At 38.6% G+C, this 56465-nt stretch overlaps 1 protein-coding gene across 1 annotated transcript; it reads right to left on the reverse strand.

Annotated features, from left to right (window-relative positions):
- Positions 1-747: 747 nt before the first annotated feature.
- CUL3 (cullin 3) lies at positions 748-53765 on the reverse strand. The gene is made up of 16 exons (XM_005527034.3): positions 53609-53765; positions 35999-36196; positions 29835-29948; positions 23026-23186; positions 21662-21776; positions 20168-20396; positions 18424-18569; positions 15402-15578; positions 14209-14379; positions 12708-12815; positions 9446-9570; positions 8996-9092; positions 7871-8005; positions 2758-2944; positions 1873-2018; positions 748-1223 (listed from the first exon to the last, which is right to left on the reverse strand). Exons 1-16 carry the CDS (start codon positions 53672-53674, stop codon positions 1092-1094), a joined length of 2307 nt encoding a protein of 768 aa, XP_005527091.1. The 5' UTR covers positions 53675-53765; the 3' UTR covers positions 748-1091.
- Positions 53766-56465: the final 2700 nt, after the last annotated feature.

Here is a 56465-nt window from a genome sequence, read left to right on the forward strand (position 1 = left end):
GGTAAGAACTAAAAATTTCATTACAGTAACAATTTTTTATTGCATGTTTAAAATGCATTTTTAAAAACAAATAGTGCACGCTGGCTTCACTTTAATCTCCTGAAATATGCATTTATGATGGGAAGCCCTAAGGCTACAGATCCATCTATGATGTTTATTAACAAAATATAATCCCAGTACATTTCCCCAGGGGACAGTATTAATTCCAAAAGATTGTCAACCCTGTACTCTAACACACTTGAATTAGTTGTTTGTGTACACTAAATCCATTTATTTTAAATTTATTTTGTCTACATTTAGTGAAATAAAAACATCGCCCTGTACAATCCACCATCAGCAGTGAGTACAACAGCAAAAATTATTATACAGTTTATACACACTAAAATCTTGTCCTTTTTCCTATTAAGAAACCAGAAAAAAACCTAATCAATATAATTTAGAAGAACTCAAATTACAGAAGGGAAAGCCAAAATTATTACGGTCTTTTTTGAGCCCCCAGAAGTTCCTGACTCATGTTGGAACAGTGAGTGCAGCTGGAAGAGTGAAACATGCTCAAGTTGTCTTCTTGGGTCTTCAAAAAATTAGCAAGTATTTAAATTAAACATGTCTAGTTAAAGAAACATTTGAAGCAGAGCAAGGTAAGTGGGAATTCTGCCTTACCACTTGTGGTTTCTTTTAAACCCAACTTATACAATGCGCGAAGTGCTAAGCAACACTACAGAAACACATTTACATCAACACTGAAGATCTGGGGAAATGAAATTCCAACAAATTTATTTTTTTAAATGAGCTGTATTTTCTAAAGTAATTTTTATTTCTCTGTTTTCATACAGTATTGAAAACAAACGCGGCACATTCACATTTTCCCGAAGAATTGTAAGGATGATCTCTACAGGGATAACGTTGAAAAGCCTGAAGCTCAATTAATTCATGTCAAAAACTCTCAAAAGGAGTAAAAGGCTTGATCTGAATGGTCTAGAACATGTAATTTAATAGAGAAGATGGTCGTCTTAATATTAATGATTTAAAAGAACTTCCCAGTTCATGCGAAGAGTATAGTCCAAGAATAAATCAAATTTTCTGAACGCATTTTATGCTACGTAAGTGTATACTTTGCGATCCTCAGGTGTTCGTGCCAAATATTCTCTCTCAATAAGTCCTTCAATACGTTTTTTAATAACAACTGGACTTGGTAAGAATCGGGCCTTCAGCTGCTGAGTTACCTGAAAGAAAATAAAACCCAACAATGAGAACACAGCCCAAGTAAGATCTTGAAGTACCCTAACAGAACACAACAACCAGAAAAATGTATTAAGACAGAGATGGTGACAACTATGAAGAATAAAAAGAAGCCCACGGACTTCTGACAGTCCCTCTACTTGCCTTGCTCATGTTGGGGTGATTCAAAGCTCTACAGAGGCATGGTCACAGCCTGTTAATGCTCCCAATTTCACAGCTCTAAGGGAGTTCAGGAGTGCAAAGTGTGTAATGTCCTGGAGCTGTGTGAGCTTAGCAGTGAAAAGCAGCAGGGCTGTTTCTCTCTGCTAAGAGCTCAAATCTCTCAAACCTGGACCTAACAGTCAGTAACAAGATCAAAGCCAAAAATAATGTTAAGCGCACCGGTTTGCTGGTTTGCTTTTCCAGCAATTTAACATCATATCAGCACTAAAAGCAGGAAGGAAAATTAGATACACCCATGAGTGTACATCCTAAAGTGAAGGGTAAGGATTCAGGTATGTCTTCAGATAGACACGAAGAAAAGAAAGGATGGGTTAAATATAGCCTCTCTCAAAAGCCTTTTAGCATCATTTTAGTAAGAGCTGTGTAACTTTAATGAGCTAATAGCAAAACCAAAACTCTGTACAAGCATACCTCTGCTACTAGCACATTGTGTTGCATCTTCTTTCTAGATTTCATTATCCGAACTATAGCAGCTTCTATCTCATGTTTTCTGTCATCATCTACTTTCTGCCTTGTTTCTTTCCTTTCTGGATCAGATTCTCCTTGTTTGGCAGCAACTTAAAGAAAACAGAGAATGTAGATTATGTTAGCAAAATGAAAATATGTTTCATTGTGTGTTAGCTTCACTATTTATTTCATCTAGACATCAAGTTATATTTTCCTGAGTTTTGACATTCTCAAAGTTGATTTTTTTTGCAATGAAAAGCAGCCACAAGAACATATTAACACTTTCTGGCATATTTTGATAGCAACTGACAAGATAACAAACTGTTATTTAATTACTACTATGTTAAAATTTGAACAGTACTCAAATCTGCTTACAGGCAAAAGCACCAGCACTTCTATAAGCTAATGAAGTGGTTATTATACACTCAGCTTCCCTTATTTATTAAACCCAAATCATTGCCCAAAACCATTACAAGCTACCTGGTACTTGAAAATGGCTGTTGTATCATGGGCTAAAAAATCACTCATTTCACTGCAGTACAGCAACTTATGAGGCAATTTTCCTATTTCTGAATCAATGAGAAGCATATTTTTCATTTTATTATATAATTTGAACTTTATTTTTCTTTCAGTATTTCCTGTAAGAGATAATTACAAACTTTGTAAAGTAAATGGCTTAATTGACTTCCACATTTTTCCTGGCACTTGAATTTTCATTTTGATGCAACTAATCATCAAGAAAAAAAAGTCTCTCCTTTCACTTCTACAGACATTAATTCTGCAAAAGATAATTTGAAGTTTTGAGGCAGATTTGGGACTGCAAGAGAGTAGAATATAAAACTGACTTACCCGTCTGAATCTTGACTCTGTGTAGTTTAGATGTGAACTGATCATTCACTGTAAATATATGACCATTTTCTATTTCTTTTGATTTGGGCTCTTTTGTGAGAACACGTTGTGTTGGTTTGCCACATGCAAGGGACTGTAGGGCTCTAACCAGTTCTCTTTCGGGGATATCAGTTTCTTGTTGAATTTCCTAAAGAAGAATACTGGGTTAGCTTATGGCTGTGGCAGAAGTACTGTGTGTTGGAAACAACATCAGGGATTGCTTAAAAAAGTAATACTGTGACAGTTGTGGCACTTGAAAGGTCAGAACTCATTCAGCAGCAAGGTCTCAGTGGGTGCTGTGCAAAATGATCCACCTGGGTCAGCACTCAGTGAATTCTGTCAAATGAACAGTCACCATGAGCTGGAAGGAGAATGAATAACCAGCTGTTCCATTTCCCTGCAATTTCTGAGAGGGATGAAAGGATTTGTTAACTGTTTCCAGGGTTTGTTGAACAGGGTGAAACATTCTGACTAACTCAGTGACGCAAAACATCCATGATGTTCATGACCATTCCTGACCAAGGGCTGCACAAATGCTTTTGTGTTCAGCCACACTGTTAAAAAGATTGTTACAAATGGAGCAAACCCTTCTGGTTTCACTGTAGCATATGAATACTCTAGATTGATCATATCACCCTTTTGAATAACTCAAACTATTTATTTACAGCCCAGATGCCTGTGGCTAGGACTTCCAGGTGAAATACAAAAAGAACCCATTATAGTGCAGCAAACATATGAACTTTGAAGAATCCAGACTGTTTGTAAAACATGTACATAACCTGGTATACCTCTCTCAGTGCCCTGAAGAGTCAGCTGAGAGATGAGTATTAGGCAAGTTAACAGTGGTCATGAGCTGGTAAATAAGTTGCACTGGATGCAGAATGATGCCTTAATATGCTCTAGAAGGCCAACTTTGCTCTCTGAGACCTAATGTGTTTACTGAGCTCCCATTCAGTAAAAGTTCATTTTTCCTCATCTCTTTTCTTCCTATTTCTAGCCTGAGGAAACTGCAGACACTTCTGATTTCACATTCCCATTCAGACTCTTGAGGGACTTGTAGCAGCTAAAGAGAAAAAACAAACCTTGCAGACATACAGCTGTCCACAAGAGCTATCCCCTCCTCAGCTTCCCCAACTCTGGTCTCAAGGGCAGTATCAAACCCTTACACTGTCCCCATAAATTCCTGATTCTCATGGCACACAAGTCCATGTGATGACCTTAGGCTAAAAACAGGAGTAACAACTCCAAGTGATCAAAATGCTAAGATCTGTAAAGAACTATAAACAACTTGTTAAAAGTTCTTTAAAGAGTGCCCAGAAAAATAAAAATTCTATCAAATAATTTTATTTTTTGAGTATACTCGAGTTATTTCTTAAATCAACCCAGAAAAAACAGCCACTTTTCTGTCAGCAGGCACCACTGACAACATAAAATAAAAATGACTTGGGTGTACTGGCTTTGTCTCAGACTTCTATCAGGAATTAGACTGCACCTCACACACAGCATCTCACTACCAGCTCTCTGTGATGCCAAGGCTCAGACAAAATAGTCCTTATTTTTCAACTCTACCCAGCACTACACACAGAGTGCTGACTTCATGTGAAACCATGTGAAATTGTTTTTGACAAGTTAACTGGAATGAGGTAAAAAGAATAAAATCACCAAGTCCAAAATTAAAAAAAAATTCGGATTTTTGGTACCTCCTTGTAGATGATCTGGAAATACTAAAAGGTTCCTAAAAGTATTCTTAGAATAATGCATTCAGAAATACCATTTGAAATAAGTTACAAATATCCACATATTTTAACTGTTTCCTAGTATCAAAATGTTTCTTCCCAAGCTGCTCATAGAAAGTTACTATTTCCTTCCTTTGCTGCTTTATTTAAAACACAGTTGTCATCTTCACTTTTTTTTTTTTTTCCAGATTCAGCGCAAAGTGGTATTTAAAAAAAAAATCTCAAGGAGATATAATCCTTTATATGGTCACACCAACAGATCTTACTGAAATGGATAGATCAGCATAAAATTTAACAAACCAAGGGAAGGTGCCAGATTTTAGAGCTTAGATAAATGAAAAGCCGTAACGGCTACAAACCAAATCCAGCTTATTAATGATGTAATGCCGGGGACATGCAGGATCCCAAACTTTGATTTTTGATCAACAATTAAAATGAATCCTTTCAAACCTACATCAGTTCAACAAGGTTATATATATATATATATTCTGCTCTTAACAAAAGTGAAACAAAGAGCCAAAAGGGAATTTGAGGAGGTTTCATGCTACCCACCCTTATATAAAGCACTGTGTATTTGCTATTGTACTTCACTCAGCAGCTGAGCCAGGAACACACTCAAACCATTTCACTTTTAGAATTTATAAGCCAGCACTAAAGTAAGGACCACAAAGAACTGCACTGCAATATGCTGCCTCAGAAGGAGCCAAAAATTTTGAGCTGAATAAAAAAAAATGCAGCTATGAATGTAAATTGAGATGACAGATGTTCTTGTGCTCTCTTTCCCTTAGCCTGTAGCATAACATTTTTCTGAACACATTTTTATGTAGATATTTGATGTAGCAATGAGAAATGTATACTTCTTCCCCATCTCCAAAAATGCCTTATTTTAAAGACCACATTAGATTTGTGCACAGGAGTAGTTCTGATTACAAAATCTTAGTGCTAAAATATTACCAAGTGAGAGCTCTGTCTGGGGGCTGCGAAAGAGATCATTCCAGGTATGGAACTCTGTCAGTACTATACAAGAAAACAGATTATTAGAAGGAAAATGTGCAGAAAAATCCAAAGGAAAAGAATTTTGTAATTTTGTTGAAACAATAAAAAGTATTTTTAATTTTATTTACAGACTGCAACTTGTGTACCTTCCAAAGCAGACATCAGCAAAAGAGGGAACAGGTAATCTAGTTTACTGTTCTAATCTCTAATTTTTGTGGAATTATTCCACAACTTAACTTCTGCTATGGTCACATTTATATTTCTTGTTTTTTAAACATAAAGAACCATGCTTATTTCTAAGGGCATTACAAAAAGTGAGCATTTAACCTTTTAAAATACTGAGCTGTAATGTAAATCAACTGAAAAATATGTTGAATATTATATGACTTGATTAGAAAAAATTGAATTAGTAGATAAAATTAGCATTCTTTGAAGGCCTGCATGAAGAATCTTCCACTTCAGTAGCATTAACCTAGACCTATATGGCCAATAGCTATTTTGCATATACAAATAAAATGTTGCTGTACAGGAAGACAATAAATGTATACATTTTCTGTGAAGAAATTTTTCTATGCAACAGTTTTTAAAGTTTCCATAGTATTTTATGGATAATTTTTGCATTATCAGTATCCCGTTTTTTTCCTCAATCACATGGCCTATTAGGATTATTATGAGGATCTTACCAAGTCTGCAATTAATAATTACACTGAATGCAAAATAAAACAGCAAAGTCTGTTCAGCTGTGAAGACAACTTCAGATGAATCTGTTGAGCTGTGAATCTCCAGAAACATTTGTGTATCAGACAGCTTTAGGATACACAAGCACACACAAGTCTGCTCACATGCTCTGCTGCACTGAAAGCACTCATCTCACACATCTGACACAACAGAGAAGGAAAGGTTGCCCAGCACTCAGAAGTTATTCAGGGTATCCAGTAATAAATGAACAAAGATGAAATTCATTCTCCTCTGAAGTTTTCATAAGCTTTCCTGGCTGGAGTTAAAGACAACTCCCACACACTTCACCAAAGAAACCAAACAACACAAATATGCCTCCTTAATGCTTTAGTTCAAATGGGACACAAAGTAAGAGCTTAAGAACTCCCAAACCAGAAATAAACAAAACATACAATGTAAAAGCAGATGGACATATTTCTCTATCATCTGGTCTTGGTAAAATACAGTGTAATTTAGAGCAGGTATTAAAGACTGTATTTTTCACTGCCCTCCCAAGTGTTATTTATTCATGCATGGGTAAAGCACTACTGGTGATCAAGACTGCAATTTGATGGAATAAGGCAGCCACCAGCCATACTTCAATATCAGCTTCAAGAAAAAAAACGAGCTGTTAAGTCCCCTTCCTTGTTTTCACTCCCTCAAATATTCTGCAAAGTACTCAAAGCTGTAATGCTCCTGCAATGGATTTCAGAACACACAGGACTTTGTGTTCTAAAATAACATTTTAAATTATCAGTAGTTTATTAAGAGTGTCTTATCAAATCGTGCCTGCCTTAATCACTACTGAGACCATTTCAAAGAAATTTTCTTTATTAACAGGCTAGAAGTATGCCAAATAAGCTGAAAACAATCCAACCAAAAAAGCAAATGATTACTATGCATAGCACAGTCAAAAACAGATGAGAAAACCTGGAAACTGACTGTTTCAAACTGCACCCATACTGCTTTTCAAGGCTGCCAATGCTCTCTGAAACAAAGATAAGGTCCAAAACAAAACTATCAATTTTTCTTTACAATATAGTGCTCACATAACAAAGCACATGATCCTTCTCCTCTCCTAAACCCTTCATCATCATCTCTTAAGTGACATTTCAACCTTTCCCAGCAACACCCCTCTAGTCTCCTTGTTAAGAATCTATCCAGAACTTCCTTCACTGTCCTTTCTGGCTGATCAGCTCAGAGAGGGGCTGAAAGTTCTTTGATTCATCCTCCAGCTCGGTCCAGGCTGCCAATTTTACTTAGGTATTCAAGAAGCCAGGATACAAACCCTTCTCCACCCTTTGGCCTCTAAATCCAGTTTCTGAAAGACAAAATAAGGAAATGGAGCCACCTGCTGCATTTCAACTTCAGCTTTTCTACAGCTCAATGGCCTAGAACAACCACACTCACCACTCTCTAACATATCTGAAACCTGTTCCCAAATAATTTCCTCCCCTAGAAGTGCTTCCCAGGTGCACTGCTAACGACCTGTTTCCCGTGTTAATTGGCCTGATCCATACTCAAAGAGAATGAAAGGCACCTGATCTTCAAATGCCTAACTCAAGAGGACAACAAAGTGCCCAAACCAGTTATTTAGAATCAGGTAAGAAACCCACAGCACTTACCTCAAATGTGTATTTTTCTCTGTTGTTAAATAGCATTAATATTGTCATCTGGAAAGTGGAGACTTGCAATATGTGCTTCCGTGTATTTGAGCCAGTTACTTGGGCACCTCCTACACCAACTTCTGAGCCATCTTCCTGTTTTAAAATTCCAAAACTACTGTTAGATTGTTTGTCACTGAAAAATGTTTTATCCTGACAAGAAGAGCGATTCATGGTGAAAAATTTCTCTAGATCAGCCTAGAGAAGCGACAGGAAAGCAAACACCTGGGGGAATGACCAGGATGTTCCTCCAGCAGCTGCCTTACAATGCCAGGGAGACTGAGCTTGGAGGCCCATACAGAGGTCCCGTGGTCCAGCCACCACCCCAGCCCAGGCCATGTACAACCACCAATCAAACACTGACCACTGCTAAGGATGGAGACTTCACCACCCCTGAAGCCCCTGTTCCTTCACTTGTCCACCCTCCAAATTTTTCTTAAGCTTATAAAGTTGTCAACCTATTTACCCTACAGTAATTTCAACATTCTCACAAGTGCATGTTATTAATACTTTGTTTTAAGATTTTTGCTTTCATTTTGCACTGCCTCCTACATTCCCAAGCATCATGCCATTACTAGTTCTAGCTTAGCACTTTAGTACTGGTCTAATCACTACAAAATTCCTTCCCTGTACACATACAAATTAAGCATTATACTTCTATAAACTCTACTAGAGTCTTGTGTTTGAAAAAAATGTTGTCTACATTGCACTCTGCATATGAAAAGCAGGAAAAACTTGGCTTAGCAAAAATAACTAACAAGTTTCTGTTCATCTTTCACTGACAGCCAAAAAGAATCCAAACCACTCAAATGACTGCGGTCCCTTCAAGTTCACATTTACTATTTTTCTACAAGTAAAAGATGATGCTGAGTGATGCACTCAGATTCAGAGGAAAAAAAAAATCATCAAAGCAAAACTGCTGCAAAAAAAGAATCAGACTGTAAGGCTGATGGAAGGAATCACTTTCTTATTCTTACCTTCTCGATGGGGTTGTTTTTATTTTACAAAATTTTGAAGTTACAAAAAAATATGACCTTGTTTACTTTCTAAAAAAGATACAATATTATATAAATCTTGATTCTCTACCTTTTTAACAGGCCCATAGAAAGTGGCATTGAGATCTGCAGAACCCATGTGATGCTGGAGTGTCAGCTGTCGCCCACTGTGTTTGGCTAAATAAAATCTGTAATAGAATTGAAATGAAAACAATATATAGCTCACATTTTGTATTAAAGAGGAAATATATTTAAAAGTTACACAGCTTTTTAGAGCTGTTGAGGACATTCTTAAAACATTTATAGCTTTTTGGTTTTTCAAAACATTAACTTTTGTCAGAATTCTATTTAAAATCTCAGTCATCATAACACAACTATTGCATTCTCCAATTTTCACATGAGCTGAAGAAGAGCAGTTTGCCAGCACATCTTTAACAGTAAAGCTGGTAAAAAAAAATGTACAGGTGAAAAAAATGTGTGCAGGTGAGTTTAGAAAGTTTCTTCTTAAAACCTCTACCTAAAAATCTGTAGTAATACATACCTTCTAAATATTTCAAAAGCATGTCTGGGAGCTGGAGGGATGTTGCACTTTGGTGTGGCTGACTGGGTAGGCCAGTAACCTGTTGTGAGGACACGCACTGTGAGATCAACACCTCCTAGTGAGACCTAAGGGTAATTGGAAGAAAACATACTCTATTTTACAACAAGACCATGTTTCACCGCTTTATCTGTATCAGTGTAAAATACTTAGAATTTTGTCTAACTACAAAAGAAACAGACATATCTGTAAACATTCTTTTTTACAAAACAAAAAAATACATTGATTCATCACTGTCAGAGTGGATGGTACAGCAAAACTTCTCTACATTATTCCCCTCTGGCATTTAAGAGCATACAGAGTTGAACAAAAGGAATTCTTAACCAAGAACTAAATGTCTGTGATCATAAACAGAGCTTATGATATGTGCAACAAATCTTTGTAAATAGGTTTTCTGAAGACTTGCAATAAAGCTGGGTTGCATGAAATGAGTCAGTTTCAAAACAATTCTTTCTAAATGTACTCACTGGAAGCAGAGAGGAAATGCTGACTATCTGATGTTGAACCCTAAGGAGCTTATCTGTGGACTGCAATGTCAACAGTTACTCTTAGCCCACCTATCCTCCTTCCCTAAGGAATAGGGACTATTCTGTGACTGAACATTCAAGCACTGGTGAAGAAACATTTCTCAGCTCAAGTAAGTGCTGATCTATAAAGATGTGTTGGCAGGTGATAACGGTCTGGCTACCAGTGATGCATAATCCTCACTAGGTATCCCAACTCAGCTGAGCATTATTAAGCTTAAAACTGACTATTTTCAGCTTTAGAAGGTAGAGCCAGTACCTTCAAAGAACACACATTATGGAGAAAAAAACCAAAGCATATAATATTCAACTTATATAAATCCACTATACAGAAAGAGAGCACATTATTAGGTCAAAAAGTGCTACCTGAACTCAGAAACTTTCACTACTCAGTATCAGAGTAGCATTGCCATGAGCTAGAGAAGATTTTTTGTATTGTGTGTACTGAATGCCTGTGTGCAGCAACCAGCTTGTGCCCAGGAAACTTCTGAAAAACCTAAACAAGCTTCAACAGTTTTTTTCCTCCAGCTTAAGTGTGGGAAAAGGCCATCAATGCAGACAGAAGATACAGAAAATATTTTTATCTGGAACTGAAGCATATGAGTTGAGATGGCAACAATTTCCCAAAATGTTTTGGTCTTGCCAGACCAGAACGCAGCACTAGTTTAGAATGCCTCCCATCATACATTCTAAAGAGCACTAAGCAGTTGGTAGCACAAAAAAGTTTTGGAAGCACTTTATTTTACAAGATGTCTTTTCTATGAACTAATGGAAAGTGCCCTGAAGTGATCCGATCTTTACAGAACTCCAAGAAAGGTTCCAGGATCACAGTTACAGAAATTTGTCAATCTATTAGCCTGGACTTTCCCTGGTGCTGAGCTTTCAACTTTCAACAACTTGAGAGCAAGCCAATCATCTAAACAGACCTTGGCACTGCCTGTATCTCAGGATAGAGCATCCAGAAGGAAACTTTGCAGGTTTAGAGAAAAGCAGATGCCTGACTCCTCTAGGAGGCACTGTACACATTCAAGGTGCCCAAACTGTTTAAAAAGGAGCAGAACAAACTATTTAATATAAAACACAGTATCATCAGCCAAATCTTCCTGTATTTCCTAAATAGTATTTCTGGAAATTTCATAAAAGGCCATGATTAGGCTGATCAAAAGAAAACCATCACATGAACTGCTGGTGTCTTGCCAAGAGTCAAGTAAAACCTAACAGAACATCTGTTAACATTTTAAATTCATCTTCTTAGCTGTACATAGCTAAAAAGAAGATAGAGATATAATTTATTAACTCACTTATTTTAAGACTGTCACGTAAAATACATGAGCCTTTTAAGCACAACCCCCTCTTCCCCTACATATCCAAGCCCACCATGCTACCAAAAAAACGGGAATGCTCCAACAAATTTTTATTGAAATTTATATTTCAAGCACTCCAGAAGCAAAACAAGACTAGCCTCTAAAGCAGAGAAACCAAATGAACCAGTCGTAAAACTGCCTGTCCACAAACACCTTTATCCCCTTCCTCTCCATCCTTTTTTGAATCCACTTAGAGAACATGCTGTTCTCCTACTCATGATGAGTCACAGAATGCTGATGAGGAGGATTTCAGCCAACTGCTTCAAGACAACAAAGATTTCATATCACCTTGCACAACTAGGGACACTGGACAGAGTATATCCATGAAAATATTCCTGGCATTCAGAGTTCTGGAACCGATTCAAACAGGTTTGATGTACTGACCCTATTACCTGCACACAGGGAACTACTTGGCCATTTATTATCACTATTAAGTGCTACTGAGTTATCAGTATAGAAAAGTAGTGTTTTGGAGCAAATAAACATTTCAAAAAGAATTATGCCCCCCTAAAATATTCCAGGGGTCTACTTTTACAAGAAGGTGTAATTTTTCTAATTAAACAACTAAATCCTTATTTGACAATCTGTAAGAAAACTCGAAAAACTAGATTTTGAAATTTGCAATAAAATGGCAGTTTTGCTTTTAGCAAAGGCATTAATTGCGTCAGGACAGCTCAACATGAGATGGCGTGCTTTGCAAATACCTGCAGCACACAGTATTTTTCTTGCTCTTAGCAAAATATACACATCACAGCTGGTGATTAACTTTGAAGAATGTGAATGGGATGGCTTTGCTGGGAAATACACATGGGAGCTGGCGACTGGCCCCTGGAGTGCAGCACAGCCGGGCAGGGGGGCGGGCACAGCCGGGCAGGGGGGCGGGCACAGCCGGGCAGGGGGGCGGGCACAGCCGGGCAGGGGGGCGGGCACAGCCGGGCAGGGGGGCGGGCACAGCCGGGCAGGGGGGCGGGCACAGCCGGGCAGGGGGGCGGGCACAGCCGGGCAGGGGGGCGGGCACAGCCGGGCAGGGGGGCGGGCACAGCCGGGCAGGGGGGCGGGCACACCCGGGCAGGGGGGCGGGCACAGCCGGGCAGGGGGGCGGGCACAGCCGGGCAGGGGGGCGGGCACAGCCGGGCAGGGGGGCGGGCACAGCCGGGCAGGGGGGCGGGCACAGCCGGGCAGGGGGGCGGGCACTGCGCACCCCCTGGCGGTGCCGTCTGGCAGAGCCACGCACACATGGCCCAGCCCTTTGGACACACGGATTTTATGGAATGAAACTGGCAGTACTCGAGACTCTACACAGAGCCCAGCACTTACCCCTGTCGCCTGAAGATGTTGCCTGAACTCATCCATCGTTGTGTTTGAGATGCTCATGTCCCTGAACATTCCTTCCAGTTTCGATGTGAACTGACATCCACATTCAGTCTAAAAACACACAAAATAATTTCTTGTACCAGCGCTATTAAAATAAAGCTTCTGATAAGAAAATGGCAGGACTAAAATTAGTTTATATCCCCAAAATTACATTTCTGAATTTGATTACTGGAATTTCCATTTGCATTACATTCAGGTCCCAGAGAAGTTTCCTATCTTATATAAAGATCCAACTCTACACAGATCTTAACTTGCTTTTCTTCTCCTTTCTCCATTATTGTATTTTTGTCTTGTATTTCTATATAATACTAAAAAAACTGTGAAAGCTTATCAAATCAAGACATACGCTTCCACCTGCTTTTAGCACAATTTCATTTCCCTGTAAAGGGAAATAAACGCTATTTATATCACAAGGAAACTCCTCTTGTCCTAGGAATATTTCATTTTGAAGGCTGACTGCAGATTACCCAGCAAGATTCCTAGGCCTTGTGAGAATCAGGAACATCTGCACACAGATGTGCACAGACAGATGTGCACATGCAGGACGGTGTGCCAGACTCTAACCCACACTGTGAATACATGGGACAGGAAATGTGTTAGCTTCAGCATTCTGACCACTCTGCAGTTCTGCAAGAAAAAAGGGCACTTCATGTGCACTGATTCATTTTGCAAATGTGTGTGTGCCCTGTGCCTTCTGAATCACCAGGCTAAAAGTGGTGGAGAGGTAATTGAGCGGGAATTAATACTGAGAAATTTGGAGAAAGCTGATACAAACAGGCTTCGCTCACTGATAGAACATGAAGGTCAAAAATAAGGATTAGTGCAGTTAGATTTTAGGATCCCTCTGCTTCAGAAGTGCTCTAATCATTTCTCATGCCACTTGAGAAGAACCTGCGATAGAACTTCATTTAAGGTCCGTTCAACTTCAGGCTTTACCTCCTTCTCCATCTCTTGGTCTATTTAATTAGTATTCAACCAGATAAGGAAAACGTGTTTCTAGAGACTGATACCAAGATTTTTTTTTTTAAACCACTTATCAAAAAGGAATTGAACATTATCACCAGTCTGCTGATGGAGGCAAATAAAAACAACACAAGCAGTAACAAAACTGTACCATGAATAACAGAAAATCTAGGAAAAAACAGTCTTCAAATTCAGTCACTGCAGTTGTCCTGTTATTTAAAAACTTAGAAAAAAAATTGTTTTCTAGATTGCATTCTCATCACAGGGGCTTGTCAGTAGTTCCTTTTATTTCCATGAAAATATCTGAAAAGCCTTTTGTATTTTCTGTTGGGGCTTTCAGAATGAACTCTGTATTTAGCAGCCATAAAGATTAACATTACCTATACATCTCCTGTAAAAACAGAAGAAACTGTATTTATGAAAGAACAAAAAAGAAAGAAAAATCCTTAAAAAGTAGGATTGTTAAAAAGTACTGTCTTACCTTTAATTTGGAGATCATATTTTTCTCAGAGTCATCTGAAACACTCTTATTTGTGAGAAGTCTTCTTGCCAAGTGCTGCTTGTAATAGCGTTCAAAAACATCTTTCTCTTGCATAAACCTGAATAAAACCATTGCCTTATCCAATATAGTTTCTACTTCTTGCTCTGTTAGCTGTAAAAGAAATAATTTGTTGGTTTTAAGACACTTTCCAGCACAAGTGTCTTACACAATCTGAGTACTTAAAGTAATTCACAGCAGCAGATGGTCTAACAGTAGCCAACAAAACTGGCCCAACATATGATTGACAGCTATAAGAACAGTGCACTAATTCAATAAAGTGGAGTAAGAAATAGATCTAAAATGAAGGGAAAGGCAAGAGCAAGGGAGAAGGCAAACAGTGAATGGGTATAATGCCTTGATAAATACAGTAAAAATTCCTGGGTAAGTTTATAAAAAACATGAGGGAAATCAGTATTAGGAGTAGAAAAGCTAGTTTGTAATGAAAGCATTTAACTGTTCAGACATGTTTTGCAAAGCCTGACTAGTGCCACACAAATAAATGATTATTTGCTTTATAAAAATCCAGAATTTACTATTTAATTCCCAAAGCATAAGCTGTATGCTCTAATACTAAGTTTTACTTAAAGTAACTGAAGCCTCAGCTGAACCATCATCCTGTCCAGTTCTGGGTTCTGTATGTCAGAAAAGTTCATGAAAGAAGCAAAGACTGAAGGCAACAGATGCACTTAGAACTAGAAGACAGATATGCTAATAGTTCTCTGGTATGTAAAAACAGTAAAAAGCAGCAAAGACAAACCCTTTTTTCTAACTTTCCTAACAAATTATTATATAATGATAAGAGCTGCCAAACTATAAATATACATAAGGAAATGATATGTAAGGCTTCAAAAGAACTGAGCTGCAGAATCTACCACAACCTAATTGTTCTTCAAGGCAGTATCTGCTGTAAGTAGTTCCGGTATGCTGCTCCAGAGGTAGGTGACAAGCCACCTGATTTTTCTGTAAGTTTAGATCTCAAGTGTTACAAGCCCAGATGTGCTACATGTACCTTTTTGAAGGTAAAATTGTCATTTATCTTAATATAAAAATAATTCTTAGATAAGCAGCATAATTTAATTCCATCCATGTTTACAGAGCGAAAAGCATGATATTTTGAGTTGATTTATACTTACTCCCTTGACTCCCTTTTTCAGCTTATCGTCAATAAATAATGAGAGGTACTCTGGAGACCTGGAGTTGAGGTTGAGGAAGTACTCAAAGTCACCCGCAATCGTCTGCTTGAAGAGCCGATCGTTATTGAAAGATTCTTGAAGGAAGCGGTCAAACCTACTCTTCAAGTCCAGTAAACCCTTTCAAAAATGAAAAGAAAGCAAAACCATTTTCACTGATGTGAAGTTGTAAGCTGGGAAACAATAATAATAGATGGGGCCATAGAGAAGACCAGATCTAGTCACAGGTTCTGCAACTATCTCTGTTGAGAATTGTTAGAAAGTATCTGAAATTTCATTTCCATTTTTAAATCTCTACTGCTGCCATCAATCTCTTATAGAAGCAATTTTCACATAAACTGGCTAAAATACTGGTGTCAAACACTGATGCAGTTTGTCATAAAATACTTCTCAGATTAAGAAAGCTTTTTAAACACCCTTGCTAAACAGGTTGATTTCCTGTATTTTTGAATCAGCAACTTAAAGGAGGTATTTGTTGCACTTATTAAGCCTTTTCTATTTCAAACAACATGGACAAAGTCAGTATCATAAACAGCATAAGAGAAAGCTGAGGCTAAGCACCCATTAAGTGCATCCCTTGAGCTACTGAACAAGTCTGAGGAGAAAACACACTGCAACAACAGGCCTAAACTTGTCAGTGTTAGTGTTTCCCTCTAATTTGATGTTCTGCTTTATTCGGCCGTGTATTTCTTGCTGATCGTTAGGAGTCACTGGGAGCGTGTGAAAGTTAGATACAAGCATCAGGGACCTGAACTGAATCACTTCCTCTGAAATAGATCACTGGATTCTCAGCATCATTTTTAGAGTTCACACCATCTTCACCCAAGATTAAAGCATCTGAAGGGGAAAGCATCCTAAAACGACCTGAACACCTTGCTAAGTATATATAATAATACACACGTTTTAACTGACACAGCATTTGGCAGGCAGGGAGAGAAAATTTCACTTGAGACTTAGATTTGTCACAGACAACCACTGCCTACAAAAACGCATCAAGTTAAATGATATTTACGTCTTCAGGCTCTTAAGAAATTATTCATGTGCGGTTACTTAAAGAAGCCATTCAAGAATTACTCAAAGAAGTAGTAATGTTTCTTAGGAACTCACCATCTCACTTAAAGGATTGATCTTTAGACAGGCTAATTAATGCGTATTAGAAATTTTAAATTCAAAGTAAATCCCACTATCTCTCTGTTTACCAAGGTTAGCTCATGTCTCCTCTCCAGGAGTACACCATCTGAACAACCTGGTGTTAAACAGGAGAAACTGTTAGTACCTTGAATTACAAAAGCATTTCAACATCCCTTCAAACTATTACACAAAGTTTTAAATCTAATCCCCTGGCAATGCTTTTGCAACCATCTCATCAATTATGCTCAGGGTGATGTCATGCTGTGGAAGCAGTGCTGAGCTATGATGGAGTTTTTTTTCCTGATGGTTCAATGCAGCTTCCATGTCTGTCTCCTCAGTGCTATTTTCCTTGACAGATTCACATAAGCATGGCTGAGATGAAAAGAGCAAGGTGGTTTCTCAATGCATAGGTACTCCTCTCTGCTTCCATCCCCTCAGTGGAAGTGGTGGATAAACCTTTCTGGGGGCTCTTCAGTAACTGAGGGTCAATCCCTGCCCTAGGACATGTTCATGAGATGCTACGGTCCATACTGAGGGGCTGAGCTCTGCCAAAGCACATAGGCAAGTCTTCCTCAGCCTCATTTTGATTTTCACCTTTGTGACAGGAAACCTTGATACTATCTTTATAATTAAGCTTTTAGATCTATCTTTCTCAGTTAAATTTTTTATGATATCTCTTTAGGCCCATCAGGAGTGAAAATTACTTCAAAGTAATCCAGACACTTATTTTTCACATCATTTGCAACCCCCCACCCCACTCTGGTTTTTTTTTTCCTAAATCACACCACCACAAATGTAAGAGTCCTTAATCTTTAATAGTTTTTGAAGGGCATTCTCTCTTTGTTTTATCAGGCCTCGAAGAGGTGATTCTTTTTCAAGCCTGGTAAGAAGTTTGCTTCAGCATTGCCAGAAAATTAATAATCCAATCAAAAATGCTTTCATACTCAAATGGCTTCTTCAAATAGTAACCAGTTCTAGCAGTTATTGTTTTCATAACAGCAGAGATTGACAGACATACATTAAATGTTTCTCACAAAGAACAGACACAAGGACTTGAACCACACATTTTAAAAACCTCAAACAATGTTTAATGAATATACACTTTCACTTTAAATATAAAACATCTTCCAGCTATAGAAACACAGCTTTAATGTTCAATGAACAACAAAGGTTTTATATGCAAATTTTAAACCATCTTCTCACAGACAATGGAAAAGAAAAAATGACAAATAGTACTGAAGCATATTTTGTGATCTTGATAAATTAATGGTACACATCACTTAGTGAGAGAGAACAAGAAAGAACACTCACATCTTTTAACATGCAGAACTGTTCTGTTTCTTAGGGAGACAGAGAATGGAATGAGTAATTTGTTTTGACTGATAAACACATTCACCTCTCAGTCACAGCTAAGCTTGCCATGAAATATTGCCATGTGATTTTTGCCTCAATAAACACTGATAGCTAATGTTACATAAAATTAAACAAAGTGGACGCTATAAAGCTATTTGTCAGCAGACATACAATCACTCTGGAGACACAGCATTTAGGGAAATCCAAGAAGTTCCCAGCAGTTAGGTAATCAGGCTGAATAGGTTGTTTATTAAAAACAACTACTAAAAGCACAAAAACTTAGTATGTACTTTCCAACCAACTTAAGTAAGAGTTCTAAACATGTCTGAAGATTAAGAGAACATACATTAAAAATATTTATAAATTTAGCTTATTAATAACAACCCCTTTTGAATCAATACTAAGGTATACCTTATAGATTGTGTATGTGGTGAACTGCTAATGAGGGTAATGTGGGAAAGAAAAGGAAGTATTTAACTACCTGAATGTAGTCAACTGGATTCTTTCCTTCTCCCTCTTCAGAAACCAGTGCTTTGCCTTGCTCTCTCAAGTATGAGCTCATGCACTCACACATCGTCTTCAGACCATTTGGCACACGGCTGAACAACTTGTACATGCAAGCAAGGTCTGCAAGCAAGAATAAGAGATTATGCAGGACACCTCTGGGTGTTACACTTCTGTAAGTCATTCATCTCAGAGCTAAAGCTGACAGCTGAAGTTCAGCCACTTAAGCCACAGAAAGCATCGTGTAATAGCTCAGGCACCAAATTCTTCTGATTCCCTCTTCCCTTTAGCCCTGACAAGATTCTCACTGCAGCAGCATCAAAATGAGAAGCAAAGACTCTATTCAATTATTCTAGGTTGTCCTTAGCAAGGAACCTGTCATTTCTGACCTCCAGGCCAGCAAAGTATGTTAATGCTAAAGGATAGTGAACCTATTAGACCTTCAGCAAGATTATGCTTTCCAGGGGTATTTTGGAAGGTAGCTTTCAAGATTATCATTCCCAGTCAAGCACTGTATCAAACGTTTTTGTGGGCTTGGGGCTTTTTTTTTTTTGAAAGTAAGGTAAACCAACAGCACTAATGAGATGCTTGTTTCTGTATGAAAAGCAAAAACTGGCAAAAATTTAGAGTTTAATTTATATTTGTCTTAAAGCCAGTCATTCACTTTGACACTACTACATTTCATCCACCTAAAATAATGAGAAGTGGCTTAGGCTAAATATTGCTTTCCAAAAGAACAACCCATTCTTGTACCTTTATGAAAAATCTCACCTTCACAAAGCAGAATTTCCACTCTACTAGTTAATTTAATCAAAGCAACGCCTATAAAAGTTAAAGAAATTCCTGTATTTTATGAATACCCTTCAATATCCTTGCACACTCAGCCTCCAGGTTATCTAAACTGGATATTAAAGAAGAAAGTGTTACGTATAGTATCATCACTTTCTTTTTCAACACAGTAATTTTTTTTTACAGCTAGGAAATGTACTCACTTTGCTCTCTATCACCTAGTAATTGTGAAGCTGCTTTAATGAACAAAGGCCATTAATCTAAGCAGCAAGGCTGTTCCCCATTCTCATGGCTTTAGAGTGAGCACTGATTTCTAAATATAGCTACTACAATCCCTCTCTTCATTATGCTGCTTTAGAAACTTAGGTTCTATTTCCATAACTTTCATTCAGTCACTCTGTCCCACATTAACCTCTATTAGGGAAAAGCAAATCAAGCCAAGCCCTTCTGTTTCAACCACTTCAATAAGCTGCTTCTTATCCTTCAGAAATGGCCAACTCCTTTCTTCAACAATGCTCCCTCCCCAAGAATCGGTCCTGCAATGCTTCTGTTTAAATCTTTTACACATTCACTTTTTAAACAACTGTCTGTGGGCCAAAAACATGTGATGCATTTTCACAAATACACATTAGAGAAATGGAAGTAATAAAATGGCTCATGGTCACCTGGTGACAAAAACCACTACAATGGATTTGTACTCTTCTTATGAGATACTTGGTTTACTAAAAAACTACCTGTATCTGATAAGAAACAGAAACAAGTGTATGGGCTCTGTTTTAAGAGTCATTGAATAGTCTCAGACGTTTGTGAAACAGTCACTAAATGTTTCCACAGTTACACAGGAAAACAAATGTTAAGCTTGACTTATTCCACATTTAAAAACAATAAGCACTATTAGAAGCATTTGTGTCTCACAAATGATGCAGTCTTACCTTCTGTCTTCCCATTTTTCAGCATATGAACTAACCCAGAGTTCTCCATTTCCACTATAGTTTTCATATGCTTGGAAATAAGCTCCCTCTCAACAACTTTCACAATGGGTTCTTCTGTTGATTTATCCAGACAATGCATCACCCGCTCTATTTCTTCATTAATTCTAGCTTCTACTTTCTTTATATACACAGAAGCACTGTTTTCAGCTAAAAATTTCTGACTTTCCATCTGTGATTAACACAAATTAATACTTTAGACGTTTTTGTAAAGGGTAAAAAGAGAACATGTCAGATCAGCATTTATAAGCAAGTTCAAATCAAACACAGCAAGTCCAACACACCCAAAATTCATATACACAACACAAAATAAAGGTTCTACTATACTAAATGTGTTACATAAGGGGGTACATGCAATATAAACAAGAGAAATACTAAAACAACCCATGCCAACTTAGTTTCCAGCTACCAACTAGAGTTTTAGCCACAGGTTCAAAGAAAACAAAAGATGGGGAAGGGAAGGATCAAAAATTCCTTCCAAATAGCACTTTATGGTAATTCTCCTTATTCTCATTAGTGACAATGCTGAGCACATTATTTCATGTCAAACTGTTTTTATTCATACTGATCAGCAGAGTCTTTGGAGAAATGATGTCTTATTTTTCAGGTGGAGCTAAATAATAGAACTTAAATGGAAGTAATTATTTTTCTTAATTTTATATAAGCACCAATGAAAAACAGAACAGTGACATTTAAATGGCTGTGCAACATATGCTCCTGCTTTTCAAGGAAGTTTAGGGATCAGAGCATATGACAGTTGATCCTGCATAAGAAATGGGAGACTCACAAATTACCTTATTCAGGTATTTTTTCACAGGATTTTAAAATTTCTAACAATTTCCAGCAATAGATGATCATGAGTACACTCAACAAGCGTTTAACTGGCTCTCCTCCTCCAACTATCTCACAAAAAAAAAAAACCACTCAGAAAATATTTAGATCACATTATTTGGTGGCTGATCAACAACTGGAGTGCCACTTGGATATGTTCAGTTCCTTGACTTGGTTTATTTTATTACAAAAAATAACTCACAAATGTGGAAACTATGAAGGAAACAGAGTTTCCTCAAAGGCAGTCTGATAGGTTTCCAAGCCTGAAACAGTTTGAACCTTTCATGCTACTGGCATTTCAAAAAGACTGCGGGAGCAAAGCAGATGTAGACTAAGTTACATGAAATAAACTAAAGCAGGCATGAGATTAGCATGATGATTACTGTACATGTCATTGGCACCCATAGCTCAAAACTACATTCAAATTATACTAATTCTCTAAAATCTATGTTAGTTTTTCTTGCAAAGTTAGTATTTTTCTTATTTCATTTAATGGAGATGGACATACTCATCAAAAAAGCACCAAGTATGTAAAGCACCACCAAATCTGACAGTTCCAGAGAGTTATAACAACATTCCAAATATGGGATTAGAATATTGCTGTACCTGAAAAAATTCTGCAGACATTTCCAAAAATGGAGCCTCGAAGTCTTCTTCATAGACTGACCTTCCTTCAAGACCTAGAATCATTAACATCTGGCAAGCATTTCTTATTGCGCCTCTGCCAAAAAGTAAGTTGTGAACAACTTGAGAAATCTATGTGCTTGTAAAACAGATTATACAGCAGAATACCAACTCATAAGACAATATTAACTTTAATGAAAGGTAGTAATAGAAAGTCCATTCCAATCTGCTCAGTATATGACATTTTCATGACCACTACATGAGCAAGGTTGTTTGGTTTTGTTCAAACTAAAGAGCTGACAATGTTTATTAAGCATTTTAAATGCTTCAAGTTCTACTAAGTCATAAAATGATGAAGAACATATATTGAGATATAAGAAATTAACCCAAAATACTACTTCAAAGAAAACTGCACACATAGGTCAGAACTGAGCAACTGCAACTTCAAAACCGCACATGTGGAAGTTGCTACACAAAGTTTGAGGTTTCTGGATGGCTGGCTGCTTTAAAAAAAACACACAAAAACGTAAAAAAATAAAAAAACCCCTAAATGAACTCCAAAATTCAAATATACCAGCAAGTATATTAAAACTAAAGAACTGCATCTAGGAAAAGATTCCAGTTTCTGGCAGTAGGGGACAATACACAACTGTAGCTGGGGAGTCTTTCTTTTCCTGAATTGCATGTTGGGCAATACTAGTCACAGAAATGCAGTCAGAGTAGCAAGGAGTTTACATACTCCTACATACAACAGCTGTTCTGAAACTGGAGAAGCACAAGAAAACTTGAAAATCTGCAGTTCCTTCAGCTGCAGTATCTGCAGTGGGTGGTACAAAACTACTTCTATTAAACTGACCAAAGAAGCTGAGAAACAGATTTAAAACTTAGAGATGTAACTGAACTGCTCAGACACAAATTGATCAGAACATGAGGAAAAGAAACTGGAATTAAAAGAGGAAGCATCATAAATTAAACAATGAAAAGGTACAAGAAAATTAAATAACCTCTGAGTACAGAGGAAATACAAGTTAGGAAGACGCAGAAAATTGCCAAAATTCTGCTTTGTAATCAAATGCTCTGGCACAGTGTGATAACTGAGACATTTGTTAAATTTTTAATAAAAAACCACAAGATAAATATTAAAAAATATATTAACAAGTTTCCCTGTTCATCATTATGCTAAAATATAGTACACAAAAAAATACATTACTCCAGAATAAGAAGAAATTTTAGTTGCAATCACAAATGTGGTCATAAATAACATTATTTGTGTATGCTCTGGAGTCACTCTTTAAAAACTGACAGCTATTATTTACAACAAAAGACTTCACTTACAAACATCTTACCTGTCTACAACTTCTCCTTTCCTCTCTCTTGCAATCATATCCAGCAGGGTTTGCCTCAGGTGATCCCTGATGCATCCATAACGTACGACTTGATCTCGAAAAATTATCAGGCCCAAGTTGTAGACATTCTCCACATTGTTTTGTTGCACATACACTCGGTCCTACAACAAGGGCATAAACAGCAATAAAATCGTGAATTCACTGCATTGATGCTATTCAAAAATACAAGAGATTACTTCTCTACAGTGGAAATATGACCAAATGTATCTTTTCTCTTAATAGAAAGAGATTATGTATACCCTTCAGAATTCAGAATCAGTCCCATTTTCCACAACTTCATTTACACTGGAAGTTCTGTTTGGCCTAGGAGCACAACCAAAGCATTTATGACTAAAACATGCCAGAACAGTTCTATAGACTTTCCACTTTTTAGTCTTGGTGCAGAGGAGTCTCCAACTACTGACTAAATCCACAGCATTATTTGCAAGAGGTTTTACTTACCTATTCAAACCCTTCCATCTCCTTCTGATCTTTAAGAAAAACGTTTTAACTTCCCCCTCCCCTCCATGCATCTTTCTACCACTCCTTTTAGGCAAAAAATAGTCAATATTCAGTGAAATTTCCTGAAACAGCATCATTAGATAAAGAGCAGCAAATATAGAGCCAAAACAAGAAGAGTTACAATCAAAATCTTTATGGATGAATACTGCAAAATTGTACGTAAGACTTCGTATAGACTCACAGACATCCCTTCCTCCCTCCACTCTCCCCAAATTCACTTGAATTCAACTTGAGCAGTACTTCAAAACCTTGTTATGTTTCATTATAATCTCACCCATACATCACCTCCCCCCAAAAAACAAAGAGGGAGAGAAGAAAATATTTTTTACATTTCTATGTATGTTTAAATTCTATCTCCCTATATAATCTCTGTTTGTGGGAAGGATCAAACTCCTCAGCTACTCATTTTTTAACCACCTACCTTTAAAAACCAATGACAATCCTCAGATCAGCATTTAAAGGCTGCATATCCCAAAATCCATCACACAGAATTGACTGAGAGTACTAAGCAGACCCTGAGTCTCTTACCACTACCCAAAGAAATGCTCGAAAAATTTGTAACTCCTTTCCTATTCCTCTCTCCCAACCTAACTCTCAAAAAAAGGAAGACTATTGATAAAGTCACTAGCAGACAGAAAAGGCATCTATTTGATTAACAGCCACTATTGGGTAAAACTATTTAAAAACTCACAGTTTTTCTATACTTAATATTGTTTTACAACCCCTTTCTGAGATAAGCAATCATTATTTTTGTTAATTTCTGTCAGGGCATAATCCATTCCTCTAATATCATAGTTTGAGCAATTACTAAAAATACTGCTTTGCTGCCATTTAACAATCAAGACAATGGCATTAGAAATAGGTATGAGTTTTTTACCCACTCAAAAATCTGGCTGGGATGAGGTTTTCTAAGAATGTATATAGCTATAACAACACAATAATACTAAAAAATATTCAAATTCTATGAAGCATGATGGTCAATTTAGGGAACTGAGCATAAAGATTAGCTCTTCCACTGGTTCCATCACCATCTTAAGTGCATTATCACACCCAGAATTAAAGAATAAAGCTACTCAAACATCTGGAAAATGAAACCACTTAAAGAACAAAGGTTATGCTTCAGACTATGGAAAAAATACTCCAAAATTACAAATTCACATAAATTCTCCAATTTCAAAAATATTGCCACTTGGTCATCAGAGGAAAGCAAAACACTGGGTTCTGCAATTAATGTGTGATTTCCCACTCTCTGCCTTCAGACAGGCAGCCCTTAATTTAAATGAAAAAGCAAGATGGGAACATGTCACATATGCCTACTCTGTGGCTCCTGAAGCAAGCTCAGCTGTCTCAAAGCACAACATTTACTAATTGCTCCCATGAAGTCAGCTCAGTGACGTGTGGTGGGCTAGGTCTTTGGAATAGGTTACTTTTGTTTTTCTGGTTTTTTAGAAACAGGGTTGTTTATTTCACTTCCTTATTTACACACTTGCATCAAGAACAGAAGTAAATATGATTCTCATGTATGACAAGCTTAAAATACATTTTCAAAGAGATGAAAAAACAAATTAAAATATAGTGTCTAATACTATACAACTTGAAGAGAAAATAATATAGTTATTATTTAAAAAAATATTCAGGCCTCTGAAGCACAGGCAGCAGGGTATCTAAAAGGATTAAAGCCATGGCCATGACTCATCTGCATAGCTTCTGTTGTGGCAGTGCTGAACACTGCCATTGTGAAAGAGTAACTCCTCTCAGTTTATCAGCAGCCTCTATAGTAAGCCAGACCTCTCTACAATACCCAAACCAGAGCGGCAACATTAACATTTTTGATCCTGCTGATTTGCTCACCCTTGGTAACAGATCACATTTGCTGGAAGCTCTCCCGCTCTAAAAAAGAAAATCACAGAAAGCCCCACTTGGGAACAGGTTTGACTGACAAGGCTACACACTACTGAACAGAAACCACTTCCCACAGGGTGAAGCAGTGGGGGCTTGAAGGTAAGAGCAACTTTCAGGAGACAAGGATGGAGTTTCAGACAGCAATTACTCATGAATTACAATCCTGCTTACATTGCAGAAGAATTCTGTACTGAAGTCACCTACTGTAAGGTACCAGTAGCCACATTTTACCCATCTCTGCATGGATGCACTACCTGGATGATGCAGCAGCCTTCAGACACTCTTGTGTATACAGTAAGTGTCTTTGATCGTAGTTCTGGAAATAAAAACACTTCTCCCTACTATCCTGTGTGTAAGCCATGGACAATGAGAGTCATTTGTCAAAACTCACATACCCAACCTGTCAGTGCTGGCCTAAAAAATGACACCAGCTCTGTGCACAGCAGAGATGAGAAGGGAATGCTCTGCCCTCGAAAAATCCATAGTTGTATTTGCAGGAGCAATTGTTCACTTCTGACACTGTAACTGGCACTACCCATAGGCCTGTAATGCTGCCAGGGGTGTGACTGCTGCACTCGCATACCTGAAATTGCTTTGAATTTAGCAAGCACAAGTAGTAAAGAAGAGACATCACAGAATCCAGTTTAACTCAGTTTCCATTTGACGTTCTAAGAATACACACACTCACATTGCTTGGAGAAAAGCCCAAACAACTCCACCTTCATTTCTCCCATTCCATACAGCCGCTAAACAAAGCCCACTGTAGGTATGTCTACCTGCACTGCCACTGTGAGGCTGAATTTCAGATATCCCCAAATGTACTTCACTACTTCAAGCTTAGTACCTGACTTGACTCAGCAAAGATGCTGCTTAGCACATGACTTTACTGCCTCACTGCTTGTCAGAGACAATGCCAGAATTTACAGAGTGTATTACATCTACTCTGGCACCAATTACTGCAGCCTAAACATATAAAAAGGAAGAGAGCTCATGCTATAACCTATAAAATCCAGTGGAACTATGTAAACTTGAAATTCAGTCAGGGAACCTGGAATGTCTCAAAATAATCAAGACAAATCTTGCACAGTAAGTGCAAAAGGTTGCAAAAACCTCATACTACACATGCAAAAGAAATGAAAGCAAGAGACTGTTACCAGAGAGCAATCACAAGAGACAAGGTTTTTTTAAAACGTAACTCTAAGGGAAACTTGAGTGTCTTGTGGAGGATGTTCTGCATGAACAATGAAATCCTGCCATAATCTCAAACAGCAAGTGTTCTAGTCATTAAGCAACATAAAGCACAAACCCCACTGTACAAAACACATGCCTTTCTAAAAGAGATTTATTTGTATTGAATTTTATTATAAAAATAGCAAAATTAAACAGGGGAAAGAAATTAAGGTGGTTTGAAAAAGTGTCTGTTTTGACTTAAACCAGTGGGTAAAATGAAGCTGGAAAACAAACGTAGCATTAAAACAGATACAATTTATTTTAAGATGTTTAAGATGCAAAATCACTAGGCTGAAGCAGGAATTCAAGGGACTAAGACCAGAATTCAAGAGAGTATTAAATGTTTCACTGATGTCACAGTGTGGCCTGTTGGGCAACAGGTACATTTCCTGAAACTAATGTGTAATTGAGATGGTCTACAAAACAAGAGGATTGGGTCATGCTTCACTTACAAACACATGATAATTGCAGATACTTTTTCTGGTAGAACACAAGCATATTAATTTACAATGCCTGGTGACTCAGGTCATACAGTGTTTGGTGCTTTCCTTAGATAAAATATTTTTAATGTCAGTTTTATTAGATTTGCTTTGCTATATTTACAAATAAAAATGTATAAATTATTTCTGACATAGCGTATCATTATAAACCTACATGTCATTCAAACTCAACATCAGAAAGTAAAGGACAAATAATTCCTTATTTTATAAAATTCGTGAAAATTGTTTCTTCGAAGAGCAGTCAGGCCTGATCTTTCACAGGTGCTTTACAATTCTGTGGTACTGGCAGCTTTTCTGAACTTTTTGAATGAACACATATTCAAGACTGGAAGTTTTCTACCCTTAGTCTTTTGTGAATGAAGAAAATTATGTCTGACTCAAGAGGACATCCCAGTGACAAAGGTGAAACTGTAAATCTTTCAAAGCAGTCCTGTTTTAAATCATTGCTTATTCTTTAATTTGTAATCAAAACATGTATTAGTGACAATTTAACTTATCTCCCTTCAAGTCAAGGGAGGGAGCCTCCCTATTGTATTAGATCTTCACACTAGATAGTTCCACTTAATAAAAATTAAAACTATAAGCCACATATTACATTGCAGAGGTTTAACAAACAAACAACAGTGCCCATAAGTTTATATATGAATTTTGAAAGAAAATTTGCTTCTGTTTTTACTGTTGTACTATAAATATATTTTATTGTGGATTTTTTTTTCTGTTTCTGTGATACAAGGGGGAAAAAAAATCTGTGGGATTCAAATAATTAGTCAAGCAGAGGGCACAAATGAACAGCCACTTGAAATAATTAGGAACTGTCAAATAGCACACAGAAGGCCACCTAGTCCAGAGGTATTCAAGCTTATTTATTATTCTACTCTGAATGTAAAAGACAGCCAATGAAGTTCAATTTTCCCTTGAAGGAATGCTGCAGATTTCCTTTTCCTGCAATCTTGGAAAAGAGAAAACTGGCTGGATGTTTGAACAGCACTCTCAAACAATCAACAAAGTCACGACATTGCTTTTCTGAGTGCAAAAAATACTCAGGCAACAGCTCTCTTGTTCCCCCAGGAGTGATAAGTGGAGCAGGCAACCCTTCCTCAAAGAAAAAAGTTTTTGCCCTTTAATATACTGGTCAAGCCACTAAAAACAAGGACTGCTTATAAGCCAGTTTTCTCTGCCACTGTTTGAAAGATCAGAAATTTATTAATTTTAAGATCAGCAGATTGCATTATCCATTACTTTGGACCATCCAGCACCTCCTGTGCTGAAATAATATAAAATACTTGGCTAAAACACAACAGCTGCTCCCGTAGAAAGCTCTGGATTCCATCTTCTAACCCCTCTGAAAATACACCACTATCTTTGGTCAATTATTCTAATCATTAACATAATCATCATGCCTAGATGCAGTGGCAGCAATTGATTTGTATTTGTCCTTCACAAACAGATTAGGGAGTTCAGGATCTGAACAAAGACAGTACATCTTCAAAACAATCTGCCCATCTTCCTTTTGGCACAATAAGATACACAAATTATTCAGTGGCACTGACTGCATTTTATCCAGCATTCTATTTTTTGATATGTGGTCTTTTCTGTACTGAAATAAACCAACTCCTCCAACATGAAGGCCAGTAAATCCATTAAAAAGAATTGATTGTGAATCTGTAATTACTCCAAATTCTTTAACTTGTAGTAGCTTATTGACCAAAGAGGAATTCACTGCTAATAAAAACGCAGTCCATGTCACAGCATGAGATCTTTAACAACTACAATACAAGATCTTAACTCCTGTTGTTTAGCAAACAGAGTACAATTCCAGTTAATCTGCTTTTTGGACCAAAAAAAGTCAAATATTGTCTGTCCTTCACTTATTGCATCAATAATTATATTTAGGATGCTCTTGAGGGGAAAGAAATTTACACAAAAAAACACAGCATCTCAACACTTCCTTTTGAAGTCAAAACCTTTGTCCAAAAGTTAAGCGAAAATAGTCTCCTGCACCCTAGAACATCCCCAATATTATGGGAATTTTAATACTTACCAACTACCTAAAGCATAACACAATCCAGACACAAAAATGTCAGACCTACACTCAAAAAAAAAAAAGTCTTTTCTGTTGGCTATTGGTAAGAAATGGCAAGAATAAATCAAATATCGCATTCTATGTACAGTGCTTAACCTTCTACACAAGTTCTTCATGAACAGCAAAGGATCCAACTAGAATTTAACACTGAAGGACACACACTGTACCTAAGCAAAGTTAGCCTCTTTAAATCCTAAAGCTTAAACAACGACTACACTGGAAGTTTCATAGTGCTTTCCACAGTAAGAAAATACCACTAGCTGAACTAACATCTAAAATCTGCAAGAATGGGTCTGGCTAGCTTATTTTTTAAGAACTGCAAAGTTCAACTTTTTTAGAACGATTTTTCAAGTGATAATGAGATAACCTAAAACATGAATCCAATTACAATTTGTCAAATACCTGTAGCAGTCTTGCATGCACACAGAAAATTCAAAACAAGGGACAGAGAGGAGTCTTTGGAAAAAGACTGGTAAGCACGGTAAGAGGACCATTTACTACATTGTTAAATTGTGAAATAGCAGAATACCCACCATATACATCAGAATGTCTCTAATCATCACCATTGCTGTTTGATGATCATTCCATGCTTGGTTTAGTGTTTGTAGAAAGTTGTTATTCAAGGAATTTAACACGTCTTCTCGCACCTGAAGTGAAAAAAAATGATATATTGACAAACTCAAGTCAATTTCTCCTACAGCATTTAAAACTTAGCTTCAGCACAAGAATTCTTGCTTTTCTATGGACCTGACTTTTGCAAACAGGTTCTTGCTTTTCCTGGGTGTTGACTATCCCTACCTCATATTTCCCTTCTGTGGAAATGTAAGTAAAAAAAAATTATGCTAGAAACAAGAGAAGCAAAATAAACATGGGTTTTAAATTTCAAAGGAATTCCTGAAATCTCAAGTGTTAAAAATAGACTTGACATCTCCTCAAAGCTTTCATTTCCTGTGTTATAGTGTTTCACTTGCTGGTAATTTTACTATCAGAAGTAATTTCAGAACATTGGGTAGTAGCAGTAAGTACTATGAACAGGAACAAGTACAGGTGGAAAATTTGCCATGATGACATTTAGAGAGACAAGCAGAGATAGCACAAAGATACAGCAAACAACAGTTCTGAAAGGAACCAACTGCTTGGTAAAGATCACACATTAATACCAACAACAAGACTTCATAGGAAAAAGAAAGTCATCTTTGCCTTTTATGAATGTATTTGCAATTTGCAAGTTAAATCTTGTCAACTTCAGATTTTATGCCTCTTTGCCACTACTCTCCCTACTAATAAAAAACCCATCCAGTTTCATATTTTGATTTTCTTCCAGTAGGCATATACTGCAGTGCTCAAACTTGAAACTAATGTTAAAGAGAAACCTGTGGGAATGTAAAAACATTGTTCCAGAGTTAATAAAATTTGGGAACTGACTTTTGACATAACATGCAAAATATAGTCTGACCTCTATTGTAACTAAACAGAATGTTCACATTTACTGATCTGCACTGATACCTGGCTGACAGTGTAAATTTCAGCACAGAAATTCAAACAGGGAAACAAAACACACTTGCCAGGCAGCCACAAGCTGTACCAATGTCTCATGCAACCACCTGACAGGCTTCATTCTGTCATTCCAGTTTTATGAAGTTATTAGGCCAAACCAGGGTAACAGAATTCTGTCTGCCACACTACTACACACACTCATAAACTCAGATGAGCAAACCAGAGACACAGCATGGCACATCAACCAATACACTGGTCTCAAGGAGGAGAGGGATGAAGGAAAATAAAGAAGCAGGAGGAAGAAGATTAAGGAGGGGAAACTTGTCCCAATAATATTCACCTTGCTACTGCATCTAGGTAATATAGGTATGCATAGGTTGTTCAAAGCTTTCCTACATCTTCAAACACCTACTCTGCACACCTGAGCAAGGCCTCTCCTCCTTGCTTCTGGACAACATGATATGCAGTTATAAGCACTTGCTTAGCTGTATCATTCTTTCTGATCATGATCATCATTTTTCCTTTGGTCTCCCAAATGTGTGCTCTGTTGTCACCCAGTCCAGGTAGTTTTTAGCCAAAACATAAATATGCATTAAAAACTTCAGCAGACATACTTGTGAAGAATATGCAGAATCTTTCAGAACAAGAGAAACAAACATGACATGATTGCTTTCACGTCTTTTGTCAGTATGGAGAAACGTTATAAACATTATTTGGTTGCTTACCCACACTGATAAAATTCACCAAAGCATGATTAGATTATAAGCACAAATAACCAAGTGTAGTTATTGATCAATTGTATGATACCCTTTACTTTAACAACACAGAGGCAGTGTGCCCTTATAATTGCACACATCCCACATCCATCACGTTAATCATGCTGGGCCAGCCAGCGCCAAGTCACACAAAAGGAGGTGGATACTTGCCACCAGGTAGCAGTGACAACTTGCTTCCAAGGAGACACTGGCATGCTCTGCAATAGTGGCACCTCTGCTCCATATGGTGTGCCACGTGGATTTCTGGAAATGGGCTTGAAATTCAGGAACGGGTGCTTGTACAACAGAGCTACCTTCAAAGTTTCCCTGTGAAGCTTCTCAATGACATTCTTCTAGGTTTATTTGAAACTGAAGAGAGGTTTGGAAAGCCATTCTTTCAGCTGCTACAAAAGCCAGCCAAACTACTACCAAGCAAATTATCACTTACAGAAACTTCATAGTTAACAAGTGTTCAACACATTCCTTGTATGGGCCATTAATTCAGCAATACTACGGGGAAACCGCTATAATGCACAAAACATCTTGGCCACGCAAAGGTGCAGAGTCACACCACTTTGGTAGAATAAATGATCTGAAGTAAAAGAATGTGCACACTCACACTCTTCAAAGAAGAGACACAGCTGCTACTCTGACAAAGCCTTAGAAAATTTCAAATCTAAAGACATTTATCAGCAGAATGTTATTTTAAATTAGCTGAGCTTGCAGTGATTTCTGTGACAATATTTGCAGTTATGTAATAAATTGCAGGGAAAGCTAGCTTAAATAGGACTGTCCATATACAGAAGCTTGAAAATAAATTAGCAATTTTGTAATATATGTAAGGTCTTCTTATAGTTACAAGGATGACATCTTGTCTTCAGGCCCAACTGTATTTTCTACTGTATACAGGTCTTCAGGAAATACAGAACTGTCCTCCTAATAAGAGTAGTTTGCTGGCATAAGCTTTCAATACCTTTAAATAACTCTTGATTAAGTGTACACAAAGAAGACTTATGGCCTACTATTTCTATCTTACAGTGCCTGGCTTGATGCAGCAACACAAATAGTTCAATTATGTAATTTCCACTACTGTAAGGACAGCCAGAACCTCCTGAGGGGAGCAGCAGTACAGAACAGCACTTTCTGAACCAGGGCCTCAAGCTCTCAGAACTTTTATTATAGAGTTTATTTTAGAAAAATCCAGATAGTCTAAAAGATAGTATTCTAAAATCTTAGGAGTCCCAAGTAGGTTAATGGATTGACTACTGTTCATCCCTACAGCTGCTATCCCACTGCTAAAAGGAAAAACAAACACTCGAGAATACTGGGGATTCTGAACTGTTATGTACTTTCAAGCAATTCCCTCACATCCTTTCGCCCTCCATATAATAGCAGACTTGCTCAAGATCATCTGAAAACATCATTAAGAAAATATAAAGGCAGATAACACTTCATACATTGTCAGTCAGGCTTACAGTACACTCTAATGCTCAGTAGGTAATTTGCCTCCTACACTTCTCATGTCATTCCTCCTATTTCATTTATGTTATGGAAATAATTTCAAACTCCCTGATGGAGATGACTCATCTCTCCCTTTTCTCTGCAACACTAAGAGCAAATTTTAAAGCTTGCAAATGATCCCAGACATAACTTTTTAAGTCCCAGAGCAAACACGCTTCTTTCAGCCTATACCTGCACCAGCATCCTACAGCATTCCAACTGCCACCATAAGGAGCTCTGTGCCCTCCTGACCAAAGGTGTTCTCACATGCCAGTACTGTTATTCTGAAATAGCAGGCACTGCACAGACCCCTGAGGGACACCACTTGTCACTGATGGCCATTGGGACTCTCAGCCATTGACCACAAGCAACACGTATGACTACACAACCAATTTCTTATCCATTTAACTCTACTCATTGAATTCATCTCTTTGCAATTTAGACAGAAGAAGGTTATGGGGGGGCCACACTGGAACCTTTAGAGATGTCCAGAGAAATTATATATGTAGCTCTTCCCTTGTTCACTGATGTGCTCACTCCTTCACAGAAGGCCACTGGGTTGGCAGGCAAGGCTTGCCCCTGGTGGAAGTGTGCTGGCTGTCCCAAGTCACCTCCCTGACATCCGTGTACCTTAGCATAGCTCCTAGGAGGATCTGCTCCATGATCCTCCCAGACACAGAGGTGAGGCTGACAGTTTGTACTTCCCAGGGTCCTCCTTTCTACAATTCTGAAAGATGGGTACAATGTTTCCCCTTTCCCAGTCAACCTGGAACCACGATTGCCAGGACTTCTCAAATACCACGGAGAGTGATGCAGTGGCAAACTACATCAGCCAATTCCCCTCAGGATTCTGGGATGCACCTCATTGGACCCAACTGACTTATTCATAAAAAAAACCACAAAAAATATTATCCTGTGAACTTTCTAACTTCAATTTTTTTTTTTTTACTGTAACACAAATGTTATTGCATATCATAAAATGGTTTAGAGAGCTGTAAACTAAGCTCTGTGTGTTTTAAAAGCACTTAACAACATTTGTGTGAAGTAATAACAGACTATGCTTGAGAAATGTGAAGGAAGACCATCCACATCAAGCTACAAGATTGTCAATGGCCAAGAAAGGGAGAAATTAGTGAAATACCAGATGCACAGGAATTAAATACTTGAATTAAGATGAAAGGTTTCAGCACTTTCAAAATTCAACACTATTTTCAAATAATACTTAAATAATGATACACTTAAATAATGATGTCAATACACAGATAAAGACAAGTTTTAGCATGTTCTTACCCTGTAGTAAAAACAAAGTAGTTCAAGAGAGCTGACTCCTCTCAGTGATGCAGAGTACCTGGCTTACTACAGCCTTTATCCCACAGCCAGAACAGGGTGATTTAGAGCTGCAAGCCATTGGGGTCTGCAAGTCTAAAACCAAGCATTCTTGATAATAACTCACTTGCATGCACCTTGTATTGATCATATTTGCACCTATTATTTATATATAATAGCTAAGAACTAAGATAAGTGGCAGAATACCTAGGAACAAAGATAAAAAACACCCATCAAATTAAACCAGGATAAACTAAAGCCTAGGAATAATAAAAGTTTAGTGTCAAGAACATTAAGTACACGGGCATATAGAAGAACAAGGCAAAAAAGCCCCAGCTGTTTGCCACATTTTATATGAATAGTACAGATTATGAATGCACAGATAATGAAACCAGAAGTTTTTGAGAGTCACAGATGTGCCACAATTATAGAAAAGAACTGCAAATTATTTAGTCACTTCACAGAGGATGTCTCCTCTGGTGCAAACAGTAAAAAAGTCCCACATTCAAAGCAGTTTTAGACTATACTTATCTGGACCACACCTTTGAAAACTAGGATTTTGGAAAAGAAAGAACACTTTTCTCTGCCACAGCAGTAACTCCAGGTGGAAAGCACAAAACAAGTCCCCAAGCATCCTGTATGATTTAGCCATAAATCTCACATCCATTCTCTGTAATTCAGCCAGAAGTAATCATCCAAGACACATGATGGTCTCTGACTTTGCTTTTCATATCTTGTAAAAAAAGGACAAAGTTCTGATACTCACTCTGAACCTACAGCCAGAATATGGGATCAAATATGGGATGAAAGTGGACACAAACCTCTCTGGCATGGATATCACCATGAGGAGTAAGGCAGGCATCTCCCATGGGCTTAGAATCCTATTGCCAAGAAATTATCTGGAGTCCTAAAAAGTGAGTTTTAACTTTTTCCACTTACATATTTGTTAATCAATTCTAAACTTATCTCAAAGACTAAAGAAGTGGTTCCATGGTTTAACAAGAGACCTGAAGATTCCTCTTCTCAGATGATACATCTTCAAAAAGTTTCTGCATGTCATTTTAGTTTTGCAAATGCTGACATAGCGGAGTGTGAGTTACTCAGGACTTTTGCTATCGCTGAGCTATCCTTTCTGAACAGTGACTACCACCTCTTTAAAGAGCATAAACCCAGCACAACTGTCTCATTAACTTGTGAATTAGTTCATTAGCCTATAGAAAACAAGTTCTTCCATTGGTATTTATTTGTTCCACAGATGAAAAAACTGACTGGCAGACAACACAAAATTTGGCCTAAGAAAGTCACAAAACACCACCAAAAAATGACACAAACCTTTTAATAAAGTTATCAGCTCTTAACAGTTATTTTTCAAAAAAAAGTTGTTTCCTGTTAAACACTTTCAAGTGCTTCCTATGGTCTGCCTTCCATCAGTAACTTACAACAAACAGTACCTGGAACATGAAATCATTTGAGCTTGATTTTAACTCTATGCTACCATTTTTGAGAGAAGCTACACAACTGCAACACAAGATAACAAAGTTAGACTTTATATCATTTAAATAACTGTTCAGAATTCTTTCATACAAGACACTTCTATTTTAACTCACAAATGGACAAACCTTGTTTATTAGATGTTCAGTGACCACTTCTCTTAGTCCAGTGTAGAGTTTTTCACCATGTTTATGCAACACCATTGTATAAGCATTTCTATACAGCTCCTCAAAACTGAGACCACTATTGTTCTTACGCTGAATCTCTTGGATTGCGTTTTTCAGAAGATCCCAAATGCTGTTCACATATTTCTCATCCATAGTCATCTGTAAAAATAAAACATTACATTATCGTTTTGAATAAAAATATAGACAATAGGAGGTAATTGCTCTGCCCCATCTTGTGCATTCCATTATGACAAGATTTCTCAAACTTTATTAAAAGAAAACCTGTATTTATCAGACTAGTATAGATTTCAATAAATATTTATGAAAATTGTAATTTGCGAAAGTTTAATGCTTTTTTGTTTCAGAACTGCAAAACCCCAGAATCCAACTCCAGAGCCTTTGGAGGTGGAAAGGCAGGTAACTGCGGACAAAAGTCTCTTCCCCGTTCTTCCTCCATAAGTTAACAGTGACAGATGAACTCTCATTCCATATTAACACATTCTTTAGCACCTCATAAATTGTACTGCAATACTGATCTGCTTCACCAGATTCTAAATCAACCTGTACAACAAAAGACAATAATGTCTGACACAGATTATGCAAACTTAGTCATCTGCTTGAGCTAACTAGGGACTAGCTGATTTTGTTTTTAATTTGCATTTGCTACACTGGTGCTCCTTCAGGGAAGTTATTTTCTACAGCCTTCCTGAACCAGCAATTTTACAAGTACTAATAATGAAGGCAACAATTGAGATTTGCAGACAGCAATCCGAGTAAAAGCTTTTCAGCTTTCCTTTCAAAAACCCAAGCTTTTGTTTTCAAACAAAGCTCCCCTTGCTAATTAAAAAAATCTCAGCCAACACAACCTTTTTATCTCAACTGCAACTTAATTGCACACTGTATTCTAAGCAAAGGTATGATCTGTATAAACCAGGCAAATCACTGGGCACCAGTCTGCAGAGGTATTACAGTGCTGCTGTTTCTGTGTTGGTCACAGGGAACATCTCTACATTACATACAGAGATTAAGCAGCACAACCGGTAATTCAGATCTGTTCAGCAAAAAGCTGAAAGCAAACTGTTTAATTTCTGTACTTTTAATCCAAATGCTATAAAAGAAGGAATGACTGCAGCATTATTTGCTCCAAAGTCCCTGAATACAAACAAGAACACAGAGCTTTTTACCACATTGACACACAATGAGCCACTCTGAAAGCATAAGAAAGGTCCATAGAAGGTAATTTTAAGGAGTACACATCTTCATGAGACAAATACACAGAAATATTTGAAAAAGTACTACAAAATTATCTTATTACCTTTTAGGATTAAGCATTAAAAACTCTGCTTTTCAATGCAGTTTCTTATTCTGTTTCTGACTCAGATTAACATCTGTGAGATTTTACGGGAACAGGTTTGCTCAAGTTCTAGAATATCACGTTAGAAGAACACTGTCTTCCAAAAAAATCTAGCATAGCTAACTTGTTTGCAGCAGTGTTTTCTAACAAAGCAAAGACTCCTTATACTTTAAATAATTCCTTTCTATTTGGCAGTAAGACACTGCAATAAAGTTTGAGCAAAAATATATTATTTCCTCCCTGCTGCTGAAAAGTTGTTTAGCATTTGAGCAGAAAAGATCTTCCTCTATTCTCAAGGGTATGTAAGAATTGCAATGACTAAATCTGTTCTTGGGTTATTTAACTCATAGGTTCATCACTTTTCATCCCATTCCTTAAGTCCAGCTTGTGGGCAGATTTAAAATCCAAACAAATAACCAGTAAGTTAAGTTGCTGATGCTACTAGAACACTGTAATTTTTCAGAATTCTCTACAAAAGCATCTCTGACAACAGAACTGCAATCCTAATCCCCCAGTCTGACCCAACAGTGAAGATTTATGCAACTCTCTAGATCCCTAGCAACAAAGTCTGTAAGTGATCCACTTCCACAAATACAGGATCAGAGCCCAGATGTTTTGCTGTGTTCATTCCCTGATTTCTTCTAATGGTTATATTTTAGAACTGGAATGCACAGTTAAAGTACAGTTGCCCTGCTTGTGTCTTGTATTCTTGCAGATTTCAGCACAACCCAGACTGCTGCTTCTGCTGGTCTTTTAAGAAAAAAAAACCACACAGGTTTGGAAAGGCTTTCAGAAGTGAAATCCTAATACTAATTTCAGTAGTGTCTACACCCAGATTCACCAAGATAGTAATAAGCCAGTGTCCAAGCAGAGGAAACGTGTTAATGTACTCGTGCTTATCTGAACATTACCTTTCTTGGGGAATGGGAAAGCAACCAAGTCTGTTATTGGCAGGAGAGAGAGCTGTTTATAAGAAGCCGCTGGTTGGAAAACTTCCACACACTGCTGCCCAAATGCTAACGATTCAAAGATGCAACTTGAGCACAAACATCTGAACTCAGAGTGTAGCACAAGTACACCTTGAGGAAATTAAACAAAAATGACAGTGTACACAGAAGTACAATCATTTCACAAAAAAGAGACTGCAAAGAACTCAAAAGGTCCTTTATTCCACAGTGCAGGATCAGATACACTCAAGGCCCTTCCTTTAACAATGTTGTCTGCCCTATTAAAATCATCAAGTCAAACAATCACTGTGAGCATTCTATTGCCATTATCACCTGTAAAGTAGGTAAAGCTGGCAACAGTCCTGAAGAGACTTCTCAGTCTCTCCCTCCTAGAAGTTTACAGGCACCACCTCTTCCAAGTGACCTACAGCATTCAATTAGAACAAACACTCACCTCAATTCTCATTAATTTCTGATCAACACGTAACTTCATACAAAATGTTACTGGCCCCCTTCTAGTCATGTAGTTCAAAGGTAAGCACAATATCCCATCCCTAGGGGGGAGGAACAACCCCATGCATTAATGCCTGCTAGGGCAAATGTCTGGAAAGTACATTTAGCAGAAAAGAACCCAAGCTCTTCATGGTCATCAAGCTGATGAAAAACCAATGGGCCCTTGAGGCAAGGAAGACTAGTGGTATCCTAGGCTGCATATGGAAGAACTGCCAGCAGGCCAAGGGCTCTACTCAGCACTGGAAAGCCACATGCAGAGCAATGTGCCCAGTTCTGAGTTCCCCAGTGTAAGAGAGACACAAACACACTCGAGACTTCAGCGAAGGGCCACTAACAACCCTCTGGAGCATTTCTCATCAGATGGCCAGTCAGGCTCTAGAGCCAGCCTAGAGAAACCCTGCAGGGATCAAATGAGTATATGTAAAATCCAAAGGGAGGGTGTTACTGAAGAGGGAACCTGCCTCTGCAGTGGTGCCCAGTGACAGGAGCAGATACAGCAGACACAAACACAGGAGATTCATTGTGATCATCATAAAAACTTTTTTGTTGTGCGGGTGACCAAGTACTAGCACAAGTTGCCCAGAGAGGCTGTGGAGTCTCCATCCTTAGAGACATTCAGAAGCTGTCTAGATACATCCATGAGCAAGCAGCTCTAGGTGACCCTGCTTGAGCAGCGGGGCAAGAGAACTTCTCAAAGTGCCTTCCAACATTAACCACTGGGTGATTTGGCGATACACCTGACAGCTGTAGGCTCAGGAAGCCAGAAAACCAGGGCTCCCTGTGTAAATGTGACCTTTTCAGACTGCCTGTACCAGTCTTCCAATGGAAATATGTTGTACGATAACAAAGATGAGCAACAAAATACTTGTGGTCACCAGTGGAACCTGGAGTTTGCTCCCTAGCTTCTACCAACTTACAGTCAAAAAATAACATTAAAACTCCCAGATTCATATCTGTTGCTGGAAATCCATATTACTTTGCAGAGAAATAACTGTTTTGGGGTACAATTTCCATTCTATTGACCTTAACTTTTACAAGTTTCCTCTGAACAGTACTTCATTCCGTATTTGTCATTATTTTTCCTTGTCATGATTTTGTCCTTAACACCACAGAGCTCACTCCCCTTATATAACCATGCTTGAAATGCTGTGACTTGCAAGGAAAAATTACAGAAGTAAATTGCTAAGAGCCTGATGAAACCTTGAAAATTTATACCAGCTTTAAGTAGCTATTTAGTCTTCTTAACAAGAGGTGGTTAAAAAAGAAGTGAGGAAAAGGTAAACAGACATCCTACAGAGCATCAGCAGGAGTATCCACAGAAGTCCACCAGCAGCAACAGGTGACACACGAATCAGTACTCTCAAGATTAGTGATCACAGTTTCTTATCCTTCCTGCCGAAGAAATTTCTAGACAAGTTCTAGAAAGTTCACACAAAGATCTCAGACCAAACTTGTTAAATCTCTGAAGTTTTAATAGACTGCCAACACATTTGCAGGACATTTTTACTCTCAAAAATGTTACAAACACTACTACTCAGTTTTTCTACAGCATAGCTGGAGAGTGTTTACCACGTTTCTACACATTAGCAGGGGAAATGCATCGGTCTGGAAATGATTACTGCAAAACAAGGCTTTGCAAAGTTCACAAAAAAAGCTACCATCTGCCTCACTCCTTTCCATGACATCCTTCAAAGATCTAATACCACAGAGCACTGGGGCAAGGACCAACTGAAATTACAGAATACAGGTGTTTATGATCTCTACCTTGAAGGAAGTGAGTAGATGCCAACAATTAAAATTAGTTAGCAGTTCTGGGAATAACATTTGCACCTAGTAATTACCACCTATTCTCACTCCCCCATGTCCTATCCCTGAGAAGGGTCCAACTGCTGTCACCTAAAACTTCCACCACAGGGGCACAGTCCTTAAGGCAAAGGAGACTGTCACCAGCAGTGTTCCCTTCCACTGCAAGCCCGCATTCATCAGGACGGTATTAAACAGTCTGTTACATAATAACTCAGTGTCCTGAGCCTGTATTCTTCATTCAGGATGAAGTTTGGCTGAGGTTATCCAGAGAAGGGCAAGAGCAGGACATTTCCTGCCTCAGAACCTAATCACTATTTGAATTTTTATAAACCCTTTGAATACTGTTAATTTAAAAGACAAGAATTTACAATGACAGAGATATATTGTCTAGCATTTGCTCCAAGAATATCTCTGAAAAATGGCACATTAAGACATGGAACAGAGCAGATAAAATGTACTCCTATTAATGTCAAATGGAGAGCTCAATATCCACACTTTTCTGAGTTCTTAAGTTTTCCTCACTATGTAACAGTAAGCATATCTGAAGAGGATGCATGGGCAACACACACTCTCCCACAAATAAAAATAACTGATCTCTGAACAACCAAAATCACCACACACAAAGTTACACAAAGTTCCTCAACTGTGTTATTTGAACAGGTTTTGGTGTGACACACCAAAAACACGACTGGAGGCCAAGAGAAGGAGCATGAAGAAAGTAAGGGGCACCCTGTCTCCCTGTTCTTCTCCTGAATCTGGGCTATTAATCTTAGAACGTATGTCAAGAGTCACAGGGAAGTCATAGAAATGTTCTACCAAAGCTGTCCTAGTAAGTAGGACACCTTTTGCTCCTAGATGACCTTTAGCAACAATCAAAGATGACAATACAGTATTATCCACATCTCCTAAGGAATGTCAGGAAATGCCTATTATGCTATTGTACTCCCTCAGAGGGTGTGTGTGGTAGGGGGGAATCAATGCCTACAACTTGCTTATGACATTTGCCAGTTGTCATTTACAAGATTAAATACTGACACAATTTTTAATACCTGTACTTTGTTCTTCACTCTTCCCTTGATATTCAAGCATTGCCCTTGTTTGGGTGGGCAAACCCTACACTGAACTTCTCCAGATTCCTCCTGCAAGGAATATTCCTGCAAGGAATATTCACAGCCTGCACCATATTCCATTGCAGGCTCAGCATATGAGCAACCAATGTTGAGAGAAATCCTCCAAAGGCCAAGGGCACAATCAGCTGTAGTCTCACCCACAGGAAGGCTTGAGTGTCTGCAGGCAGGGCTCCACAACAGTACCCAGTAAGTAACAGAAATGCAGGAATTACAATATCCACCTCTCCTTTCCAGGCTTTACTCATCAGAAGCAAGCAGAACATTCAATTAAATCAAAGAGGAGGAGTCCTTCTCAACTGAAACATACAAGATCTGTAGTATTTTAGGTGAAACCCTCTCCCTCTCCACTTTGCTTGAATGGGTTCTGCAGCACTGAAAAGCTGTTCCGCCAGTACGGAGCAGATGGGTTAAGTAGTCTAAAAAGTGATTGGTCCTTAAAAGAAAGAGTCACCTCCTGCACCATGACTGATAGATTTGGTTCAAAACCAAAGGTCAAAACGCTCAGAGGGTTCTACCTCCAAAACATTGTCTCAGAACATGCTGGTCTCCTCAAAAAACAAGTGCTGCTTTGGAGTAGGAGCTTGAAGAGGAAGGGAGGTTGGCTGCTTGGTTTTGAGCTTTACAGCAAAATGCAATATGGTACAAGAATTTCCTTTTCTAGTAAATCCCAGGAAAAAGGATTTGTTTCTTCTCTCAAAATGTAACACTTGCCTGCATTATAGCTAGGCCTGACAGGAGTTTCACTACACAACAGCAAAATTTAACACTCTATATGAAAAGTTTAAAACAAGTCTTTATTAGAACATGTAATACTGCAGTAACAATTTTGACATATTTAAGCAACTGAACAAAATTAAGCATCACATACTCATTTATCTGTCATATTTTAGGAACCAATTCAGAAGAATGAGGCTTGAGAATCTTGAATTACCAATATAATATACTTCTTACTCTAGATTTCAACTTCCATTTAATACAGTTTCTTTGTTTTTCCCAAATGCCCTTCCTCATCTTTAGTCTTGCAAATCTATGGAACATAAAATGCTGAAGGGGAGAAAATTGAGAAAAACAACTCCGTCCAAACACCTGCTTCATCTGAACTAAGACTATGAACTATGTAATTTTGAACACCCATCACTTAGATAAATACAAGGATAAAGATAAACATCACTCAGATAAACACCAAGGAAAAAGATAATCATAAAGATTTTGTTTCATTTCTTTAAAAAAAATGCAAAACACAGAGACACTCTGAAGAGGCAAACAGACAAACTGAAACACAAAGTTACACAGTGGTGATTCTGTGAACATAAACAACTTCCTTTTTACAGACCTTCACACACTTTCCCAACACTATCCTATACTAATGAGCAACTACAAACTGTTATACTCCCCAAAAATCAGCTTGAGGGTTCACTTTGTAATTTATGATGTTCAACATTCAAAATACACCTTCTGTCACTCTATTAATACAGAAAAAATAAAGTTTTTATTAATACAGACAAAAGCAGAATATTGCTTGTCTGACTGAGACAATGAGAAATGAATGCTGGCTCACCTGTCTCATTTTTCATCCACTTATTGGTGTATATATACGGATTCACACAGATCAGTCTTCAAGGTTCTCTCTAAAAACTCTATCAGTTGGTTAAGTAGTAACAGGGGATTATCAAAGTTAGTATTGCCTACATCGGTGATCACTTATACAAAGCTTAACTCTGTCTCTTCGTCACTCATCTGCCTTGCTACTTATTTCCCACACGACCCAAATTGCTTGAAATAAGCATATGCTTTATTCAGCAAAGATTAATGGATGTTGTCCTGTAACGGGGCTGTCCTCTAACGGGGCTGGATACTGAGGAAAAGCAAAGAAAACACACCAAAATTAATTTCTTTTCAACATAAACTGTCTAAGGTGCTACTATTTACACTAAAGACTTACATGCAACTACAGTTCCATGCTTTGCCCAAAGAAGACACCAGAATAATATTTAATTAAAATACAGAAATAGAAGCTTTTAAATAACATCTTTTCTCCCCAACATGTGCAGACAAATCTAAATGCCTTTCAAATATCAAAAGGCATTAGCTGTGAATGAGTAAATCTCCCCTGACATGATGCAAGCTTCTGCCCACCTGACATTACATTATGAAACTTGTTTTTCAAAAAGTTGTATTTAAAAGAAAACAAATAATTGGTTTTGATTAATCTTCTAGAAGAACTGAACTGCTAAGAGGCTAAATCTAGGAAGTTCTAGCTCAAAACACAGTTGTCACTGATACAGAATGGAAGTGCTTAAACAGCCAAAAGAGTGACATTGCCTGTATTATTAACCAAGGCTCTTTCAAAAACATTCGGTGACATCTCTACAGCGCTCATTACTACAGCACCTGAAAACGGACGAGGACTATAAAACACCTACAATCAAACTACTGATTTCCCAAGAGCGCTTCAAACTAACACGGGTAAAGAGGAGCTGTTTATAATGCTGTATATATACTCTCCATATATACTATATACTGCTGTATACTGCCTATACTCTTACTTCTCTCAGTAACTCAGAAACCTCTCTTCAAAAACTCAGAGCTGAAGTCCAGATCTAAGTCACAGTTCAGAAAGTCTGATCTTTCACTTCTAGCTTTGCAAATTAACAGAACCATTTTCAGACCTGAAGTAAGTTTTTTACTTATTTTAGTAGATGTACTGTCACTTATAGTGCAAATAACATGAGGGGGTAAAAAAAATAGTGTATTGTGTCAGGATTGCTTAACTCAAGAAAAATCCATTCTGAATGAAACAGAGGACGAAATATAAGGATTTGACACCAATGATCCATCTACTTCCTCTGTCCTACCCAAAAAATAAAAAATTATCAACATTTTGAAGATTAATGAGAAGTTTAGAGTCCTCTTGACTCATTTCAAAAGTAGTAATCCTAAAACAATTTTCCTCAAACTAAAGCTATGGAAAAAAAATAATAAAAAGGCTTGTGTAACAGGAAGAAATATATTCCTGAAAGAAATACAATAGCATTACTTCTATGCTAAATAAAATTGGTGTTAAGAAAATATTTGAACCTAATTAGAGCAGCAGAATATGGAACAAAGAAAAGCTGGATTTCTGGGAGTGAATCATTCCTCACATGTCAGTAGGATTCTGGAGGTCTCTTAAGGTGTGGGGAGCGACAGGTACAGCTCAGCTGTGTGGCTGTGGCTGTCAAACAGGATCTTGGCAAAGGTGAAATGACAAGACAGTGCAAACAGTGGCACAAAATTTTATATATTATTGGGCATGCCTTTTCCCATTTACAAACATGGCCAAATCCTAAAAATTTCATTCAAGTTATTTAGTGTTCCACTGCAATAAAAGCTTGTAGGAGCCAAGACCAAGCTTTTCAAAACCTGACAACTATGTGACTGTGAGCAAGCTACACAAATTGCACTCGCCTGCAAATTTCCTCAAAGCTGCTTACTTGGGATAAGGGGCCATGTGCAGGCTCTTACACTGCAGGAGAAGGAAGGTGGCTCATTCCTCTTCCGCTGGAGTTACTTTCAGTTTACTAAAGACTTGAAAGCAGAAAGGAAACTTGTTTTCTTATGTATAACCTAACGAGTTTTACTAGCAAGGACTGAAATAGCTGGAAATCTCAAATTTCAATGCGATTTAGTGACTCTCTATTTCCTTTACAACAGTAGGAGCTCAGCATTGCAGGTGACGAGCAGCAGGTTGTCCTGAGAGTGCCATACCTGACAACAGGTGACAACAGGTCACTGTCAGCAGAAGCAGCACCACTATATCCCAGACTACTCAGATCATTGCTAATTACAAACTAATAGAAATACTGTTTTTAACCTAGGCAGAATAGACTAAAACTTTGATTCAGTATGGGATAATATGTTGATTCAGTTTTAAGACCATCAGTCAACAAACACTACAATGTAGAAATAAAAAATCTTAATTTAATAAGAGATTAAATTAATCAGGTTTTTTTGGCAAATATTTTGTATTGGTGACTTCTATAACATCAACATTATAATAACCTTAAAAAATAACAGAGATGCAGCATGCCTCAATCCCAGTTACGAAAGTCAAAGGAAAGAGCAATGCTGTTCTGCACATCCATACCTTCTGTGGAAGGCACCGAGTCTCCTCAGGGGTATCATCTCTCCAAGTGAAAAAATCTATTATTTCATTAACTTTCCAGCTTTGATGACCTGAATTCAGATACCTTCCCTAAACCTCAAATATCCCATTCCTCAGCTACCCAACATTGAAGGCAAATCCCACAGGAATTGTTTCTGGCTTTTTTTCAATTAACCTACAAGTACCTCAGTATTTTACAATTGTCCAAAAATCAACACTATGTAAAGAGGAAATCTGTGAAATACACACCAGCTTATAGACACATTTCCTGTAGTCATTTCAAAACAAGGAACACAATGAATGATGGTGGGATTAAGGAAGAAAGGGTGATGATGGGGCTGAAGAGACTTGAGAGGTTTTGGGGGCTTGATGATAACTCCTCCTCCTTAATAACAGCAGCAGAACAATTTGAGAATTTGCAAAGGAATAGAAAGATACAATTTTATGGTAAACAGAGGCAAACACAGTATGATTATTTTTTCCTTCCTCAGCTTACTTCAGGTAGGAGAAGGAAGATACAATTAATAAACCTCTTACAAATTTACAAATAATCAATACTCTTGTGTCCTGACAATAACCTCTGTCTGGGGATTTTTTGTACTGCACGGTACAAACACATGATCAGGCGCACAGATCAGCTGCACCTGGAAGACTTAAGACTAACACTGAAATGACTGCAATAGAAAAAAATTCATAGCTACAATTAAATCCATGTATGTAACATAAAAAACCAGATCCACTTAGATGCTATCAACACTTTAAAAACAAAACTAGTATGGAAGTAAAGTGTTTATTTCAACAAAGATTCTTCACATACAAAATGTATGAAAAAGACATGCATGGCCTATGCTCAGACCACATGCAGTCTAGAAATTAATGTTATGAATTTATTATATAAGCTTGTTCAATTTTATATCATTCACATGTATAATTTAAGTTATTGCCTTATGTTTATTCTCATTAGCATTAAACAAAAATTGGCTTTTCCACAAATGGTCCTCAGTCATAATCATAAACCAATAAAGCAAGTTATCTGCTCACATTTTGCATAGTATTACACCTTATTTGAATTACAAGCAAGACAGTTTCAGCCCTCAAACACTGATTTTATACACAGCTAATTAAAGAATTGAGGGCACTCCACTGCAAACACCATCCACACATAAACGTTTCTTAGTTTTGTCCTCCTTGCAGTACTCAGGTATTAAGTGCACTTTTTGCCTTCCTTAAACCGTTAAAAGTCAATATGGAAGTTTTTTTGTTATGCCATCTAACAGTATTTACTTATGCTGAAATACCAGTACTTGCACCTTCAGAAAAGAAACATCAGTCATTTAAAAATTCTACTGGCTTTAACTGACCTTCACAAAAATAAAATAATCATGTGATTAAAAGTATGCTTGGTTTTGTTGAGTTTTCTACAATGCTACTTTCCTGCCGTTTCCACAAAACCTGACTCAGAATGAAAAGCATGACCTTACTTCTCAAGAGCTACTTTTCCACTTGTACTGCTACTAGAAATCAAAGATAAGATCCAGTGAGCATATGTACAAGGTCAAGAACCTATTTTAGACTGTAACACAATCACTCTGTTTTATGAATGGACTCAACCAAACTATCTTAAGAAAAATCTGTCCCAGTCTATCACAAAATGTTTTCACCACATACAGAGACACTGCACATCAATCGTGGTGATGAAAATTTAAAAGCACCTGCACAGGGACTACCTACCATACAGATCAAAGCCTAAGACTTCAGAATACCTGCTTGAAATTCTGAAAAATGGGGTCACTTATGCTGTGTGTACCTGTCCAGAACAGATTAAAAGGAAAATTTTGAGAAATTTTACTATCTTTTACAGAAAAAAATCCTAATTTTTTGTTAGATACTACTATTACAATTATTCATGTAGAATATCAAGAATTCTTCATCACTTTTATAGGTACTCTCATAAAGTTCTTTACATACCACTACTAGGGAAATATAGTAATTCCTGTTTAATAATGCATTAATAATGCATTACTATACAACTCAAGCAAAGGGATGGAGAAACTTAAGGAAACCTGAAAAAACTCAGATCGAATTAGCCACTGTAAAAACCCTAACAGATCACTTTAGCTTTAGCCTTGTAGCCCTGTGCAAAAGTAAGGAAATTTCAAATTCAGCGAGATTCATAACAGGCATTGTCCCTTCCTGAGCCAAGCAGAGGCACTGGCTCAAAACTCAATACCAATGCAAATGATGATTGCTCAGAACTTAAGACCCAGTTAACAAGGAAAACCAAAATAATTTGTAACTGAAACCTGAACATCTACATAACTGAGGAATGCTAACGAGATTAGGTGAGGCAAAAACTAGAAGATAATACACACAGTGTGTTACAAAAAAACCAACCAAATAAAAACCCACCTATTCCAGAGTGCCCTGGAATTAGTGCTCTCATCTCTTAAAAATTCTAAATGTATTATTAGGACACTCAGTTTGCTCACAGCATTTCATTAGAGAAAAAAAAAAATTGTGAAAACTGGAAGGACTTCATAAGATTAACCATCCAGTAAATAGCAAGTATTTCCATGTTTTCCTTAATTTCACAAAAACTCCTTCCTATGAATAAGAAACAGTGTTTCAGTGTTTTGGTCTGTTTTATTCCTAGTTTTTAAACCTACCAAAATTTCAGTTGGGAATATGAACTTATGACCGTGAACACTACATGGGTTTAGCTAAGATGCTTCCATAAATATGTTTGAGAATATAAAGTAATCAAGATTCACAAGCTAAGCACGTAAAACATGGTGTTAACCAGGTGATCTTGCAGCACTTGGTATGTTCACATTATTTTATTCAGAGCTGAAAAAGCCTGCAGTAAACCATCCCCCAATTCCACTCTTCCCACCTTCCATGCCTCTCCATGCTCTCCCCAACACCTCACGCAGGCTCTGAGGGTTATAAGCCAAAGCAGATCCTCACATACCACTTACATAACCTGAATGCTTCAAAATTCAACCACACTTCAATGTTTTTTCTAGGGGCTATCTGCTCAAGATAGATGCTCAAGATTGACCAAATTTACACCAACTTCTGGAATTGAGATATCTACACATTGTAGGTTGAAGCATAAATTTAACAAACCTCGTCTCAACTTGCATCATCCATTCCCCAAGACTCAAAACAAACCACAGAAGCAGTTGGTGCTCCCTGGAAAAAAAAAAAAAAAAAAAAAGCCTTCTGCCTACACAAAGCCTAGAACAAGTGGCTGTTAGATCGAGGAGAAAGGAGAGCTGGCAATGAAAATATGACTCTTAATACTTTCTCATGGAAGAGCTGGAGTTATCTACTTCTAAGTTTATGTAACTTTCTTTGACGAAGAAGTAACATCAATTGCTAAACAGCTGAAGGACACAAAAGGCTGTCTCTTTCTGCACAAGACTGAACAAAACGAGAATTTTCTTGGGCACAAGTACTTCAAATAAAAAACTAGTCAGTGAAGCTTACAGGTATTTTTTTAAAGTCTTGTTCTACTGCAAGTGCAGGTGTAGAATCTCTCTAAATGCTGTGCAGAATTCATAACATAACTATGTGACACTGATCCACCAAAATAGTTCTGAGAACCAGCAAAACACTGTTTTGTAGTGCTGCTCTAGAGAAGAAAGACATCTCTGCAGGAACATTATTGAAAGCATTCAAAAAAGCCCCCTTCAACTGCCATGTTCGAACCCAGTAATCTACAGGGTCATACTGGCTTTCCAAAAGATGTGTCCAACCAATTTTATGGTGATACCTGCATTGAGAGAAGAATGAGCTCTTGCAAGAAAATTCATTCAACACAGCTTAATGTTGCTTGTTTAAATTTTGAAAATTAATTCCCCAAATGCTTTCTGAATTTCCACATTTGGATTACTTCTGTAAGGAATGTGCAATTTTTTTACTATGTACTACTTTTCCATCAAAACACATTTAAGGCTACAGTTTTCCACTAGCTAACCAGTCACAGCAAAACAGCTCAAATACACTTGCAAGAAACATAATTTATACATTCTAGAGCTCCCTTACAGAAACCACATCTCTCCAAAAGTTTTAAGTGCAAATGTACCATTTTTGGCAGCATTTTTCACAGATCAACTAAATCATCTTAAAATCAGATTTGCTGCAAATTTGTTTGAGAGCTTTGAAAGTATTCCTGTAGCCAGCAGTAAGGGGCTCACTGAGAGTTAAGGAGTGAGAGCCAGTTTGAGACCCTGAGAGCACCTTCAAACCTGGAAGAAAACAACCCCCAACACTTCTTCAAACAGGTGCAAGAAATTCACGTTCTGTAGTTGTATCAAACCTGCACTTTCATATAATGCACATGTATTCAGTAGACCACTGCACTCTCCCAAATAATTAAAAAAACCCAACTTACTAACTGCAATGTACATCATGGACAATTATATGACACCTCTGAAATTTTGTTATTTTTAGCATCCATATTCATATCTGTCACAGTGTGTATGAACTTGAAACAACAAAGTTTGAAGACTGCTGAAGAAAAAGTAAGCTTCTGTCTCTCAAAAGCCCTCTTTCCCCTGCTCCATCTCTGGCTTCAGCTTCACCCTGAATGCTCTCTGAATAGACCTTATATAAATATGGAACAGCTACATTTTATGGAGGTGTTAAAAGTACCAGAAGTGGATACTGAAAGTAGCACACTTGGAAGTATTCTGTAGTGGTACATAAGGATAACTGCACAAGCTTAACCTCATGAGTTTGCTTTCCTGAATATCCAACAAACTCTCTTAGCAATTTATTTCTCTTCTTCTTCCCAGGTTTGAAATATGCTCAAGTCTGAAGTCTCAGAGAATGCATCCTCATCTGGACTAGTTCTGATGCAAAGATGATCATCGTCTTTAAGTAATTATGAACAAGAGAACGCAAAGTTCTTTTTAGTAAGGTAGTTTATAAATTAGGAAAAGAAAAATTGGTTGAACATATAGAAAACTGTTTTTCTCAGCTACTTTTGATTACTGTAAAACCCACTTCAGCAAAACAGTGTACCCTATGCCATTGCCCTTGAGGTAAGAAAAAGCACATCACAGCATGCACCAGGAGCTAACAAATCTTAATGGATACTTGGGATGATAGATAATCTGCCACAAATTATAAGAATAGTAAGAATAAAAAAACTAGAATATAACTAATTCCTAAGTATTAAGATCTCCAGGTAGAAGACTGGTGCTTTTCCAATGTTTTGGCCCACTTCTACTAAATTTTGCATAAGGTAGAAAAGGCAAACTTAGGTAATGTTTGGCAAATTACTATTTCTCCTTTCCTTTAGCTATTATAATAACAGAAGTATGAAATATGTTATAAAAATGTAAAATATTAAAAACCAGAACCTACAGGGAGGAAGTTATGCTAACACTGCTATGCTCCAGAACACCACAGTTCCAATGTGGCTATTTCTAGCCTAATGTAATAGTAAATAGCTACCTCCATGCAAGAAGCAAACTAATCTAAAACCTCCTTCCTAAAACAGGAAGACCTCCTGAGGAAAGATGATCAATAAGAAGACAAATTGAAGCAGCCTACAAAACCACCTCTGGAAGCGCTCTTAATTGAGAGCCAAAGAGCAGAAGCACCACATTTGGGACAAAAGAGCGAGGATCCATAGCTGCTGCATGAGTACTACATTTTCTAAACACAGACTCTACCCCCCACAAAAATTCACCTCATTGACACAAATAATCCTGCTGCAGTCACTAGCACTAAGTCATTTCCTGGACCAAGCTTTACAACAACTTATGCCTACACAAAATGTGTTTCAAGATTTTTCAACTACAGATGCTGACTTCTGCATTTGAGAAAGGGAAACCCCTCCAGATCTCTTGACAAAGTACATGCTTCTCTTCTATAAACACTTTATCAACAGGATTATCTTGGGTAAAAAAAAAACCCAAAACATCCAAGAGGACACCTGGAAAGTTGCTATCAGGAGATATCCCCAAACAGTTGTAGGCCTTGATACCTTGTGACTTACTGAGTTATTTTAGGGAAAAGACACTTTGTTTTTCACATTTTAACCTAGATATTCTTTAAGCAACTAAAAAGAAAGACAATGGTAGTAAAAACAGTTTTAAAAAACTTGTCAATGTTTAACTTTATGTAAGAATGGGGCTCCATTAGAGCATTTCTCACCCCTGCAAAACAAATTTCACATACAGAAGAGGTGAAAACATAAGTTTATCCCATTGTTAAGTCTGCCTTTGTTGTCCGACCATAGCTACGTATTCACAGTTGGAATACATGAATCTGTTTATCAAATTAAAAGACTGCTATCTTTGGTGCAGTTTGTTACAAAACATACGCATTGCTTTTGTCATGGTTTATTTTTGAACAGGTTTTCCTACTACTTGTTAGTAAAACCGTGGCCTCATGGCAGCAAGTCTTCTCCTTTATTTCTATAATCCAAAACTGACATTCTTGGAAAAGGCTTTTTAAAGAAATAAATTAAATATGGAGATGAAAAACCTATCATCAGCTAAAAATTCTAATCTCATTGTCCACTTTTTTTCTTTTACCACTAAATGCAACTATCAATGATTAAAAGTAGAGGAAAGAGTAAAACAGTATAACTCAGATTGCTGTAAAGTTGGATGCTGAGACTATAAACAATCTTCTAATTTCATCAGCAAGAGTCTGGATGAAGCAAATATATTGATATATGCCTTGCCAGTGAAATGAGATAAACAGGTATGTCCAGTTTCTCTATAAAGGCACAGCACATTAGTTCTACATCACTGCCTACTGGGATCAGACATAGCATTGAAAAGTTCAGGCTAAACCTTAAAAGCTAACGCTAAGCCTTAAAAGCCAGAGACTCAACTAAGTATCTTCTTTTTAACGTACAGCCCGCTGAACACACACACGCTTCCTGGGCATCCTCCGGCAGACTGAACCTTTCCTATTCCTCTCGTTCCCCAACGCCATTACTCGTGCTGTAGTTGTTATTCTGTTGTAAGCTTTAATTGAACCGACTGTCAAAACACAGCAGCGTTATGGCAATTCAAATTAATAATCTGGCTCCTTCCCCTCTGTAACTCAAAGCGAAGGCACGCTCACGACTCTGCCGAACCTGCAGCAAGTTACCTATGCCTACATGTTTATAGTAGCACCTTCTGAACAGCTGGCATTGTGCCATCTAAGTATTATAATCGTACGACTTAGAGCCTCTTCTACGGAGCGGAGAGAGAAATTCAGCAAGAGGAAACTCTGCAGAAGACATAAATAAATATTCCCCCCCACATCTTCCGGGGCTAACTAAATTTGTTGATGAAGGCGCATAACCTTCGGCTCTCTCTTTGAGGCCTTTTCCTTGAAAACAAAGAAATCAGCCCCCACTGCCCACCTCCCCACTGCCGTACGCGGATTTTCATAATTGATTTGTTTGATGAGGGAGGCGATAATCGCAGGGACCAGTTCCTCCGCCTCCCACTCGCCGTACGGCACCGCTTCCCTGAGGAGCAGCTTCCGCACGCTCCCCCCGCCCCGCACGGCCCTCGGGGGTGCCCGAGGCCGGCTGACAGCTCCCCCGCCCCGCTCGCACCCGCGGCCGCCCCTGCCCGCGGCCCCGGCGCACAACGCGGCCCACAGGGCGCCGGGGCCTGCGGAGGCCGCTCGGCCCGGCCCAGGCCCGGTACTCACGGGGAAGGCGCGGATCCGCATCTTGGTGTCCTTCCGGCTGCCCGTCCCCTTGCTCAGGTTCGACATCTTCGGGCCCGGCGGCGCCTCCGGCGCGGGGCGACAGAGCCGGGGGACGCGCGGCGGGGCGGCGGACCCGGGAACGGGGCCGGGGAGGCCGCTGGCGACCTTCGCTACGAGTGCGGCCCCCGGGGGGCGCGGAGGGCGCGGGGGCCGGGCCGACCGGGCCGGGCCGGGCGGGAGAGGCGGCGGCGCGGGCCCCTCGCTCCGCTGGCGGCGCTTCCTTCAGCCTCCGCCGCGATGGCGGACAAACATCGCTCACTGCGCAGGGCCGGGCGCCCCCCCTTCCCTTCCTTCCCTTCTCTTCCTTCCCTTGCTCTCCTTCCCTTCCTTCCCTCCCCTCCCACCGCCCGGCACACTCGGATCCGGCCGCGGTGGGGCGGGGGCGGCGGGAGGGCCGGGGGCGGGGGCGGAGGGGGGCCTCGCTGCTCTCGCGAGGTTTCGGCCGGTCTCGCGAGACGTCCCATCTCCGGCGGGCCGGCACGGCCGCGGCGGGCGGAGAGCGGAGGGCGGGGAAGGCGCGCGGGCGGGGTGGGCGCCGCTGATTGGCGGAAACCAGAGCCGCGCGAGGGAGGCGGGGCCAAGGCGGGCGGCTGGTGCGTCCCGTGAGGGGCGGCGGGGCTGCGGGTGCCCGGGAGAGGTTCCAGCCCCGCCGGTGCCACAGGATCAAGGAAGCGCGGTGTCATCGGCGGTGGAAAAGAGCTTTAAGATCATGCAGTTCAGCCGTCCACTCAGCGCTGCTTCTGTACCCCTTAACCCACTGAACCACATCAGCCAGACCCAGACGCCTCTTAAACACCTCCAGGAATGGCGACTCCGCCACCTGCTCCATATCCCACTTGGGCTTGTGACATTTGTTTCATTAGTTTTAAAGTGCAGGTTTTGGTGCCACTACAGGGAGGTGCTAGTGGGCTTCACAGCTGCTGCAGCCCCACGGACAAACAGCACCTGCCCCGAGCCCGGTGCCTGGTGTCACCCTGGCACTGCGTTCCTTTTCCTGCTCCTTGCTCTCGGAAATCTCCCGGCTGCCAGTGCTGCCCCTGTGAATCATGTCAGCGGCAGGCGGGTCCCGCCGCACAGTGCCGTGATGCAAGGCAGGTGTATCCACCGATGCTGTGTGTCTGCACAGTGCCGTGATGCAAGGCAGGTGTATCCACCGATGCTGTGTGTCTGCACAGTGCCGTGATGCAAGGCAGGTGTATCCACCGATGCTGTGTGTCTGCACAGTGCCGTGATGCAAGGCAGGTGTACTCACCGATGCTCTCTGTCTGCGTTGCAATGCGCACTTGGGAAATGAGGGTGCCACCTGAGGCAATGCTTACATGTGCCCGGAGTTAAATATAGGTCGTTCAGCAAAGGGCAGTTGCTGCAGAATAGTTAGAAAATGTCAGATTCTGGAAGTTAACAGAGGAGCACTTCTGGAAGCTAGGCTGGTCAGCCAGAAAGAATCTAGGTCCCAGATGCCAGGGGGCTGACTGAAAAGTTAGTGGGTTTTGAAGTTGAAATGTTCGTCAAAACATGTCTTGCTTAAGATCCCCCAAAGGAAGGAGGTGGCATAGCCAGGAAGAGAATTTCTTTTGGGTGACTCTTGACCTGGACTCTGAATACCAGGGCATTGCGTGATGCACATTTTGCATCCCGCTCCAGGTACTTCCATCATTAGTGTTTTCCTACAGGTGCCTGTACACTGCACATGTTCGCAGGGCACAGAACCAGCATTCCTTCTCTGAGCTAGTTCACCTTCTTTAACAGTGATTTCACCACTTTTGTCTCTTGGAGTTGGTTACAAACACTTCCTATTGGGACTATGCATGTTCATATATGACATATTTTTTTTTAATCTCCTAATCAGAATTAAATATATACGCCTAGAATAGGAGTTATATAAGAGCAACACAATAAACAATGATTGCAACATGACTATGCAATAGGAACCAGTCCTTTTCAAAATTACAGTATAGTCAAAATGCAGATCAAACAAAGATGAGATGAGAAGAGAAAGATTTCCAGTTGTTAATATGAAAAATATGGCTTGCACATTGTTTCAATAAAATTTCAATGTCATTTCTCCTCCTAAGTACCTCCTTTGCCAAATGAGGACAAACTCTTATGTTAATACGTTTTTTTCCCCATTCCATAACAGTTAGGATAAAATAATTTGAAAATGTTTGACTCTTGTAAAAACAGTTTGCAGAACTAAAGTAAAAGTAAATTTATACTAAAACACAAGATTTTTCACTTTGAAAATGTTCAAGGACACTTTTCAACAAATTAAGTGCACTTTTTAAAACCCAAAACTTTCCTCACAAACCATTTTTGAGGAACTGGAATTTCTTCTTTCAAGAAAGAAGATAAAAACCCAACTTTTACTGTCCCCATTACTGGAGATGGTTCCGGATTAACTTCTCTAATGATTGCTTCTGTGCTTCCTGACACTGGCTTTATGCTTATGGCAACCCTGGACAACCAACCTCTTTGCCTTCTTACTCTAAGTTGCTCTTAATGCACATTTTTTATCTAAAGGTGGAGGAAGAGTGCTGACTCACCCTCAGACACTGTTCAGGCTGGCACATTGCATTCAACAAAAAATAAAGTTATGCTCCTACCAAGTAATCTCAATGCTTATGTCAAATAGCTTTCTTTTACATATGAGTTTATAGCTACCACACACTAGCACAAGTGTAATGAAAGTTCTGATTTTATTACTAAAAGCTGAATTTGGAGCATGAGCCTTCTTTTGGTGCAGATTTGTGACCAGTGTGTCATATCTGCTAACACAGATTCCTCTGTAGCTCCTCTC

The sequence above is a fragment of the Pseudopodoces humilis genome, chromosome 11, assembly GCF_049639895.1.
Source record: "Pseudopodoces humilis isolate 2021_Gansu_Grassland_sample_001 chromosome 11, ASM4963989v1, whole genome shotgun sequence".
Classification (NCBI taxonomy): domain Eukaryota; kingdom Metazoa; phylum Chordata; class Aves; order Passeriformes; family Paridae; genus Pseudopodoces; species Pseudopodoces humilis.

Bases quoted from the DNA above. Each gene is read 5' to 3' on its own strand.
- CUL3 (XM_005527034.3), bottom strand. From the start codon at position 53,674: ATGTCGAACCTGAGCAAGGGGACGGGCAGCCGGAAGGACACCAAGATG. The intron at 20,397-21,661 runs GTACAGCAATAT...TGTTAATCACAG, and splicing joins TGTCTGCAGAATTTTTTCAG to ATGGAAAGTCAGAAATTTTT. The intron at 8,006-8,995 runs GTAGAGAATCAA...ATTTTAAAACAG, and splicing joins TCTATGGGCCTGTTAAAAAG to GAAGATGGCTCAGAAGTTGG.